This window comes from Eublepharis macularius, chromosome 16 (assembly GCF_028583425.1).
Source record: "Eublepharis macularius isolate TG4126 chromosome 16, MPM_Emac_v1.0, whole genome shotgun sequence".
NCBI classification, from domain to species: Eukaryota; Metazoa; Chordata; class Lepidosauria; order Squamata; family Eublepharidae; genus Eublepharis; species Eublepharis macularius.
In genome coordinates this window covers 17,474,673-17,546,761 of record NC_072805.1, presented here as the reverse complement: position 1 = coordinate 17,546,761, position 72,089 = coordinate 17,474,673, and the positions used below count along the sequence as shown (strand labels likewise).

The window sequence follows — 72,089 nt, the reverse complement described above, 5'->3', positions numbered from 1 at the left end:
GTTCCACCATCTCCTTTCCCAGAAAAAAAGCCCTGCTGCCACCTATACAATACTAAGAAAAACCACAGCCACAGAAGGTCTGAATGATCGGCAGCAGCCTTCTAGGATAAATGCATCTGCCTGTGTGCCATGCGCTTTACATGTTTTGCAGCATCAGTAGGTCCTGTAGGTGTGCTTTTTTGCTATTGCTGTTATTGGATCCTGTATCTAAGATTACCTGGAGGCGGGTCACTTTAAGAAAACATTCTCTCCCTTAGTACAAGGTCTTGGCTAAAAAGCTTGGATGCTTTGGGCAACATAGAAGAATAAAAATAGGCAAAAGCCAATGGTGCAGGCGAAGAAGAGCATTTATCATCCAAGTAAATATTCCCTACACATTTCGCTGTAAAACATCTTCAGGGCAATCTGCGAGTCTTTCCATTTTCTTACAGCAAGAATGCCAAAACAGTAACACTTGCAGATTCCCCTGAAGAAGCTTTAGAGTAAACAATGTAGAGATTTTTTACTTTTGTGATAAATTCTCTTCTTCACTTGCCTCATTGGCTTTTGCCTGTTCTCATTCTTCTGTGATTGCAGCAGCCCACTTTTTTCCCTTCTTGCCTTGGGCAACGCATAACATAACCTGTATGAAGGCTACCTATGGAACAGAGAAGGGTGAGGTACAGTGTGTAGGATCAGATGACTTGATCTAGGAGTGCTGAAGCTGAATATTACAAGAGAGACAACCAAAGTCTAGTTCTGTCCTGAACGATGGAATCAAAGAGGGATTCTTGGGAGCACCACATAGCCACAACTAGTAGCCATAATAGTGAAACCACCCAGAGGAGAGATGTTGCTTATACGGTCACCCCCGAAGCCCTGTTGGAAAGACAGTGTTGGATCTAATCAGTTTTTTGTTGGTAAAAGGTGGGTCCTCTTTGAAAACCCAAAAAGCTATGCTGGGGATCATGGGACTGGAGCGGCAGTAAGGAAGAGAAATTGGGAGAGGCTGAGTGAGAAAGCTGGCTGGGTCCAACCCAGAATGCTGGACATTTGCAACAAGGCAGTTCTTATGTATAGGGTTTTCTCCCTGGATTTGCATGATTCTGGAAACTTTAAGCATCTCTAAAAGATATTCCCATGAACCTTTTCCATGTCAGTTTCCAGGGCTTCCATGGGCAATGTGTTCCTGAACTGTCCCTGGGAAGCATTGATTGACGTGCAATCCACGACTCTGCTTGTGCTGCTTGAAGTCTCTGATAGATGACTGTTCTCCTTTGATATCAAGGCTGTCCACCATAATTCGGGCTTAGTCCGTTTCAGTCCAAGCCGCATTCTTCAGAGCAGGGGTCATTTCGTAGAAAAAGAGCCGGAGGAACTCATTAGCATAACCCATTTGCATATGCCACGCCTCTTGCCATCACTGGAAGTGTGTCATTAGTATAACTGATTTGCATATGCCACACCCCCTGACATCACCCATTCTGGCTGTTTTGGACCCAATCCTGGCCATTCAGGGCCGAAACTGGGCCCAAAATGGCAAAAGGGAGCTGAAAATGGCTGAAAAGGGGCCCAAAATAGTCAGGATCAAGCTGCTGATGAGTGGGAGAGTGAGCCACCACCCGTCAGAGGCCCTATCCAGGCCGAAACAGGCCCCAAATGTCCGAGAGTCAGGTGGGCGAGGCCATCTGCCATGTGACCTCTTTGGGGAACTGCCGGAACTGCGTTCCTGTGCGTTCCCCCTCGAAATGAGCCCTGCTTAAGAGATGCTGTCTGGGTCCAGCTGGGTGAAGGAGGGAGCAACAGAGAATTCAATCATGTGATGTCAAAATGACACCCATTAACAGCTCTCATTGACAACACAGATGAATTTAAACTAATTATTATTCACCTATCTATAACCTGCACATATTTTACCTGTCTTTATAAATATTGTATTAATATGTTTAGAAAGCCTACAGCTTTTTTAAAAATTTCAATGATTTTTTTTTCAGTATCTAAAACAAAAAAAACCTGTTTTTATATGGTAAGCACATAAAACCTTCTGGCAAGTAGGAAAGCCAAACAACAACGTTCCATCCATTTCTTTGTGCATAAAGAAATGAACAGCTTATTCCTCCTTTGAAAGGTATTTTGGACAAATGAAACTTATTCTTTCCTCCCTTACTTTTTATTGGTGCTGAAAGGAATTAATGGATAATGCAAATGATATAATAAAAAATTTAAGGCTGAAAAAAAATCCTTTTGTTTGGATTCTATGGATAGGATTCAAGTGCAAAAGATGGGGTGGGAGGAATTCACTCCTTATAAAACAGGTATTGCTTCCACATCTTATTTAGAGTAAGCCTCTAGAGGCTTCAAGGACACACTAGGCCTAACTTTGCATTAAAATGTCCAGCCTCAAGGCGGGATCAGGGGTTTTCCAGGACTTATGTCTTATCTGAAGAATACTCAGATTAATTCCACTGGAGCAAATAATAGCTTTTGAGGGCAGATTCTATGATGTACCATAGAATTTGGGTCATCAGGCCCAGCCTGGCATCCACTGGTTTTACTATAGAGTTCCCAGCGATTCCTGGAGAGGTGTGATGTCACTTCCAGGTTCTCCCCAGAAATGATGTCATGCAATTAGCCGAACAGCCATTTTAAAAGAAAAATTCTCCTGCAACTACTCCAGGAGACTGACAACCCTACATAGAGACAGGGGCATCAATCCTACATAAAATAGGGTAGCGATCCCATACCCCACATAAAATTGGGATTTTCGAGGAGCTGAACTCTTGAAAAAAAAAACAGCATTGTGTGTCGCAGCATCACTTCCAGTTAAAAACCAGAAGTGATATCAAAGCCACCTTGTGATGCTTTAGGAACTAGTATTCTTGCCTCAGAGTCCGTCTCAGGCACCACAGGGATATACAGCGCATATATATAAATATATGCCGTGCACTTGGCAAGTTTTATGAAGCTTCTGGATTGCCCAGGTCCAGTAATTATACACCAAAAGCCAAGGGGCCTCAATCTATGCATACTTAAATCCAGAGACTGGAGCCATGAACCGACAAGACAGATATTCCTATATACCTGAAAAATCCCCTAGGTTTGCTGAGAAACGTGCCCACAGGCTCAAAAAAGGTTGTGTACAGTGATGGTGTATAGTGTATATCTCGTGTATCGTGCTATATCTACATCTGATGTTTAAGTAAAACCTAGCAAAACACTCACTGTGGCAGTGGAAAGAACAAGAAGGAATTGGTGTCAAAAGTGGGTGGGGTGATGTGGAAATGTGCCCATTCACCAGGGTTGTAGGTTGACCCTGGCAACCTGTAGGCAGCAGGGGGGATCCTTACCTTCTCAAGTGTGGCAGTGCTTGTACACTCCATCAATATAATAACATCATTTCCTGTAGTGATGTCATCATATTGCTGCTATAGTCTAGTATTTGGACAAAACCTCTGTTTTTTGCCCAAATAACAGGACGTCACCCAGCAATGCAATGATGTAACTTCTGGGCTTACAGAAACTGACTTCATTATGCCACAGGTGACAACATGATACCGCCTTGAAGGGCCCATAAAAGGGTTTCCGGGTGTCCGCCAGTGGCAGGCAAACTCCCGGGGGGTTGCCGCCTTACCCACCAATCCACCAGTGATTAGCGGAAGGTGCAAGCCCCCAGAGGTCACCCGCCACCGGCAGGCACCCCAGGAATAGGGGGCATGATGATGTAAAAGTGACATCATCATGCTGGCCACAGAAGTGCTCCCATACTTCATTTGGGGCTAATTTTGGCCCCGCATGGAGCACGGGAGCACTCCCATAGCCAGCGCGACATCACTTCTGGGAATGATGTCATTGCACAGGCACCAGAGTGCACACGTGCAAGTAAAGAGCACATCATCATCACAAGGTAAGTGCCAGATTCCCCCCACCCCGCCAGAAGGATATAGAGACCTGGGAACCCTAGCCCATGATGACTGGGTTAAGTCACCATTTCTTCCCTCCTCAGCCAGTCAAGGAAGTGGTGTCATCCAGTGCTGAATCTAGGGGCACAGGCGCCCAGTGCAAACCTTGCCCGGGCGCTCCCAGCACTGAGTGATGATGTCACTTTTGTGACGTCATCACGCAGGGCAGGAGGCATGCCTGCCCATGCAGCAAGCCAGCCGCCCCAGCGCCCGGTGAGCCGTGGAGCTGGCAGTGGCGCCTGCGTGCGCTGGGATGGCCAGCTGGCTTGCCGCACATGCAGGACCTCCCAGCCCTGCACTCAGCCACCAGCACGGCAAGCCAACTGCCCCAGTGCACGCCCTCGCCGCCGCCAGGTCCACAACTCATGGTGCGCTGGGGTGGCCAGCTGAGCACAGGGCTAGGAGGCCCTCCGCGTGGTTCACGTACCCCACTGCCCTGTGCCACCCATGCAGCAAGCTGGCTGCCCCAGCGCACTGTGAGCTGCAGAGATGGTGGCGGCGGTGGCGAGGGCATGCGCTGGGGCAGCTGGCTTGCCACGCTGGTGGCTGAGCACAGGGCTGGGAGGTCCTGTGCACACGGCAAGCCAGCCACCCCATCGGCAGGGCTGCCGAGGGTCTCCCAACCCTGCGCTCAGCCTCCCGTGCGGCAAGCCATGGTATGCTCCTGGGCGGCTGGCAGCCATGCCCAGCACCCCCTTTGGTGGCGCCGGGGGCAAGCTACCCCCCCTGCCCCTCCTCGATCTGGCCCTGGTGTCATCATGTAGGTGTGGGAGCACACACATGCTTTGCCACGGGCTGATTTTGGGCTCATTTGGGGCCAAAATAGGCCCAAGGCGAAGCGCGGGAGCGTTCTTGGTCCTGCCCCCTCCAGGAGAATGAGATCCCTGGGCTGGAATGAGATCCAGAGGAAGCTTAGAATGTGAGTGGGAACTCCAGTGAGGGCTGGCAGGAGTTGTCTTTTGCAGTTTTAAGGAAGAAGCGGTTGACAAAGGGAGTCCAAATTTCCCCTCAACAAAATGCAACTCAATTCATGCCAACTTTGCTGTGAATGTAATAGGTACAAGACGCCTCTGGTCTTAGAGATGAAGATAAATATGTTCTGAAATGCACACTAAATATATATTTTTAAAACCCCTCAAGAAGTAACCTGCTAAACCTTACTAAAGTTTCTATCTTGAAGGTTTGGGGTTAGGTCCAGAAATTAAAAACTTAACACGTAGAAACAAGCATTTAACCTCCCAAACTGAGAATCCCACAAATGATCTAGCAAAGCCCCAGTGCTCCGTTTGAATGGGCCAAGCATCTAACAGAAGTCAAACTGAACAGGAAGCTTCTCTACAGGTTAAAATGGCATAATATTTCTTCATTTACTTTGTATTACATTTTTTTAGTTTGGTATACCTCTGGGTCACAAATGGAAAACTAAGAGACAACTTCAGTTTCTATGCAGAGATTTTGCTCCATGTTTCCCTAGACTCCAGTGATTTTTAAAAATTTCATACTTGTTTTGCTTCTGCAACATTGTGAAATTGTCCACTTCCTGGATTTTTTGCCGCTTCACTGCATGTTTCCCCAAACACGCTTTCATGAAAGTCTATAAAAGCAGGTTTGGTAACTGTGTGGAGAGGAAGGTTTGGATTTTCAGGCCTCCGTGCCCCCACCCTCTTACATCCACCATTAGGTTATTTATTTGGTAGTAGGTATAGCAGCATTCTCCAACATGACTTATCCAAGTGCCTGCTAAGCTTTTAAAAAAGTGGATGGGATCATAAAACAGGGCTTGTTATTGGCTGCGCTCATTCAAATGAAGGGCAATAACAGCGTCAGCCGCTGGAAAACCAGGAGGAAAGGTAAGCACCTGGGCTTGTGGTTCCATTCCCCCTTCAGGCTGCCCCCACTCTTGACGTTCCTTCATTTCTTTTTATTCCCTTTCTTCAATGTTTTTGTAAAGCAAGGAGGGAGAGATATTCTGCTTAGCTCCACCTCCTGCAGCAGCCATTTTAGGTTTGGCTCTGCATCCTGATGCAGCCATTTTTGATTGGTGCTCACTCACCCCTTCTCAAAATTTCACAGCTCAGAAAGGTTGGAGAGCCCTGAGCTATAGCATCATAGCCCCTCTCTATACTGCCTTGGTCAGGCCACACCTGGAGTACTGTGTGCAGTTCTGGAGGCCTCACTTCAAAAAGGATGTGGACAAAATTGAGAGGGTGCAGAGGAGAACGACGAGGATGATCAGGGGTCTGGAGACTGAGCCCTACGAGGAAAGGCTGAGGGCCTTGGGAATGTTTAGTTTGGAGAAGAGGAGGTTGAGGGGGGACATGATTGCTCTCTTTAAATATTTGAAAGGCTGTCATTTGGAGGAGGGCAAAGAGCTGTTCCAGTTGGCAGCAGAGGGTAGGACCCGAAGCAATGGGCTAAAACTACATGCACAAAGGTACTGGCTGGATATTAGGAAAAACCTTTTCATGGTCAGAGTAGTTCAAAGGTGGAATCAGCCGCCTGGGGAGGTGGTGAGCTCCCCCTCACTGGCAGTTTTCAAGAAGAGGCTGGATGAATACTTGTCAGAGATGCTTTAGGCTGATCCTGCACTGGGCAGGGGGTTGGACTAGATGGTCTGTATGGCCCCTTCCAACTCTATGATTCTATGATTCTATGATCATAACACTATGGTGGTGGTGGAGAGTGCCCTCAAGTCATAGCTGACTTATGGTGACCCCTAGTGGGGTTTTCATGGCAAGAGACTAACAGAGATGGTTTGCCGTTGCTCTGCCTCTGCAACCCTGGTCTTCACTGGAGATATCCCATCCAATTACTAACCAAGGCCGACCCTGCTTAGCTTCTGAGATCAGGCTCACCTGGGCTATCCAGGTTAGGGCATAGCGTTATGACATTACTGAGTTTTTTTAAAAAAAGGAAACCTGGCAAAAAGTGGGGCATAGGGGAAATGGTACATAAGGAGGAAAGAGCCAACAATCCACCCATGTGTATGCTTCATTGCCAATGCCTCTACCTTGAGAATACAAACCGAATCATCCCTGTAGGAACGGAACCTTAAATGCATTGCATTGCTGAAGATCTATGGCCAGGTCCCAGAACATGCAGCTAAAATCTAAAAGGAGCTCTGATCCGGCTCACAGGTAGCATGAAGCTATCAAATGGGAAGTTAATTGGTGTTCCTGCCTTTCCCCCAATCAAGAACTTCTTTCCCCGGCTGCTTCCACTTCAACTGGTGAAAAATGCAGGGGCACAAATCTCGTATGTATTCTAAAGAAAAAGCAGGCAGGGCTCCAAATATGAAAAAAGATGTTCTGGGCACAACCTGATGCTACATTTTAAACTCCCTTTCTTGGGCCGATTCCAGACGACTAACCTTAAATCGCTCCATGCCGCCCTCTTCCGGATCGCGACGGGGAAAATGCGAAATATCGCGTTTCCTCGCGCGAGTTTTGCGCGTCGTCTCAAACATTATTTTACCCTCCCATTTATCACTCCCGGAGCATGTCTTGAAAGTCTTATGTACCTAGAAACTTTTTTAACTCTGTGAGCTTCTCAAGGTCGACCCCACCAAAAACAGAGACTCACAGCAAACTTTAAATATGTTAGCAATGCTAAAAGCAGTAGCTAGGGAGAGGACAATGGGTAGGATCCAGACTAAACTGGTAATTTGTATGGATTCCCCCCTTCTCACTGTAGACCTCCATGCAATTCTCAGGGTCTCCTACTCCTCAGCTTTCATTGAGATTAATGAGCTGCAGGGGAAGTTCCATTCCACCACTGGAAAATTTAGTCTGGATCCAACCCAATACCTTGTCTCAAAGGGTTTGTCTGTGTGTGTATATATGAGCTCATTAAAAGAAATACATGTACTGCACTCTTTTATTAGCTTGGGTTTTATTGATTTCCTTTTGCTCCGATGGGAAAAGCAGAATGACTTTGGGCTTGGTTTGCTCCTGAGATTTCGTATCGGCAGCCTATGGGAAAGCTCACAAAAAAGGGGCAGACAGTGGAAACCTTTGGGCTTTGGTGCGTAAGCTGCAATCGATAGAAACCCAACTCCGCTGAGCCTGTGTGCTTTCAATGGATTTTAGCTGACTTGGGAGCCTGCAGCAATTCATCAATCTATACTAACTTAGTTAATGGCTAACCAATAGAGAGGGCAAGATTTTTAGCCCAACGGAAGGATGAGTCAGCCTACTAGAACATTATTAGTTTTGAAGCGAGAGATACATTCTTGTCTAAGGCTCCAGATAAAGCTCAGATTCTAGTTTTGCAGTTGATACCCTTTATTTATTTAACCAATTTTATATCCCGTATTTCTGTCCTCATAAAGACCTCCAAGTTAGTTAACAAGTTAAAATATGCATAATAAAATCACATTTTAAAACTGGTAAAAGCAATCAAAACAGTAACGACAGCATCACATCTTTAAAACAATTAAATCAGAATGAAATCATACAAAGGCATAAAAGCAACAATTAAAAAAATTAAAGATGGGTAGTCGTGTTAGTCTGTCTGTAGCACTAGACATTTGAAGAAGTGAACTGTGGCTCATGAAAGCTCATACTCTTAAGATGTATCTGAAGAAGTGAGCTGTGGCTCACGAAAGCTCATACTCTTAAGATGTATCTGAAGAAGTGAACTGTGGCTCACGAAAGCTCATACCCTACACAAATTTTGTTAGTCTCATAGGCGCTACTGGACTCTTGCTCTTTTCTACTAAAACAATTTAAAGCATTGGGCATGAAGAAGGAATCACTGAGGGAACTCCAAATGAAACCAAGAGTCTTCACCAGCTGGTGGAAAATGGCACGAGAAGGGGACAAACAAATCTCCTGGGGACAGGGTTCCAGAGTTTTGGTGCCACTACTGAGAAGGCCCTCTCCTGGGCTGCCAACTGCCTAGTATTAGAAAGGGACACCCCAGCAGAGCCTCTGAACATGACCATAATTGTCAGGTGGGTTCATTAGGTAGTCCATCAGGTATGATGGTTCCAAGCCATGTAAGGCTTCGAAAGTCAACATTAACTCCTTAAATTGTGCCAGCAAACAAATTAGAAGCACTGGGGGGGGGGTCATATCCTTTGCACCTGGAAAAAAAAGGGGGGGACTGTTCCTTCCCTTAATGCTATTCATTTTGACAATCGCCTCATATCACAGAGTTTTGCATCAATGCTGAAGCAAGCCACGGACACCGAGACACCTGAGAATGGGTGGAACGTGGCAGAACCATGTTCCGATTCTGTTCTGAAAAACGTTAAGTGAATGTGGAACAGCGGCGGTCCAATCCAGACCCAGAGCGTGAGTGGTGCAAGTCAGGGTTCCTGCCGTCAGTTTGCTGGTGCTCCAAGGTTGCCTTGGAGCCAGAGCCCAAAATGCGGTTGGCAGAAGTGTAACAACAGTCCTGCTGTGTCAAGCCAAGTAGCCACTGAGACCAAAATCCACACAGCGTCCAGCCAGATCACTCTGAAAGACTTACAAGCAGGGCCCCCTCCTCTAGCACGTATGAGGTACACTGCTTCTGAACATGGAGGTTTCGCTTAGTTTAGACCTGTTCTGCCTGAATGTGTCTGATCCTCTCTTTCAACCCATCTGAACTAGCGGCCATCACTCCACCCTTGGCCAATTCTCTGCTCACCCCCCTTCCCGCCACTAATCCCTGGAGAACTCTGGCTCCTCTCTTTGTGGAGAGAATTTTCCACTTGCTTCTTCTCTTGGCTTCCTCTTTAACCAGTTTGTCATCCACAAGAAACACTCCCTCATGCTAAATTTACTCAGGGGGCTTTGCTGAGGGACTCATCATAAAAAAATTTTAGAATCCTAAGTGTTAAATTTTTACCAGCTCACCTTTCCCACCACGAGTTCATTGCTCGTTTCTCTGTTTAATTATACTATCATTAATGACATTTCCCACTGATTTATCAGAACAGATGCTAAACTAACGGGTGGCCAGAGGTTGCCTGCCCAACCAGCCCTGGCCATGCCCACTTCAGCTTCATCACTGATCCTCCTAGGGTACCCACTGCTTTTCGAAGTGGGGGATACACACCCCACTTTGGCTGAATAACCTGAATCCAAGAGGCAACGACGAGTTGCTGCTGTGCCCTGACCCCGCTGTTCAAGGCTTCCGAGAACTTGTCACAACTTCCCAAGATGGCAAAACACTGGCAGGATCCCTAGCTGAACTGGCCCGGGGAAAAATTCTACCCGATCCCAAGAAGGCGATCGGCCTTACCCTGGGCATGTAAGAAGGGGCTGCGAGAACGAAGCACTGATGTAACTCTTCCTCCCCTCCCTCTCTTGATCTGCCAAGGGTAAGCATTGCTGTCAGATGGCCATCTAGCCTCTGTTTAAAAACCTCCAAAGGAGATCCCACCGCCTCCCGAGGAAGCCTGTTTCACTGAAGGACCGCTCTGTCAACCCACTGGTTCTGGTCCAACCTTCTGGGGTGGCGGAAAACAATTTTGCACTGTCCTCTATATGACAGCCCTTCAAGTACTTGAAGATAGTTATCGTATCATTTCTCAGTTGTCTCCCCTCCAGCTAAACCTATGGAGCTCCTTCAACCTTTCCTCATAGGATTTGGTCTCCAGATCAAGAATGTCCTAGCTGTTGATTATATTGTATTTTTACTTGCACTGTGTAATCCGCCTTGGATCTCAGTGAGAAGGGCAGGCTATAAATTAATCATACTAATAAACCAGAAATCTCTGGTCATGTCAGTATAGACAGGTATCTTAGAATGGATCCAGATCCCACAAGCAGGCAGGAGGCTATGAAGGGGCTATTCTTCAACAGCATTATTCACCTTTGTTCTACCCCCCTCCCCAAACTCCTCTTGCAGGACTCTGAGACTCTTCCGAGAATGCAAAAAAAAATAAAATAAATCCTACAACTCATGCTTGGAGGACAGCTTGACCACCTGTCCAAAAGTGGAAAATCTAATAGAACTGTCCACAAACAGAAGTCTAAAAAATATCCAAAAGAACTGACCAATAAGCCCCACTTGCTCCACCTGTTTGTTTGTTTTTTAAATGAAGCTGCCATCTTCTGAATCAGACCCCTGGTCCATCAAGGTCAGTCTTGTCTACTCAGATTGGCAGCAGCTGTCCAGCTCTCTCCCATCACATGTCAAATCCTTTAACCTTTAAGTCTAGAACCTGGGACTTTCTCCATGCAAAGCAGATGCTCTGCCACTATGCTACAACCCCTCATACTCATTTGTCTTACTGATCTGCAGCTTTATCGAGTACACACCGGCAGGAGGCAGTACTACAAACAGCACTCTGTTCGTGGGTTGGATCCAGTGGTTCCATCCCTCTAGTGGGGCTGCTTTCCTCAGGCACAAGGAAGCAGGACGGATCCAGGGCAACTCGATGCTGAGCAACGGTCATGCATATGACACACAAGGAAGGAGGAAAAGAAAGAAATTCACATACTGTATTGGCTGATACAGGCTTCCAAAAAGTGGATAGTAGTTGTGTATTTTAAAGACATTTTTATCCTGCATTTCTACACAAAGAGCCATGTATAAAACCTTTCTGATGGCAGTCAAGTTCAGAACACTTTCCAGATGTTAAGAGAGGCGGCGGCATTGGCACCCTCTAGCGGCTCCCTAACGGGATGGACTTCCCCTTCTTCTAATGTGACCCAAGGTATCTTATCTTACTTGCGCTCCCAGCAGGGATGCTGGATGACTCCACCGTTAGGGCCACAACTTGCTTGCAAATGGCACGCAGCATCCTTGAACAACAGAAAACATTCAATCCACAAGCAACTTAGGCCAAGTTTGCAAAGGGTTCTCTTGGAGAGCAACATGCGAGAACATGGATCTCTCTGGCCCGGTTGCTCATGTCAGACACATTAAAATGTCTTGCAATGAGATTTGAAGATTTGGGTGTATGTGTGCACTGTGCGTGCGTGCAGATGTGGATACAGAAAGCAAACCTCTGATGCGGAGGAGTTAGCCGTGTTAGTCTGTGGTAGCAAAATCAAAAAGAGTCCAGTAGCACCTTTAAGACTAACCAATTTTATTGTAGCATGAGCTTTCGAGAATCAAGTTCTCTTCGTCAGATGCCCGATACCTCTGATGTAAGGCTCTTTAGCAAGAACAACAGGAGATGAAGCTAACATGGGCTAAGGTCTGTTACATTAAATTTTAGGTAGGAGACAGGAAGGCAAGTGGGACTCATTGCAGGATGCACCCATTTAAAAAGGCTTTATGCACAATGCCCAGCCCTTTGGATCACCTGCTGTTAGGTACAGCTGTCACCATACGGGAGGGGAGGGGGGAATTACTTTTTTATGGCCTAAGTAACTGCCTCAGAACAATCCTGAGTCTCAGCAACCGGAGAGAGCCCACCCTTCTGGCAGAGCCCATCAAACTGGAGAGCCAGTTTGGTGTAGTGGTTAAGAGCGGCAGGACTCTAATTCGGAGAGCCAGGTTTGATTCCCCACTCCTCCCCTTGAAGCCAGCTGGGTGACCTTGGGTCAGTCACAGCTTCTAGCTCTCTCAGCCCCACCCACCTCCCAGGGTGTTTTGTTGTGGGGATAATAATGACATACTTTGTAAACCGCTCTGAGTGGGCATCAAGTTGTCCTGAAGGGGGGCACATAAATCGAATGTTGTTATTATTATTATCTGTCCCAGGAGAGAGCACTTTGCTCCCTTCTTTGTCTCCAGTGAGACATCTGCCTCCTTCCTCAGGTCCCTTTTAACGCAAAAGCTGAGAGGCTTGAGCCCAGAGAAGAATAGTGTAAAAAGTCGGGGCTAAAACCGCCATTCTAAAAGAATTTATTCTGAGCACGTATAGACAGACGAATAAACGAAGGGAACTGGAGAAGGGAAACACAGAACTTAGACAACAAAAAATGTACAATTTCTAGCTAATTTTGAATCTACAAAGATTATCGGGTCTTCGTGTTTTCCTTGCAGGTAGTTGGCCAGAGGGTGGGTCTAGAGGTGGTGTACCAGGTGTGATACCTGGAGTTTCCGGGCATCACACCTGGTGCACCACCTCTAGGCCCACCCTCTGCTTATCGATCTTCATCTTTTTGCAAAGTTATTTGGGGTCCCCGTCCCCCAACATTCATCTAGACATGGAACTGCATCTCTTTACTGCGAAATCCCTGCACTATGTTTTCTTTGCCTGCTGCGCCCTCTGCCTTTAGAAGGTGGCAAAACCGCCCTCTTTGGGAGGCCATACGGCTTGTCAGAATCTTAAACCTGATCCTGCCAAAGAGGCCTTTTTACTGATCTACGATTTGTATTGAGCTGCTCCTTCATTTTCTTGCCTGAACTTTACACACCTTGATTAACTGTTGCCCTGTATCTCTGTTTCAACTTTTAAAAATTATTTTAAAGCAAGCTGCTCTGAGAACTTTTGCCACGAAGCAATATTCAAATGTAAGCATGTAGACAAAACAAACACACCAAACATTAATCCTGTACTTCATACTCCAAATTCCACCAGGAAACCATGCTTGTCTGTTGCCGCAAAAACAGAAGAAGAGAGGCCTGCGCACCTGAAAGACCTACGAGCCTACGCAAGCTTCTGTGACAATAATTTGACAGCCATTAAAAGGGCTCAAGTCTCTTCTTTTGCCAGCACTCCAAAGAAGCTCAATTCAAACATCATACAAAAACCCACAATGTAGGGCTTGCCCGTTTCAAATCGAAATCATCATCTGAGCTTCCAAACATTCAGGCAAACCCACAGTTCAGAGCAGCCAAAACAGCACTCTTCTAGGTGTAATGATCTCCCCAAAGGGAACAACTGTCGGCTACCATTAAAAATCTCTAGTTTAGGCAACACAAACCAACCACCATTCGCAGAAGTCATGGTTTGCAACCCTGGTTTGCAAGCCATAATTTTTTATTCCTGTTTGTTATATGATAGCAAACTCTGGTTTGCCAGTTAAGAACCACCCACCCACCCACACACACACCCGTAACAAAGATTCTTTAATCTTGATTTGTCAATGCTAATGTTTGTTTTCAATGTGGCCAAATCCCAAGCATGGGACTTTTATCCTCTGCATCACAAGTGCCACTGCAGAACAGGCCCACAGCACACTGTTTCTAATTAGTAGGAATAAACACCCCACTTTGGCTGAATAACCTGAATCCAAGAGGCAACGATGAGTTGCTGCAGTGCCCTGACCCCGCTGTTCAAGGCTTCCGAGAACTTGTCACACCTTCCCAAGGTGACATCTATATTTTTTCAATAGCTCATTTTCCTACTTTGAAAGGAAGCACCAGTGCCCCTGCCCATAAACATCCACACCCTCAAAGGGACCAGGGGTTTCCCCTTTCTCAGCTGATCAGGTGGAGAACATGCAGGGTATCAAGCAATTGCTACAAATGTCCAAGCCAGCAACTAACATGACTCCAGCTCTGCTAGCCTAGCAAAAACACCAGACACAGGGGTTGGATCTGGCAAATCAATTCTGCTAGCAGAAACTTTTGTCTCCAGTGGAAGGAATCTTACGTGATTCAAGAAGCACCCCTTGCCCCCGCACCTCTCTTTTCCATTTAAGCTTCCTGCAACAGAGAAAGGCATGTTCCACCGGAGGAGAACAGATCCAAGGACCCAACCAATATAATCTCTCTTTTTCTGGGAACCTGGGCATACGTGCTACATTCGTAAGGTGTTTTACTGATGTTTTCAGAGCAAGGTAATCAATTCTCTCATGACGAAGCAGGGACAAATTGATTCACGCCCATCGCCTTTAGGATAGCTACACTACGGCTGCTCTGCTCAGAGGCGCCCGCAGGTTTCTTTGTTGCCTTTATAGAGACAGCAGCAGCCTACAGAAGAGCAGCTCCACATAGCCACCTCTCAATACATTTATTAGGATCTAGGGGGGAAAGGGAAATTTTTCACTGGAAAGATGCCACACATTAACTTAAGAGTTTAAAATCCATGATAACATCTCCTGTCTTGGGATTGAAGCATATAGTGTATGCAACTGCAGAGGGGCAATCGGCAGGAGTCTCTGGTTCAGAAACAGTGCTGAAGAAATACACAGCCTGTTTGCAGTGGGGAGTCCATTGACAACAGCCCTGCAGGAAAGAACCAAGAAGAAGAACATCAGCCACACAGGAAAACATCAGAAATCTGATAGCAAGTGCTTTTCTTTAGAAAACATGCATACTAGGTCACTCAAGGGACAGGAACTAGTGAGTTTTCCCACTTAATCTTGCCCAATTCTGTTCCATATTACAGGCCCTGGGGTATGTGGTTTTTGTCCATGCATAGTCTTTTTAACCAATGGAAAACCCGGCTGGATCCACGGCAAGGAATTTATTCCACTATCTGATACTCTGAGATTGTTCTTTTATTTCTTTCTTAGACCACTTTTTATTCCTCTGGAATGGGGGAAAAATGAGGAAATAGCTTCTTAGCTAAGTCAGGATTGCAATCATCTCCTAGGCTGTTGTCCTATGCTGAGATGGACTTAGGAGTAACTCGCACATACGAAGCTGCCTTATACTGAATCAGACCATTGCTCCATCAAGGCCAGTCTTGTCTACTGAGACAGGCAGTGCCTCTCCAGGGTCTCAGGCTAAGGTCTTTCACATTACCTGCTACCTTATTTGGTACTGAATGGGGTGGGCTCATGACTTCTGGGCCAGCTTGATCTATTGTACTGTTTTATTTAATTCATGTTAACTATGATATTAGATGTAATTGTTTTTAGCTGACGTGATGTAACCTTTTTAAAATTTGTGATGGCCTATTGCTATAGACAATAAATTTATTAATACTACTACTACTACCTGATCTGAAGTGGTGATGATGGCGATTGAACCTGGCACTTTCTACATGCTATGCACATACATGTTCACTGAAGCTTGGTGAGCACGTGCAGCACAATGAGGCGGTAGAATGGGCTGTACCACTTAAGTCTACAGGGAAGGGGAGTAAGGTTTTGAAATGTTTCCCCAATGTGAAAACTTCATGCATCTTTTTTTACAGGTTTAGCATTATTAGGGAGAAAAGTTCCTTCGCACACTCCTGGTTTTCCTGCTTTGAGGAGATGATTCACACAAAGGAACCTTGACCAATGTCATCGCTCACCTGCCGTTCACAGTGATACTGTCCTTTCTCGTTCCCCTGCATAGATAGGCCAAACCCCAGAGGGCTTTAATTCTCGTGTATACATGCACAGGACTGGACTGTAAGAATTACAACGTGCATGCAGAATGTGCCAAGAAAAGGAAAATACATCCCCCTGGGACTGGAATGAATAGGTTACCCATAGTGGGTTATATCTTGCAGAGCTGTTCCCTAGCACAAATGCTTCTCTCAGAAGGAAGGAATCTTTCCTTTTATATGTCAAGGGAACACTCCTCCCACCAGTGGAAAGTGTCTCTGGTAGCACATCTATTAGATCCAAGCCAGTATATATTGGGGAAAAATGAAACACAGGTGAATTTCTCTTTCTATGCCTGATTCCGCACACATTGGATAATGCACTTCCAATCCTCTTTATAGATCATTCGGAATGGATTTTTTTGTGTGCGGAACAAAAAATCCACTTCAAACGATTGATAAAGTGCATTGAAAGTGCATTATCCAACGTGTGCGGAATCAGCCTCTCTCTCCAGCGTGCTTGTTAGTCTGAAATATGATGCACATTTGAGTCTATACTGTAACTGTACCCTCCAAACATGTATATCCCACATAAAAAATATTCACAAACGTTTACTATTAAGTTGGCTTACTGAACTGTTATAGAAATTAGAATAAACTGCTGAATCTAATTCTTAAAAAGGCACCAGGAAATAGGGCCTGAGCAGGGTCAAGGAATGCAGTTCTGCTGCAATTTAACATTCCTCTTTTCCTCTTTGAAGCACGTATGGAACAGAATCAAGCAAATACCTTTTCATTTGAAACCTTCACAAGTCCTGTGCTAACCGAAAGGCTGGAAGTCAGATTATATTCCATCCAAAGAACAGCTCCGTGACTCTTCCCAGTCCTGGAAGGGAAAAACAGCAAGTATTGATTTTCTGCAAACTTTAAAAAACGCCGGTAGACTGACGTGCACAGTATACAGTGCATACATTCTTTTGAATTATGAACAGTATTTCAAATATTAATATTTTCCTTTGTTGGCAGACTGGGACAAGTAGATGAAAGGAACAACGTTACTCTGGAGCGTTGTGAAATCTAGGGAGCAAACCACTGGCTTGGCAGGAACCAATAGGATGCCTGGAGGACATGTCAACAAACCATCTAAAAGAGAAGAGAGCCGCACTGTAGTTAGAGTGTCAGATTAGGATCTGAGAGGCCCAGGTTCAAATCTCCACTGAGTCATGGAAGCTTGCTGAGTGACCTTGGGCCGGTCGCGTACTCTCAGCCTAACCTACACCTTGCAGGGTTGTTGTGAAGATAAAATAGAGGAAAGGAGAATGATGTAAGCCACACTGAGTCCCCACTGGGGAAGCAAAGCACACACAAAGTAAATAAATAAATAAAATGTCAGTTAAAGTCTGAATTGTGAGGTTTTGTTTTTGAAAGGTTGCTTCAAGAGGGGGAAAATTAGCAGCAGAGGGGAAGGGAGAGCAGAACTCTGTCCCCCACCCCATGATGTTTGTCTTCCAAACCTCCTCCCCCTCCCCCTGCCACAAGCTCTTCCTTCTGTAGGGTTCAAAATTCATGCCTGAAAGTGCTTTGAACCTCTTGAGAGAGGGGAAGCTGGAGAAGGGGGGAGAGAGCTGGAGCAGAGCAGCTACAGGCAGGGAAAGGGTTAAGCACTCTTGCCGCTCCCCGCAGGCCCCCCCCCCCACTGCTTTCCTTTTAAAAAATATAAGGCCCACCTACAGCCTCTCTCTAACCCAAGTACATAGCAATTACAAAACAAAAAAATGTTTAAAGCTGAAGTGTTCGTAAAATGCTTTCGTGGGAAATAACTGAAATTTTTACTGCAGGTCCAAAACACAACATTTCTAGAAAACGAAGAACAATCATGCTCCTTGAAACGACAGCACAAACACTGCCATCCTCAGTTTCCCTGCCTCGTAAAATCCCGTGGGTGAGCCGGGTTGCCAACTCTTGCTTGGTAAATTACTGGAGATTTGGGGGCAGTGGAACTCTAAAAAAAAAAAAGAGAGATTTGGGGGCAGTGCCTGGGGAGGGCAGTGCTTGGGGAAGGGAGGGACCTCAGTGGGGATGTGATGCCACAGAATCCACCACCTGCAGCTCCCATTTCCTCCAGGGGAACTGATCTCTCCCATTTGGAGATCGGTTGGAATTCCAGGAGAACCCCAGGCTCCACCTGGAGCTTGGCAACCATATGTAGGGCCAGGGCTTTTTTTCTGAGAGCCAAGCTACAAGTGACGAATTACACTTGCCTGGCAAGTGAACAGACTCACGTGTATTCCCCCCTGTTCACTTGCCATTCACTTGCGCTCCACTTGATCGAGTGGAAAGCAAGTGAATGGCAAGCGAACAGGGAGGAATACACGGGAGTCTGTTCACTTGCCAGGCAAGTGTAATTCGTCACTTGTAGCTTGGCTCTCAGAAAAGAGGTGGTGGAACTCAGGACCGCACAATGACGTCACTTTGAGTCAGCTGGAACAAAGGGAGAGTTTTTTTTTTAAAGTTTAAATCGCCCTCGGCGAAAATGGTCACATGGCTGGTGGCCCCGCCCCCTGATCTCCAGACAGAGGGGAGTTTAGATTGCCCTCCGTGCTGCAATCTAAACTCCTCTCTGTCTGGAGATCAGGGGGGCGGGGCTACCGGTCATGTGACCATTTTCAAGAGGTGCCAGAACTCCGTCCCACCACGTTCCCGCTGAAAAAAAGCCCTGTGTAGGACACTGCTTTGAATAAGCTAGAAAAATGTGAAGGAATAATCTCTAATGTGGCGCACATTGGGACAACCTGAGCACATTTTATGAGTAATTTTGCTTGCAAGCTGCTTCCTATCTGGAATGTTTGGGTTTGCAGCAAAATCCTTGATTATTTCCCATGAAAACATTGCAAGCACAAGCTGGAGAGCAACAACAACTAAATAGCTCCAATTTGGGGTTTAGTTTATGCCTCTTGTGTGTGTGTGTGTAACTGATGTAACTTGCTTGCCAGTGCTAGTAAGATAATTCTCTCTCCAAAACACACTTACACACACCTACACTGGATGTTTAAATAAGGATCATTGTACAGACAAATATTGATCCTTTGCTGCACAGGATGTTCCAATATTTTATAGCTGGCGGAACGATAACACCCCACACAGTGTTCTGGATCAGGAAGAAATGATCAGCCAGGGAACAGATGGTTATATTTGCAGAGGAAGAACGAACAGCTTCATAAATCGATTCAAACATATTGTTGTAATGTAATTTATACATTATGCATCATGAGCAGCAAGCTATTACATGCATGAAAGATTTTTTTTAATTGAAAAGGGCAAGAATGTGTTGTTCCTATAAACCTTTACATCCATCTTGTTCCATTGCCAAACTTCATACTCCTGTTCTTCAAGCATAACTTACAAACTTAATCATAAGTTAAAAGACCAACATTAGAAGGACCCAATTTGGGAGAGTTAGGTGAGCAGCAACCAAGAGACGGGGCCTTTCTGGCAGTGGCACCTTGATAATGGAATGGCCCCCTTAAAGTAACTTGTCTGGCACCTTGTTTAGTTTTTATTGATTTTAAAATATTTTATGCCACCTTGCCGCCAAAAGTGCTTGAGGCAATCTGCCTCAATAGTCTCACCTGCCAAAACATTAAAAGCTAAAAACATAAATTCCAGTAAATGACAGCAGCAATTATATCAACTGTAATTTAAATAAACACAAAGCAATCAATTAAAACTAACTTTATGGCTACCACTAAAAACCTTATAGCTGCCACTAAAAATCAAATTACAGTAAAAGCTTCATTAACAGGTTTACAACCATGCCCAAGATTCACAGGACCGCCAAAGTCAGTGCCAGCAACGAGGCATTGTTGAAGAGAGCTGTGGAACCTGGCCAGGCCTTGGGCATAGCTCCGTCCACTTGACACTGCTGCCTTATCGCCTCCCGGTAAAAGCTTTGTTAAATGGCATCTTTGGTTATTCTGGCATACTTGATTCAGCTTTCAATTTGTACTGGTCATAGACCAAATAAATCTGAATTTGGTTCATCAGCAACCTCCACTGCTCACGGACAACAGAGCACAAAACAGGGGAAACAAACCAAACAGCAACCAACAAATTAAAAGAAAACTGAAATACAAACACCTTAAAATAAAAAATAAACAAACATATTAGACACCAGCAGAATCCTTGAACCTCTTAATTTTTAGGCACCAGTTGAAAGTTCTTTCATTTTTAAGGCATCGTGTGTTTTCCTTTTATGCATGCCCACATTTTAATCTACGCTTGGTGTACTATTGTGTAACTGCTGCTTACATTCATTTTTTAAACTGTTTTATATTACTGATTTATCTATTAAAATACTTATATCCCGCTGTTCCTTGTGGCTCAAGGCAGCATACACACCATAGTTAAAATATTACAATTTAAAACCAACAGATAAAAAATCCAGATATTCGCCCCCCCCCCCCCAAAAGAGATGCCCACAGTTTAAATCTCACTGAAATCCTAAGCAAATAAAATCGCCTAAACATTTCTAAGAATGCCGCCCGCCAACATGTCTTCAAGGCAACTTGTTCCACTGAGGGCCAACGACACCTGTAAAGGAACATGTTCTGGCTGATGCCAGGTGGGCCGGTTCAAGTGGAGGAATAGCCCAGAGGTAGCCCTCTGAAGACCGTAATTGACGCATGGGGACACATGGGAGGAGACGGTCCTTTAGATATGTGGGTGCTGGTGGTGACAGAGAGTGCCGTCAAGTCATAGATGACTTACGGTGATTCCTGCTGGAATTTTCAAGGTAAAAGACTAACAGAGATAGTTTACCATTGCCTGACTCTGCACAGAGACCCTGGACTTCTGGAAGGTCTCCCATCCAATTACTAACCAAGGCTGACACTGCTTAGCTTCAGAGATCTGACAAGCTCAGGCTTGCCTGGGCTATCTAGATCAGAGTGGGGTCCTCCTAGACCATATATATTATCTTGTGAGGTAGGATGTTGCTGAAGCCGGGGGCCACCCAGAGAGTGTGTGGCACAGGCAGTCCAGTTTTCAGGAGTGTGATTACAGAATAATTAAAGCAATTTACAAAACCTTACATCAAGATCTCTCGTAGCCTCTCACCTCAACAGATTTACAGTGCCTTCCTTCCCGATGGAGTGCTCCGGCACCATTTCTCTGAAGTCGAACGTCAAGACCTTCAGAGGATCGGACAGCGATTTGCAAGGGTATTCCCACAGTGGATGAGGCTCTGCTTCTCTCGATTCCCTAAAGTCTAAGGAATTCTGCAGGACAAAAGAGACCGGAAGCAAGTCTTGTAAACTAGCTGGAGTATTCATAAAGGCTGTGAACTTAAATGACTCGGAGAACACTGAAGTTCTGAACCACCAAGCTGTTAACTAAAATTCACTTTTACCAAGCTGAGATTTTAATATTTACTCCACACGCACAGAGACAAAAGACAAGTTAAGAAGGGAGGTAATGTGCTGGAAAGATAGCTCCCTTTCATTACCTCAAGAGAGAGAAACCTTGCCCTCGGCTTTCATACATCATCTGACTGCATAACTGCACACAGCATTAACCAGAGAGGTACACTAGCCATTGAGACTGTTGGCACAGACACCTACAGATTGAATGGCTACAGCTCAGTGGCAGAGTGCTGGATTGCTGATTAACAAGTCACCCGTCCAAATACAGATGCCCCAGGGGCATGAACGGTTCCTTGGGAAGGGTCACTCGCAGCTGGGTGGGAGAGCACTTGGTTGGTATGCAGAAGGAACCAGGTCCAATCCCTGGCATCGCCAGTTAAAAAGAGGTTGCAGGTACTGGCAGAGGTGGTGGTGGTAGAACCCCTCTCTGTCTGAGTCCCCATGGAGTTGTTTTAAGTCAGGGGGAAAAGGCTTCAGCTAGCTGGCTCAAGAGCAAACACATGAAGCTGCCGTGTACTAAATCAAACCAATGATCCATCGAAGCCTGTACTGCCTACTCATCCTGGTAGTGCTTCTCCAGGGTCTCAGGTCTTTCACATCACCTCCTACTTGGTCCAGGGACTGCACCTCTTGCATGCCAAGCAGATGCTCTTCTGCTCAGCCATGGCTGCTCCCCAAGTCTGATTCATAAGGCAGTTTCATATGTTCCGGCGAGTGACTCACCCTTGCCTCTCCTCAAAATGTGAACCTGAAAAGGTCTTTTCTCCTCCTCCTCCTCTAACCTTCCATCCTTTAATCAACATCCCCAAGTCCTTATACTTCACCCTCCCTTTGTAACGTTATTTCCTATCCATTATGTAACCTAAAAGTTCCATTTTAAAAGGAAAGATGACCAAAAGGTACATTTAAAAAGAGCTATTTCTGATGCAGAAAATTAGAAGGCCTAGTTTTACTGATGTCACATTTCATCAGAGTTGCCAACAGGTCTGGAGGGGGGGAAATGCCCTGTCCCTTTAACAGAGAATTAATGCATGGAAATGGGCAGTAGAATTTTTTCATGGCATGGATGAAAACAACATCGCCTGGTAAATAACATCCTAGTAAGCCACCTAAAGCACCTAATTCAGGTGATGAACAAGGGCAGTCGGCAAGCCTACATTTCATTCTGGCCAGTTAATAGAGCCACCGTTCCAAAGACAGGTCTCCAGTAAGCCATTTGCTCTGCATCCTGATCTCTGGCTGTCTGTATTTCCACTGCTCTTTGTCCTCCAAGTGCCACTTCTAATTTGTCAACTGCTTCAGAACCTTTGTAGATGGTTCTCCTATGAGCTATGTAACTACTATGGATGGCTTACTGAGAAGGAGGGATGCACTGAGAGCACGCGTGACCCTGGGCAAGTCACTTAGACAAGGACATGCATTGCCAGCCTCCAGCTTATGCCAGCACCTGTCTTACGGCCCGCAAATGTGTCTTGGGGAGAGTGCGGTGGAGTCACCATGCAAAGCGTGGCTCCAGGCTTCGGGAGGGGGGGGAGATCCTTTGCTCTTAATCTAACAGCTCAGACCTATTCCTCTGCAACCCTTTCCTCCTTTCACAGCTGCTAATGTGAGTCATTACACTCATCATCCCAGACGTTTCTAAGTGGTACTTTCAAAATAACTCCACATTTTTACAATTAAGTTAATTGGCCCCACGGTCTCTCGCAGTGAAGGCGGAGGGGTTTGCAAGCATTTGCTTTATCGCTGCGAAAGGGACCAAAGTTCTTTTGGGGATTAGTTATTTTAGGTAGTCATCAGCTGCTGGAGCTGAGGCTCGCTTTTGTCTATTGCGAGGGGCTTTTTAAAAAATTCTTGTTGCTTTTTATTGTTGATCACTACACTTGAGCGTTGATTTCATTTAATTGACCTGCTGTTATGCTATTGCTGTGTTTTACATATTTCTTACAGTTCTTTGTGTTTATTGCTAAATTTGCACACTTTCTTATATTATATATGCGCCACTGCTTTTTTCCTTATTAGATTTCGGTATTTTAATTTGTTATACTAGGAATTTATGTCATACAGGGACTCTGTGATTCCAGGCAAAGAGGCGACTCATCGGTATTATGAATGAATGAAAGAATAAGTAAATAGCCTTGGAAAGGTTTCTGCAAAGGGCAACTTCAGAGTGTTTAGGGGGGTAGGGAAGGAAGAATCATACACTGGCTATTGGTAAAAATTTCAAACACAGAGCACACAATAAACAAGAGATGATTCAATCAGAACTAAAATAAGAAATTAAGCACTAGTTAACACATAATGTGAATATTTGCATATTGTGAATAATGTGAATATTTGCATATTCCTTTGCTCCTTCACTCATACACCGTGATTGAATGTGATTTCCAATTTAGCATAAACCACAGTTTGGTGTTTCACCTGAACCAGCAAACTGTGGTTTCTGCTTCTCCTGCAAACCAGGTTCGCAAGCCATGCTTTGGAACAGAAGTGCAAACTACAGTTTGTCCAATGTAGCTGCAAAGGCAAAACAGGGTTTCACACTGAATTGGAAGTCATTAATTGATCCCAAGCATGCAAGGGGAAAAGGGAATATGGGACAACAGGGTTGGTTCACATAGTGCCAAACCACAGTTGGGCATTATGGCCGAAGCAAGAGCTTCTGTGAAAAAAAGCATTCCCCCCCGCCCCAACTGCATATTTATGAAAGATGCAAACTTTTACACCAGGGATGATTAATTGGTAAACCATTCTGAAACAGACCCCAGTTTTTATACCCCCCCCTCCCATTACACACCAGAAGACTCTGCTGGAAGTGAGTCACTGGCCAAGCCAAGCTTGCTGGCACCCCCCCCCCCCCCCCGCATATGAGCATCAACTGGGAGGACACTAGAAGGTCTCTGCATTATCACAGAGACTCCCAGAATGTTTCCTCATTCCAGGTATGGCGGTGAGCTGTGCGCAAGCCCCGATTTCTGGTTGAGCAGACATGCCCCCTTGAAATGACAAAATGCATCTCAGGATTCTGAAACGGTTCTGAGGACATCCTCTCATTGGGTATTGTGAGGGGCACCAGGCAACTGAGAGGTATGCCTGCACGACCACTACGAAGGAGTAATATGGGTCAGATCAAAGGCGGAGCTGGCATCCCTAAGCTGGCTGATGCCCCACCCCTAAGGTATGACAGAGGTCTCGGCAGCACAAAAGCCTCTGGTTCTGGTTCTGACTAGCCACGTCCTTTCGGTGAAGGGCAGAGCTGAAGTCATAATTAGGAGGGGCCCCACGGATCTAACCCAGGAATCCTCAATCTTTTTGTGCTTGCGGGCACCTTTGGAGTTCTGACACAGGGTGGTGGGCGCTGCCACAAATGGATGCTGCAGGAGGTGGAGCCAGCCACAAAATGTCAGGGAGTTAAGTTATGCATAACTGTCATAACTCTTCAGCTTTTCACGCAGAAGCTCAGTTTAATAAGGTGCCTTTTAAAATGAACATACTGTTTTAAAATATTTTTTTGTGTATGCACAGCTTACCTTCAGTCACACAGTGAAGATTCCTGTGCTGTGGTGGCAACTGTGGTCAAAGGAACGTTTTAAAAGATTGCACAGCCAATCAGATCTTCAATGGCCAGAGGCCACACCTGGCCCCAACACTTTATAAAAACGTTTGCGTGCCAAGAAAGGTGTCAGTGGGCATCATGGTGCCTATGGCCACCCCACTGGAGAAACGGATATAACCCTCAGCCCAATGACATCGACTTTCCTTGTTGCGTAAGCTACATGTGAGCTGGAACCAGAGACAAGTCTACTTTCACCCAAAACAAAAGCTACATTTTAGTCAGCATGTCCTACCTTGATCATCTCATCCATAATGTGAACATCAAACCCTTCACAGGTACCACACGGGCTTCGTATTCTCCACAAGTCCTAAGGAAGGAAACACCAAGTTAATTGCACTCCCCCGGCATTTCAAAATTAATCAGAATGTAAAAGAAATTTGATCTGAGATACGAGTAGCATCACTATAGCAGACGATAAACTGGATGGCCTTAAACCAATCATCAAAGCAATGGAGTCAGGACAATTAAAAACAGGACAGGGATTTCAACATACTTGTGGGACCCCACAGATGCGCAGAAAAATATGACTTTGTAAATTAAACAAAAGATGAAAACTGTGCCCCCCCCCCCACACACACACATATGCACAGTGTAGCACAGTGGCTAAGTAGTTGTGTTGTGAGTCAGCACTCTGCTGGTTCAAATCTCACTGCTGCCATGAGCTCAGTAGGTGGCCTTGGGTCAGCCACTCCTCTCAGCCCCAGTCGTATTGTGGGGTTAATAATAACACTGACTTTGTTCACCGCTCTGAGTGGGGCACTAATCAGTCTAGAAGAGCAGTATATTAGATCAGTTATTATTAAATGGACCGAACAGCTGAGTATGCTTGGAATGTTAAGGGCAGGTGACAGTCACTTAAAGGGGGGAAATACTGTTGAGGGAGGAAACTAGCTTGCTTGTGCAGGGAAACTTCCGTTCTTCTCCCCTGCTCCAATTTCCAAATAGTTTATCTCCCCAGCTCCAAGAGTTCCTCACAGCCCCCTATCTTGTTGTGACTAACTGCAAATCTGAGAAACCTATGTCGGAATTATGCCAATATGCCAAGCGTATTTCACTTAAAAACAACCTGTTTGGTTTTTTTTAGTCCTAAGACACTTTTATTAAGCCAAATTCCTAGCAGTGCCACCCGAGTAACACAAAGCCGTTTCTGGAAAGAAGCTGGCAGGTTAACAGCATAGATTGCAAAGAAGCAGGTGAAATATTCTCTCACTTGCCAGGTATAATAAACTGCACTAAACGTTCTGCTTGTTAACGAAAAGAACTATTCATAAGGGACAACAGACAGTACAGAGGGCAATAATCAGGAACACTTGTGCAGGCCAAAGGGCTCTTTGGAAGTTGACCACAAGTTTGAGGGCCACAATGCTAATCTTTCTGCAGATCATCAATGCAATTTGGCAGAAATACGAGTAGCCACGTCTTAACAGGTGAATCTTCTGGCTAGCTGAAGTGATGAAGACAGATCCATTTGTGGTAGCACCAACAAAGTTCCAGGATCTTTATTCAGAGCCTTAAAATTACAAGAGGGCATTCGAAAGTCATCTACCCAACGCAAGAGCTAGGCAGTGAAATTTGGTACAGCATATGTGTCCCCCCGCAAAATCCATCAGGCACAGAAATTATTCTTTGTTCCATATGGAGCTGATCTAACTACACTCGTCCGTAACGCTTCGAGGCTTGACGACTGAAAGTGGTGCTGCTTAGAAACTGCAACTGGCACAAAATTCGGCCGCGAGTAAGTTCAGAATAACATTGCCTATCCTAGAATGTACTGGGGTGAATTCAACCATCCTCTAAGTAGCCTTCCACTTACTTCATTGGTTCTTCCTCCAATTTGGAGGAAGGCTACTTAATTTGGAAAACAGCTACTTACGCCTTAGGAAGATTTCAAACTTGAGCCAAAAGGAAAGGTGGGGTATAAATACGTGAATGAATGAATGAATCTTGCCCAGTGGAGTGGTAAGACAGGGGTAGGATCCACCCCACTGTCTCCCTGGATCTGCAGGCAAATCAGGATGGGGGAGGTGTGTGAGCTTTTCCATCCAGCACACCTTTCTCCTTGATCTAAATCTCCACCCTCAAGGTTATTTTTCTTGCAGGCAAAGGTAGTTTATTGTACAGTCAAACTCTTAATGACTGAATACTCTCTATTCATATTCAACCTATGAATTTTAAAATGCAGATTTAAAAAAAATAAAGCTTCTTTACCTTAAACTCCACAATCATCATATGAAGTGAAGCAGACTGGGGGAAGATGGTCGCATTACTTGTAAGGTGGCTTGCCATTGCAGACCGGGCATACCAGAAATATAAATTGTGCCATGGGAGCAAGCTCGTGGAGAAAAAGGGCTCTCCAATTAACAAAGATACCTTTGGGGAAGAAGAGGAAAAAATGGAAATCAACGTATTTATTTATTTCAAATTTGTATTCCGCCCTCCCCGTGAGTGGGCTCAGGGCGGATAACATATTAAAAATACAATTAAAAATTCATGTTCATTAAAAACAACTCATTTAAAACAGGATGGTGGACAGCCTTCACAGGGAGGATTATACACCCCTTTTTCCAGGCTGGTGGAGGCCCAGCCTCACCCTTATGTCTGGCGGAACAACTCTGTCTTGCAGGCCTGGCGAAAAGATAGTAGGTCCTGCCAGGTCCTGATTTCAGCAGACGGAGCGTTCCATCAGGTAGAAGCCAGGACCGAAAAGGCCCTGGCTCTAGTCGAGGCTAGACGAGCCTCCTTGGGCCAGGGACTACCAATAGCTGTTTGTCCCCTGATCGGAGTGTCCTCTGGGGAATATATGGGGAGAGACGGTCCCGTAGATACGCTGGTCCCAGTCCGCACAGGGCCTTATAGGTCAATACCAGAACCTTGACTCTGATCTGGTACTCCACTGGCAACCAATGCAGCTCGCGTAAGAACAGTGTTATATGCGCCTTATTTGGCACTCTCGTAATAACACGCACCGCTGCATTTTGTACCAGCTGTAATCTCTGGGTCAGGCTCAAGGCTGGCAGAGGCTCCCTTGGACCGGTTATTTGCATCACGTTCTGGATGATTCTGGCCAGCCTGATTCAGACATAGGCATGCACTTAACAAGCCATAAACGTCTAATTAGCTTTCCTATATCAGATCATTGAACTTCTGGCAAGAGATACACTTCAATTACATTTTAGGTTTGTTACCAGGTATAAAACACACTTAAATACTATTTCAGAGTTTCTGCTTCCGTTCTTAAAGTCTTTATTAAAACATAATTATTCAGCATTTTAATCTTAATATTGGCTAAAGCGATAGAAAATCATACCATCCATCATAATTTCAGATATCATTAAAGGAAGGCAATTACATGAGCCCAAGAAAGTATTTTACCCAAGATAAACGGGTGATAGGCAAGAAGCCCCTTCTAAGAAGCAGCTCCCAATCAATTCAACATCATATTTATATGGTTTTAGCATCATCTTCTGACATCCTCTTCTCTCTTGATAAGAGCTCATATTCTTGGCTAGCTAATTATAACTCAAAACACCATACAAGGTTATCTATATCTGAAACATTTTCTTACAGTATATAAAAATTGTTAGTTCATTCCTGCTATTTTTTATCTTAACAAAGAGTGATTCCGCACACGTTGGATAATGCACTTCCAATCCTCTTTATAGATAATTTGGAACGGATTTTTTCGTGTGCAGAAGAAAAAATCCACCTCAAATGATTGATAAAGTGCATTGAAAGTGCATTATCCAACGTGTGCGGAATCACTCAGAGTCCAGGTAAAATTAGTCATTACAAGTTTCTCATATATATGAGTATCTTTTGCCCCTCAATCAATCCACCAGTCCTTGAATCATATCTTTAATTCCTTGAAGTTAAACATTCCTGACATTCTTAGATGCTCTCTGCACGTGACCTCAATTCATAGTATCTATTGATAGGGATTAGATGGCTCTTCTAAGCTAGCTATACAAGGCCATACAATTGTGTTACTCCTTTGTTTTTTATGCCCCTCTCCAAGGTTGTTTTGTTCTTCTCCATTTGTGTTATGTCTAGCTGTGGGATCCAGCTAGCTCTACTTCTGTGTGCACAGGAAACTTCTGTTATCTTCTTGGTCAAATCTAGCAACAGTTCCCCTATATTTCTAGCTGTATCCATGACAATCAGCTATGCAAGTAAGTAGTAGATACAAGTATTTGCCCCTTACTCATATAGCTGAAATTGTTGAGTAATCAATCGAGTGCAATCCTAAGCAGAGTTAGGCACTAAGTCCATCCACTTGAAGGGATCTGCACCACAAATGATGCACACAGGTATACACTAGCCCTTAATGATTACACTCTGGATTGTAGCCAACCGGCTTTCTAGCTAGTGAAAAATGAACAAAAGGTCCCCTTTGAAAAGGCTACAGTGGGGATCACGGAGCCTGCAATGTACAAAAGCCATGTGGGACCGGGGGGAGGGGGGGGACTAGATGAGACCAAGTGAAGAAATGTGACAGATCCAACCCACTGCTATGAAATAAACTGGATGACCAAGGGCCAGTCATTCTCTTTCTCAGTTTAGCTGCCTTGTAGGGAGAACTACGTATATTGCTCTGAATTCCTCAGAGAAAGGGTGGGACAAAAATGCAAAAGACAGACCAGCAGGCCTCCTTGGGCTAACTGTATCATGTCAATAACATTATGGGTTGGTTAATAAAAGGAACTGCATCTTTTTTGTTTGTGTCAACAGACACAACAGAAGCTAGAAAGTCTGCCCAAACTGCTAACTAAAAGGATCTATCCTGACACTGCAGATTGGCTCCATGGATCCATTCTAGAACTTCCATCAGCAGAAGAGGCCCTTCCCAGGGTGCTAAGAGAAGGTGCCCCTCCACTCGCTGAATGAATCCACAAGACTCAACCCACTGCTCTGCGAGAGAAAGGCTACCTGTCTTTAAGAGACAAGTGGCTTTTTTTTTTAATTACCGGCAAAAGTTATCAGCTTACCTTTTTGTCTTCCAGATCAGAAGAAATAATCAATTCTGGATGTTTCTCTATAATTTTAATTTGATCCTGTAGGTGGTTGGCCTTAAAAATCTTGGAAAGGAAAAAAAAAGTAAACTTTTAGTGCAGTTTTAAGCATTCAACACTGCACTAAAAGACTGCAACAATTAAAGTTAAACACATATACCCATTCAGTTCCCCATATTTATACTCCATCTTTCCTCCCACAAGCTCAAGATGGTGTCTGTGGGTGGGGTTATCCCATTTATTTATTTACTTTCCATCTCACGCCAGATCTGAGAAGTAGCTTAGGGTGAGGCAGAGAGAATGACCCCAGAGTACCCAGTTTAGCTTCATGGTCCAAGTAGGAGTTCAAGTCCAGGACCAAGTCTAATCACAACACCACAACACCTCTCATGCTTCAGATACTGAAAATGTACCCCACCCCCTAATGTATAAATAAAACAGGGAAATAGTTCAAGAATGGAGAAGACTAAACAACCAAAGTGCTCAAGTTTCATAGAGGAAGGATATATTTTAGAAGATACACGGCTCAGTGGTAAAGAACCTGTCATGCAGGCAGAAGGTCCCAGTTTCAATCTCTAGTATCTCCAGTTAAAAGATCATAGGTTCCAAGCTATTAGAAAGACCTTTCTCTACATCATTTTTAAAACTCAAGCCCAGAAACATCAACAAATAACACAGAGCAGTAAACAATGTTTGTGGAAGGTTGATACACCCCAAATGGGGTTCTTGCCTGTACAGCTTAGGATGCAATCCTAAGAACATTCTCCTGGGAGTAAGCCCCACTGAATAAAATGGGACTTCTAAGAACTATGGTATTCCCCACTACTATGTAGGGACGTGAAAGTTAGACGGAGAAGAAAGCTGACAGGAAGGAACTTGATCCATTTGAAATGTGGTGCTAGAGGAGAGTTTTGTGGATACCATGAACAACCAAGAAGACAAATAAGTCTTCTTACCAGATCAAATCAAGCCTGAATTCTCCCTAGAAGTTAAAATGGCAAAACTGAGGCTATCATACTTGCTCACATCATGAGAAGACAAGACTCTCTGGAAAAGTCAATAATGCTAAGAAAAGTGGAAGACAGTAGGAGAAGAAGAAGACCCAAAATGAGATGGCTTGACTCAAGAAAAGAAGCCACGTCCTCCAGTTTGCAGGATCTGAGCAAGTCTGTTAATGACAGGACATTTTGGAGGTCTCTCATTCATAGGATCGCCATAGGTCAGACGCAACTTGAAGGCACGTAACACACACACCTCTAATTAGACCTTAAGACAGCTCTCAGTCTCTTGAGATGTTTTCTTAATCCTCAAGTGACATTCTATATACATTTCTCTTAAAAGACAGCAAAAGGTTTTTTGGGGGTGGGACTTACCATTTCCCGTTAAAATCCCTCATTGTCTATGACCAGAAAAAAAAACACCCCAATGAGGGATTTTAATGGGAAATGGTAAGCCCCCCCAAAACTTTTGCTGAGGGATTTTTTCCCATTAAAATCCCTCATTGAGGATTTGAGGGATAGATAATTAACAGATAATTAATAATAATAATATTTGATTTATATACCTCCCTTCAGGCAACTTAAGGCCCACTCAGAGCAGTTTAAGAAGTATGTTAATATTATCCTCACAACAATCACCCTGTGAGGTGGGTGGGGCTGAGAGAGCTCCACGAAGCTGTAAGAACCATGTAATGGGGAAGAAATCATTAAACATAGAATAAATCAATAATATGTTATAGCCATTTGGTGTCATGAAAATAACAACAACAACAACATTTGATTTATATACCGCCCTTCAGGGCTACTTAATGTCCACTCAGAGCAGTTTACAAAATATGCTATCCTCACAATGATCACCCTGTGAGGTGGGTGGGGCTGAGAGAGCTCCTAGAAGCTGTGACTGATCCAAGGTCACCCAGCTGGCTTCAGGAAGAGGAACAAGGAATCAAACCTGGCCCTCCAGATTAGAGTCCTGCTGCTCCTAACCACTACAGCAAAGGGCTCATGCATGAGGAATCAGAATCCTAACTCCTCGGCCACCAGTTGCAGGCAGCATCTTGACACTGAACAATCCGCCTTGAGTCTCAATGAGAAAGATGGACTATAAACAACGTAAATAGAATAAATAGAGCTGGTCCCCTTTTACCTTAAATCAATGCCATAGACTCAGAATTTGCTATGGGTGTATTTCTTGCACTTGGGAGGCTGAAAAGCTAATATTTAGTGTGCCTGCTAATCGAAGAAATCCATCAATCTCATAAAAAAGCTTGCACAGATTCAAATGGACACAAACTGGGGCGAGAGACTGAGTCACACATACTCCCATACTGACCTTTCTTTGTAACAGTCTCCCGTCCTTACTACTGGGAATATAAATGAGGTTGATGGATGTGTACACTCTGTGCCTCCAATAAAGCAAGCTCTGACTCTCAAAATCTCATGCTGGAATTAATTTTGTTGGTCATTGAGGAGCCTCTGGACTCCTGTTTCCTGTTGCTGCTACAGATTAACGAGGCTATCCCTCTGGAATGCCCAACTATGACTGTGGATGTAGGTTTTTAAGACCTAGAATCTCGTCTGCCCTGGCTGTTACATCTGCTTGTTACCTGGTAAGACCTGAAGCCGGTAAGTACTGTATTCTCACTTCTTTAGTCTCCTGACACCTTCCGGTCAAAGTCGTCCTGAGAACTTTTTATTCTTCAGATGATTTTAGGGAATCCAGTGCAGAAGTAGTCCTTATATTTTAATATGATTTTTTAAAAAAATGTAAAACGGTCCAGGGAGCACTAACTGGCAAAAATTACGATTGCCTCAATTTTTTGGCAGAAACAACTTCTTGCACAGTCTTGTTAATTAACACCCTGGAGTCATTCTCCTTTCATTTCCCCACTTAGCTTCTGTAGAACAATTTCTACAACAGCCCACCTAGTTCCACTCAAGGGGCTCTATGATATAGGTTCTCACAGCTTTCCTCCTGCCCTGCTCTTCATGGAACCCCAATAACCCAGGGCTTTTTTTCTGGGAAAAGAGGTGGTGGAACTCAGTGGGCTGCCCTCAGAGAAAATGGTCACATGGGCGGTGGCCCCGCCCCCTGATCTCCAGACAGAGCTCAGCGGCGCAGAGGGCAATCTCAACTCCCCTCTGTCTGGAGATCAGGGGGCGGGGCCACCAGCCATGTGACCATTTTCAAGACGTTCCAGAACTCCGTTCCACCGCGTTCCAGCTGAAAAAAAGCCCTGCAATAACCACATTGTTTTGCCCCTCCAGCTACCCTAAGACAGAGATCACTCTGTTTCGTGAAGCCTCCTGGCACTTGAGGGAGAAAGGGAAACTGACTCGTGGAAAAAAAGTTTTTAAAACGGATTTCAATGTGATTTAAAGGGCGAGGATACAGAAAAAATACATTTTGGGTACCCCAAAACAGTTGCTAGGAAGAAGGAAATATGAATGAAAATTAAATAGACTCTTCTGGCCAATGGCCCTTTGGAGAACCAGCAAGACAGCTTCAAGTGTGTAGCTGTGTTGGTCTGCAGTGTGCAACTGAGAACGAGGAAGGGCAGATCTCTGGATCAATGGCACGGAGGGGCTGTGGCCCAGTACATGCAGAAGGATCCAAGTTCGAACCCCAGGTGTCTCCGGTTGAAAGGATCAGGTAGGAAGTGACAGGAAAGAACCACACCTGAGACTCCGGAGAGCTGCTCCTCGTCAGAGTAGACAAAACCAACCTTGATAGACCAGTGGCATGACCCAATATAAGGCAGCTCTGCAGGCCAGAGATTGGTCGTGGAGGAATGAAAGGGCTTGATCTCTCATGAGCACTCTGAGACTGGGGCTATTCGTGAGAAACTCAGCCCATAGAATTTTACAAAAAGCAGCTTGTTTAGAGACTTTTATTTTCAATTTTTTAAATGAATTTCCAAAAAAGAAAAAAAGAATAAAACCTTCCAGAGGGCCAGTACAAATGGGAACGCTAACCCATAGCCTAAAGCTGGCAAGAAGATCTTCTGGCAGAAAGAGAGCACAAGGAATTTCTAGCCTGCCATTAGAAGCTTCCTTCTCTGCTCTCATTTATCGTTTTCTTCTGCACTCTATTTTTGTGTTATGAGCCACTCTGGCTTTCTCATTAGGACTAAAGGCAGGATGCTAATTAATAAAATAAATAATGCCATATTATGACATGAAATCAGGGCTCATTTGGAGGGGGAATGCACGGGAACTGCATTCTGGTACAGCTGAAAAGTGGTCACGTGGGTTTTGGCCCCGCCCATGTGATTCCTTTTCCTCCCCTCTGCCTCCCTTCCAAAGGAGGGGAAGCTGCTTCAATTCATTCTGCTGCTTTATTTTCATTCATGACTAGTGAGTGAGTGCGTCCGTGCAAGTAAGGCTGCTGGGCTTGGATCTCCAGAGGAGGGCAAGCTGCTTTGAGTTCATTCTGCTTTATTTTCAGGAAATACCTGGAGATTTTTGGGGAAAGGGGCCTGAGGGGTGGGTGTTGCCTTCTGACACACTTCCGGTGATGTCGGGGGGGGGGGGGGGTGGAATGCTAATGAGATATGCTAATGAGTTCCTGCAGTTCTTTTTCTACAAAATGACCCCTGCATGAGATTATTCGTGAGATGAGCCAAAGACTCTTCCAACCAGCTTGGAAATTGTAACAATCAACACAGCAATGCAGTCAGCAATGGACTGGATCCAGTCAGCTTTCTGCTGAGTGAAAAAGCTGCCTGATCGCATCCCATTGCCATGTCATCTTTTATTTCATTTTACCTTTTTGAAATGATATACCATTAGAGATGGGCACGAAACGGGAAAAAAACAGAGGGAAAGGAGTTCCTGACTACAGTTCCCAGGTGAAGTTGCGCAGGCCCGCATTGCTCAGCTCTCAGGTTGGCAGGGAGAGCTGCCTATCAAAGTTATGTGGGCTAAGATTGGGGTTTCCACGACAACAAAAAGTCTGCAGACATTCCGGGCCTATGCTGCCTAGGGAATCAATGGATCGGCGCCAGCCTGTCTGACATCACGAAGCATTCACAAATTGAACGAATAGGTCCCAAAAGTCGTGGATTTCATGAAAAACGCAGCCCCACGAAATGCGTTTACACGAGACACGAATCGATGTGATTCGTCACAAAATTTTATTCGTATTTCTATTTGTGCCCATGTCTATATATCATACATATAGTTCACATAAAGACGCACTTGGTCTTTAAAGCAGTTATACGACCCTGGAATACACAATAATTTGGCTCAGTATAAGATGATCTCCTGTACAGATAAGCAAATAAATAAATATACAGACAAGCTCATAAGTTAAAGGCACCATAATTTCATACACAACTGCCATTTTCCAAGCCACTGCAGAGATTCAACTGGCGTTCACCTACAGCAGTATGCGTTCATTACAGTGACCTCAAAATGTCATCATGTGCACATAGAAGCATTCGAAACAAGGTTAACTACTCACTTTCTTCATGAGTGAATGAGAGACTGCAGAACTCTCCAGGGTAAATACCTATAAGAAGAACAGAACAGGCGGACTTGATTATTCTAACATTGGGAGCTGTCAAATTTTTGAAGAAATTGGATAGGGGTTACTTGTTCCCCCAAAGAACTGAGCGTCACATGGAGAGGCTCCTTAAGAGTTGATTAGCACAGATAACATTACATTAGAAGATAGCAAGGATAGCATTACATCAGGCCAGTAGTCCATCTAGTCCAGCATCCTATTTCATTAGACCTTCCCTAATGTTGCTTTTTAGCGCTGATATTCAGAAATTTACTGCCTCTGAATATTCAGACTTCCTCTACTCACCAGGGCTAATAGCCATTGCTCTCCTTTCCTCCAGGCATCTGTGCCACCTCCAAGTATATCCTGCCTTAAAAACCCTACAGGGCTGCCACAAGTCACCTGTGACTCAACAGCACTTTCCATGACCACTGACAGCTCTGACCTGGATGATCCATGCTAGCCTGGTCTCATCAGCTCTCGGGTCAGCCCTGGTTAGAACTTAGATGAGAGACTACCAAGGAAGTCCAACGCTGCTACACAGAGGCAGGCACCAGCAACCAGGAGGACTGTATTATAGGAGCACTGTATTGTAGGGAGGGATTTCAGATGATCCGCTAATGAGTTAGGAACCATAGACTTCACCGCTATGTTGTACTGGATTCCTGCTAATGCTACGTCTTTGTGAACTTGTATCTATTTACCCTACGGCATAGTTTACGGAAATGTTCTTGATATTGACTGTACTAATCTCACACTGTGTAATCCGCCTTGAGTCTCAGTGAGAAAGGCGGACTATGAATGACATAAATGAAATAAACCACCTCTGTTCGTCTCTTGCCTTGTAACCCCACTGAGGGGTTGCTGTAAGTTCACAATGTCTTGATGGCACTTTTCACATACATACCCACAAAGAGGGTGTTCAAGGAAAAAAGCAAGGTCGCCTCACACAATCATTCTGGTAGACAGTTCTAGGGGTCAGGGAGCACAGGTGGGGGTCATTTAAGGAAATAGGGGCATTGTGGGAAATGGAAGTTATCACACACTAATGACAGCTCTTAAAGAAAAGTGCTGAAGACCTATGGATATCCATACAATGGGAACATGGGAAAGAGAACAACTGCATCAACACCTATTCAAAGAAATAAGGATTTCAAGCTTAGAAAACCTAGAGGGGCGTCTCACACCTGTTCTGCTCCAAGGTAGCAAGCCAGGATGGGAAGGAGGCTGCCATCACTGACGCTCAGGCAAATGCTGTTTGGCTTCAGAACCTTCAAAAAGGGAAGAGACAAACCGTCAGCAGGTCCCTGATTCCCAGATGCAAAAGACCCCCGAGGAAGGACTGCTACGTTGGCTTGAGTATCATTACAGGAATTTCTCTTGCTGTCTGAAGGCTGTTGGGAATATGTTTCGGGCAGAATTCACAAGAGAGCATGTTTCTTCTGTATTTGGCCAGTATCTGTATCAGGCATCTGACGAAGAGAACTTGATTCTCGAAAGCTTATGCTACAATAAAATTGGTTAGTCTTAAAGGTGCTACTGGACTCTTTTTGATTTTGCTACCACAGACTAACACGGCTAACTCCTCTGCATCTATGTTTTCATATCGTATCAATAAACGTTTGCAAGAAGAACCCATTTGTCACAATAAAAATCTTCAGATCCCAATTACAGCTTTCCTTTCCCATCCACACAACCGGAACCATCCATTAGTAAAAGGCTGGACATGCAGGGAAATCATGCTTTGCGAATCAGGATCCAGCCCCTAGGAACATGTTCAAGCTTCCCTGCATTAGCCATTATACAAAGACAGCAGGGAATCCTTGCAAGGTGTCATTGGATAGCAAATTAACTGCAGTGGTAGCTCTGGTCATCGAAACCCCTCTTTGCCAGTGTGTCATCATCATTCAGTCATGAAGTATACCAGGGATAACATGGTACAAGAGATTTAGAGGGGGACTTTCTTCAAGTCCAAAGGACGGGGCAAGCAGATGGTAAACAAGGATAAACTCAGGGCTTTTTTTCAGCGGGAACGCGGTGGAACGGAGTTCCGGCACGTCTTGAAAATGGTCACATGGCCAGTGGCCCCACCCCGATCTCCAGACAGAGGGGAGTTTAGATTGCCCTCCACGTGCAGAGGGCAATCTAAACTCCCCTCTGTCTGGAGATCAGGGGGCGGGGCCACTGGCCATGTGACCATTTTCGCCAAGGGCAATTTAAACTTTAAAAAACTCCCCCCTTGTTCCAGCTGACCCAAAGTGACGTCATTGTGCAGTCCTGAGTTCCACCACCTCTTTTCCCAGAAAAAAAGCCCTGGATAAACTTTATTGAGAGGTCACCTTGGTAGATTGCTATAATTCTTTAACCTGAAAATATAACCTTTAAATAGTCAAAACGTAGGATTTTATCTTTTAATGCTGTGTAAAACAAAGGCTTGGACCTGCTACTGATTTCGGTGGACGGAAAAGATTTCCATTCGGAAGCAATGATTTTCTCACCTTCCCCCTGCCACAGCAGCCCAAATTGTTGTGTTTCCAAGGGACATGGGACCCCACCCCCAGGAACAGCAAGATGGGAGAGAGTTCTGCAGAAGCAGAGAGGAAACCAGTAAAAATCAGCCTCCTTCCCTTCCATGGAAATCCTCTAGTACGTCAAGCCACAAACAACTACATTAAAAGGTAATAAAATTAGTATTCCTCTCTCCCCCCGGCCTTGGTTGCTTACAAGCATCATCTCCTAGAGTCAAAACAGAAGCCTCTTCACACCAGGTGGACCCAGGCAGAAGTTAGCAAGTTTTGGCTGGCCTTGGTGGCCCGCTAAGCTTATAGCCTGCCAGCAACTCTGCCTGTGCTAGTGAGACCAGATTTGATGACCGTCCTTGGGTCCAGAGAAATAACAACACTCAGCTCTTCTCTGCCAAACACTGCTGGCTGCTCTGGCCATCACTCCCTCTAATAAAACTTGACGAACAGGCACAGGAACATTTGCACACATTTCAACAAAAGACAGACACTGGTGTTCTGAGAACAAGCCAGAAGGATGTTGCCATGAATGCAAGAAACGCCACTCACTTCCTTCAGGGCTTGAATGTACTGGGCCGTTCGGGCCTGATCATTTAGCTCTCCAAACCGTGGCCTATTCCACAGCAGGTGGGCCTGGCACTGACACACAGGACTCTCGATGTGGACCTCGGCTTTGGCCTCTTCACTTCTACAAGCAAGCAGAAGGACACCTCGTTCAGTTGTGCACTTTCCTATCCAAACATGCCTTACCTTGTGCAACCCAAAGGGTGGAAGTAATGTTAGATTAGTTCCCAGATTTGTTGGGGAGGGGAACATGGCTCAGTGGCAGAGCACCGGGTTGGCACACCGGAGGTCCCAGGTTCAATCCCCAGCATTTCCATTTAAAAGGTGATGGGAAAGGCTTCTGTCTGAGACCCTAGAGAGCTGCTACCAGTCAGAGCAGATGATGCTAACCTTGAGAGACCAAGGATCTGACTCAGTAGAAGGCAACTTCATAAGGCTGAAGCATATTTTCCAATTCAACAAGTTTATCCAAATGGGAAGGGAAGGTGGCATGATATCGCTTGATCTCATCAGCTCTTGGAAGTTAAGCAGGGTCGGTACATGAAAGGGAGGCCACTGAGGAAGACTCTGCAGAGGAAGGCAATGGCAAATCACCTCTACTTCTCATTTGCCTTGAAAGCCCCTTATGTCTCGGCAGCACAGATATGCATAACAGCCAACAGTTCACTTTTGACTGCTCCTGTAATGAAGAAGCACATTCAACGTTGATGAAGAGCTAAGTGGAGTAAGCAGGGTGGACGGAACAGATTTGCCCTGACCTATGAAAGCAACACCCTGGTGCCCTTCGGACCCAAGGAAACCACAGTGCCAGTCATCCTACCCTGCTCTACTAGCATCCTCCATGCCTCTGAAGACATAGGAAAGAGCACGTGAGATAGAAGTGCTGTTTTCCCAGAAGAGAACAATCAAGGTCTATTCAGGCTGCCTCTGCAACTCCAGGCTAGAAAGGGCTGCTAGGCTGCAGGGATGTGAGAGCGAATCGGTACTCAGGAGCAGCAATACATTTTCTTGGGGCTCTACGCGCAAAAAAGCTGGTGCTCTGTGCTCATGCAAGTGAGGTTACTCATCCACTTTAAAAATAGCTTGTTAAGCTTTCTGGCACAAAGTTTGACAAATGCATCTCACTACCCCCTGCCGTGTTCAAGCGCTTGTTGGAAGCGACAGCAGTTGTGTAGGAGCTGGGCTTTCATGGGCGCATCCAACAGCAGAGGGGACTCTTAGGAATGTCTGTGCGGCGAGCAGAAGATCCAGGCTGAGCTTCTGCTGCCCGTCCTGTTGACAGGTATTTAAGCCTCAGCATGGCCGGAGGTGCAAATCCACGGCACAAGTCGAAGGGTAAGAGCCAAAGGACTCAGCCCATGGCTTACATCCTTTGGCCTTGAATGAACTTAGCCAGAGGATCCAGGGCTAGTCTGGGGTGTATTGAACACACACAAAGCTGCCTTATACAGATCTTTTGGTCCATCAGGATCAGACCTGTCTATTCAGACTGGCAGTGACTCTCCAGGGTCTAAGGCAGAGATCTATCACGCTACCTACTGCCTGGCCCGTTTAACTGGAGATGTCGGGGATTGAACCTGGGACCGTCTGCATGCCAAGAAGATGCTCTACCACTAAGCCACCGGTGGGGTGTATTATACTGTCCATGGGTTTAAATTGTACTTTTTTTATTTTGTAAGCTGCTCTGGGTCCCTGTAAAAACACCTGAATAAAAACAGTGTTGATGGTAACACTGAAAGGTCTGCCACTATCTACGGGCAGGGCCAAGCATACAGATCCTTCCTGCTAGACTTACACTGGGGGTAATGATCTCGCTAAGGGCCTATGCAACTGGCTCTGCACACGGTGTGGCAGGGCTTTTAAGTATCTCCAGAAGCAACGTGGGATGCACTCACAGAAAAGGAGTCCTCGCACAGCTGCTGAGATAGCGACAGCCCTCTGGTTTGGGTTCTTATATTGCTTTGGAACAGAAGGAAGGAGAAATGCAGAAGTGGTGGTTGTCATTGGCAATGGGTGTGTGGGTGGTGCCCCAATACCAACACAGCCTTGCTCAGCCAAGCTTGTGGTAAAATCTTGACTGGGTTTTCAGAAAGATGTCTGTGTGGTGCGCCACTTGCTGTCAGGGTTTTAAAACAGACATTTATTTTTTCCTGCCCTTCTATGGATCCCTCGCCCCCTTATGAGAATCCTCTGGCCTCAACTGACCCTCCTTGGAAGAGCAGGTAGAACCATTTCAAGCTGTCACTGCTTTGATTTTATTAATGTTGGTGAGATGATTCCTGCTGCCTGGGTAAGGCTGGGGGCACAGGCTGAAGGGCAAGAGCCAAAGGGCTCGTGGCCCGTGGCCTTGGCCAGAGGGATGAATCTAGTAGACAGCAACCAAGGATGTCTTGTTTGCCTTTGGTTCTCTGTCTGTTTTTATACTGTTTTATATAAATTTGGCCAAATGTGTATTCTTTGTGGGTTCCCAATGGGGAGGAAAACGGGATAAAAATATACTAAATAAACAAACAAAATTCTTAAGTTTTTGCTGGGTGTCCCACTTTCTTGCATTGTCACTAAGACCTGCTCTTATCACAGCCAAAGTACAGTTGTTCTGGCACCCGGTTTCATGCTTGTGCCTACATAAGTTCAAGATGTAAAATACACACATGTATACGTTCAACCCTTGTGGGGCACTTGGCATTTTCAGGAAATTGCTGGAGATTTGGGCCTTTTTTCACACGCAAGAGAATGAGGTGGCAGAATAGACAGTGCCCTTGCAGGATTCCCAGATCTGAATGCTTTAAAACAGAAACCTTTCTCTTTCTACCTCCTATCTTTGTGTACCAAATTTGTTTTCTATTTACACAGAACTGTTTAAACATAGGGAACATTCCAAAAACGTGATGCCCTGTAATCTGACACGGTGCCTCTCAATTTACCGGACTTTTTGAAGCTTATACCACACCGAGTAATCGTCATGGAAGGCAGTCAGGGTCACTTTCTGACCTCGGAAAACGGTCTCCTCATTTGGAAGGAAATAGACGCACTGCATCCAATGATCTCTCCACTGCGGGGAAAAAATTAAAAATTAAAACAAGAAAAAACAAAATTCAAAAAGAACAAAAGCAGAATAGTGGTTGGTGCTTTCCGTAATGCAGTGGGAGAAAAATTATTTATTTATTTATTTATTTATTTATTATATTACATTTCTAGACCGTCCTCCCCGTCAGACGGGCTCAGGGCGATGTAACAACCAACAATTTACAACATACAATTTAAAACAATAAAAACATCATGAATAAACATTTAAAACATTTTTCCGTATACAATAAAATTGCTCAATGGCGGATATAAATAGTAAAATTCAGTATTTTAAATGCAAGGCCTGGGTCTTACAAAATGTCCTGTATCAGACTTTGTGAGCTCCTGCATGGGTGGTGGACGTTCTTCAATGGTATGGTCGGCAAGAGGACAGCCTAGCCCCCACCAAATGCCTGGCAGAACATCTCCGTCTTGCAGGCCCGGCGGAAAGATAACAAATCCCGCCGGGCCCTAGTCTCCTCAGACAGAGAGTTCCACCAGGTCAGAACCAGGGCCGAAAAGGCCCTGGCTCTGGTAGAGGCCAGGTGTACCTCCCTGGGGCCAGGGACCATCAGCAGATGCTTATTAGCTGATCGAAGCGACCTCCGGGGAACATATGGGGAGAGGCGGTCCCGAAGGTATGCTGGGCCCAGTCCACATAGGGCTTTATAGGTCAACACCAAAACCTTGAACCGGACCCGGTACTCAACTGGTAACCAGTGCAGCTGTCAGAGGATAGGTGTTATATGTGCCATGGTTGGAAAAGGACCACATGAAAGGGCTGCAAGGAAGTGCACACATTCCATTTCAGAGCAAAGACGGAATGGAGGGGGAGGGCTTGCTGCACACAATGTGAGCCCATGTGCTAATTAAGGTTGGCCAACAGGAACTGCTTGCAGCACCACGGTTGCACTAGATGAGGACAACAGGTTGGGTCCACCAGTAATTTCCACCAGCTGGGTGAGACATTCGCACCTCCTGCTGCAGACCAAAACGCTGCCTGAAATACCACTACTGGGGAACTCTCTGGACAGCGTAAAGGGATGAACTGGGGGTCTGCCATCTGAGGGGAGCCAACTAGTGAAAATATCTCCCTTTTCGTTAGGAGAAATTCATGGCTGGATCCAACCTGGCAGCAGCAGGAAGCAGGATATGTGTTGCAACGGTGCCTAAACAGCAGCGAGACTTGGCTTCTTTGAAATGGTGAGCAAGACTTCCAGAATTTCTGGAAGAGCAAATTTTCTTCTGATGTTTTAAAAATGGGTCTTAACATTTATGCTCCTTTCTCTTCTTTCTGGAAGAGCAAATTTTCTTCTGATGGGTCTTAAGAACATTTACGCTCCTTTCTCTTATATTTTACTGTGGCCCAATTGGACTGTGATGTTGGAGAAATAAAAGTCCCCAAAACATATCTTTGCAGAGTTCCATGCAGTCAGGGTCTTGTTGACATTGGACTGCTGCTGGCTTCTAAACATTTATTCATTTTCATTAATTTATTTATCCCCCTTTTTCTCCTCAGCAGGGACTCAAACCAGCTTATACTATCATTCTCCCCTCTTCCATTTTATCCTTACAACAACCCTTTGAGGCAGGTTAGGCTGAATGTGTGTGACTGGCCCAACGTCACGTGATTGTGCTGAAGCTCACAGGCATATCGAGTTTCTTTTTGCATGCCCACATTCCATTTAAACTGAGAAGAGCCACGTAAGCCTGATGCCCTTAAAGAGAGCTAGTCAAACAGACAGCCATTCCTCATACAAGTTTTAATTTAATCTTTTAGCATTAAAGTGTTATGAGGGGCAAGCAGAATTTCTAAAAGGCTGAGCACATTACCGGGAGTTCCTCAGATGCAGGTTGTACCCAGTATGGGGCCATCGTACACTTGATTGACCCTTCAGGGTCCATGTCTATGTCCCACCAGGAGAGGACCACTTGGGCTCGGCCAGACTGGATAGGCTCCAGCTTCACGGAGAAGTAGGTGGGGGCTCTGCTTACTGGCTTGCTGAAGTCTACACTGTGGGAAAATAAACTGCTATCAGCTCATTTTAGAGAGTGTCTTTACATCCAATGTTAAAAAGCACTGAGAATATGTCAAGAGACAGCCTGCAAAGACAGACAGCAGAATTTACAAGGCACGCCAACAGGACTGAACAGATTTTATTTAACTACAAAAATTGCTTTCTTTTCATTCATTCATTTATACCATGTTTATCGCCCCAATGGGGACCCGAGGCAGTTTACGACATTGGTCTCCCATTATCTCCCCGTACCAACCACCCTGTGAGGTACATTAGGCTGAGACAGAGAGTGTGTGTGATTGGCCCAGGGTCATCCAATGAGCTTCCATGGCAGAAACTTGGATCTCTCCAATTCTCATCTGACCTTCTGACCACTAAACCACACTGGCACTCTTTCAATGACACTGCATCTCACAATGAACAGGGTCCCTGGGATCAGCTATTTTGCCACTGTTGAAACAGCAGACCGCTAGAACAGGAATGCATAGTGATCGTTTCATTTATATGGAAGTTCTTTATCCTTCTTCTGGGAGGGCAGGCTGGATGCTCATAATTCTTTAGTAATATACCATACACAACTTCCAAATATAACCGAGGTTTAGTGTCAGATGAGGACCTGGGAGGTCCATATTCAAATTCCCACTCAGCCATGATGAAACTCCCTGGGCAATCTTGGTTTCGTTACTGTCCATCCACCTAACGTAGCTCACATGGTAGTTTTTACAGGGATGAAATGGAGGAAGGGAAGAACGTAAGCTGCTTTAGGTCCCCACTGGGGCAAAAAATGGGGTTACGAAAGAAATGAATAAATTCAGCACTCACCTGAACATGGTGACAACATCACTGAGAGCGGTGAAGTCCTTGAAGGGCACCTGATTCAGCTGGATGTCATAGACAGAAGGAGCTCCCGGGCAGCCTTCCATTTCGGGTAGGGGGACAATGGCCTTTTCACCATCCTCCATTTGGACACGAATGGGAAACAGCTTGTTCCAGGACCACATTCTCGCAGACTCCACCAGCTGAGCATACACCGTTGCCCTGTGAGGAACTGCCTCACATCCCTCCTAAACATTAAAAAAAAATATTCAAAACGTAGAGGAACTGAACAAGGTTTGTTTAACATTTTTGAGAAAAGTGAAATTGGGAAATGTAGTTTTTAAAAACACACAAACACACACACACACAACCAAGTACAGGCTATACCTGTAACTGTAATTTAGGAACCAATAAGACAGTCTGCTCTTGGCTGACTCTGGCCCTTCTGTCTCTCTGTTTCCTCATCTGTAAACTGAGAAAAGTCCCTGTCTATCTAACATCCCGGTCTCATGCCGAAGGCCAAAATGTTTCTTTTTACCGAAGCTTTTATGTAAGGGATAGACCTTTTAACATTTTTATAATAACATTCCATTTATATACCGCCCTTCAGGACAACTTAATGCCCATTCAGAGCGGTTTACAAAGTGTGTTATTATTATCCCCACAACAATCACACTGAGGAGGGTGGGGCTGAGAGAGCTGTAGAAGAGCTGTGACTGATCTAAGGTCACCCAGCTGGCTTCAAGTGGAGGAGTGGGGAATCAAACCCGGCTCTCCAGATTAGAGTCCCGCGCTCTTAACCACTACACCAAACTGGCTCTCCACATCAAACTAACTCTTATAGGCTGCTTTTAGCCTGAGAAATGTTTTATGAGACCCTATTTAAGCTGCTCAGTATCTTAATGTGGTTCTGCTCTTGTTGTGTTTTTAATTGATAACAATTCTTCATAGGCTGCTACATTTTTATTATGCTTTATTGTATAAGCCACCTTGAACAGGCTTGCTGGAGAGGCAGCATAGGATTCCTCTAAACAAACAAATGTTTGCTCAGAATTAATTCTTACGGAGTTCAACTGGCTTTACTGTCAAGTAAGCGTGCACAGGTTTGCATATCCTGTGTAGGTGTATTTTCTTTTGGTGACCACGATCCTCCAATCTAATATATTCCAGGATGTGTTCGCAATGCCCTTCTTCCTTTCTACACTGAACAAACAGGTTAGGCCTTAAGCAAAAGAATAAAAGGAATAAATCTAACATCAAAAATCACAATAGTCAGAAATTAGTGGTGGGAAGAGGGGACATTTTAGTCTTCCAAGACTGATCTCCTACAGAAGAACTTCAAAGAGTGAATCTGATGAAAACTGCTGAAATAGCATTAATCAAGAATTAGGCTTCTTAACCAGTCCTTAACAAGGATCTGTCATTTCTCACTTAGGATAGGTGCTAATGGCTTAGCACCTCTTATATGGATGTATGTTAGTTCAGCTATATCTCTACACTTTCCTAATTGGATCTGCAATTGGTCATCCTTGCACTAGATCTCTTTTAGAGCAAGACTTCGTGCATCTGATGAAGCGACCTCTGGCTCACAAAAGTTTACGCTGGAATAAATTTTGTTAGTCTTTGAAGTAAAACAAGATTCCTGTCTCACAAAATTCAACAAACCTTAGCAGAGCTGTTTTTAGAGCCATATACAAATCAACATAGATCTATAACATAACATAACATAACATAACGTATAACAACGTAGATCTATAACATAACAGGTCAACCCATGAATCCTGAAGACAACTTATACAGGAAACCACAAATTATTGCTTGGCCTTGGTAAAAGGTAAAGGTGTGCAAGCACCGAGTCATTACTGACCCATGAGGGGACATCGCCATCACGTTTCTAGGCAGACTTTTTGTTACAGGGTGGTTTTGCCATTGCCTTCCCCAGTCATCTATACTTTACCCCCAGGAAACTGGGTACTCATTTTACCGACCTCAGAAGGATGGAAGGCTGAGTCAACCTTGAGTCGGCTACTTGAACCCAGCTTCCGCCAGGATCGAACACAGGTCATGAGCAAAGCTTGGGCTGCAGTACTGCAGCTTACCAGTCAAAATGTGCAGGCACCAGGACCTTGGATGTCCCAGTTCCCAGCTTTATACTGGGGAGAAGGGCAGTGGACTGTCCCTGTAATCCTTTGAGGGCTTTCTGGAAACACAATGCAATGCTGGAACGACCCATCTCCAGCTCTTGGGAAGGACTCTGGCTCATAACAAGCTCCACAGAGAGGAGGGATGCAAGCAGATGCAGAACAAAAATTTGTGATCCCTGATAATTATATTGGCAAACAGAAACAAAATACCTCCATTTGGGAAAACGATTTGTTAAAATCAGTTAGAATTTCTACTTCAGCTCAAAGCCAACATCATTACAGAATACAGGAGACCGCATCACTCTAGCTGTAGCTCATCTCTTACCTGTACAAGGTATCTATGAGCATGCTCGTAAGAGGGCAAAGCCCCTTCGCCGATCAGTTCAGTATCAAAGAGTTCTGTTATCAGGATGTTTGCACGGCACAGCATATCCCCATCTAGAAAGCATAAAAATAATAATTAAATGCCGTCGAGTCGTAGCTGACTTATGACGACCCCCACTGGGTTTTCAAGGCAGGAGTTGAACAGAGGTGCCTTCCTCTACATGGCTACCCCTGGTCTTCCTTGGTGGTCCTCCATTCAAACCCTAACCATGGCCAACCCTGCTTAGCCTCCAAATTCTGACAAGCACGTCAGGCTGCTTCCAGCATAATGCTGTACAAACTGTGATGGCCTGATTGATTTCACACCAAGCCTGCAACTGCTCTAGATATTCCTAATCAAATAAGCAATCAGTTAATACCTCCTGATTTACTGGGGGATGGAATTCCTCCCTGCACCCCACCTGCTCTCCATGGAGCACTCACACTTTCAATTTGTTTATTTTATTCATATATTTTACCCCGCTTTTCTGCTTAATGGGGATGCAATGCAGCTTACCACATCATCCTCCCTCCTCCATTCGGTCAGACTGAGAGAGATCGACTGGCCCGTGGTCACCTGCCAGCTGCCAGGGCAGAGCAATTAGAACCCGAGTCTCTCAGATGCCATCCTCTAACCACTACCTCGCTCTGCCTCACATACAACACAAAAGAACATCTCCCATGACACTCACCAGGCCCAACTGTTACTTCAGTGGAATGCTTGTTAATTATCTTTATCTTGTCACTCAGGCCGTTTTTCTCCACGATCTTCACAGCCGCGTCAGCCATGGGCTTGAAAACCTAAACAACGACGTGTGAGCATTTATACTGTGTATGTCCAGCTGTTCAAAAATGTGTCACTAATCCTTATGACATCCCAGGAAAGTGGACCGGTATGATTACTGGCGCATTGGAGATGGCAGGAAGGACTGAGGGTGAGGAACAGGGGCTTGCCAAGCTAAACTGTTCAGGTTGAGGTGGGATCTGAAACAGAGTTCCTGGGCCACAGCTCAGAAACTTACCTGCTATACTCCGCAGACTCTCGAGAATCCAAGAAGCCAACAGAAGTCACACTGCTACCCCATGCTGAGTCTGCTCGTGGTATGATGGACCCATCACTTGAACACATGAAGCTGCCTTCTACTGTGTTGGACCCTGGGTCTATCAAGGTCAGATTCGCCACAGCTCTCCAGGGCCTCTGGTTGAGGTCCTTCACATCTCCTCCTATTTGAGTCTTTTAACTGGAGACTGAACCTGGGACTTTATACATGCAGAAAGTATGTTCTATCACTCAGCCATGGTCCCACTCTAACCCATCTTCTTCCTTGAGAGAGAGTGGAAGCTGAGGCCTGTCCTGTCCAAAGCCACTGAGCGAACAAAGGGCCAAGCTACAAGTGATGAATGACACTTGCCTGGCAAGTGAACAGACTCACGTGTATTCTTCCCTGTTCACTTGCCATTCACTTGAGCTCACTTGCGCCAGACAAGTGTCATTCGTCACTTGTAGCTTGGCCCAAAGTGCCCTGGGAGGCAGGGGTGAGAGAGGGCATAGCCAGAAGAAAGTGCCCCACTTATATCTAGTGTCCCATCTATTCTTTTCCATGTGTTTGGGAGTCTACATTATTTAGGGCCTTTTTTAAAAAAGATATGAAAATAAGAATTGCATAATAAAGGAAAATACAGGTACTAGATTGGAAATTAAGTTGAGACTTATACAATCCTATATAAACATACATATAGAATAGTTTTGGGAGTTAAACAAGCAGTACATTTAAACTTACATTGACCTAGTAAACAAAAACATTCTAAATTTATCCTACCTAAACATAGATGCATCATAATTCTCCTTCCCTCTTCTTGGTTAGTTTTAGTTATGCAAACTTCTATATCAGTTAATTTCTGCCTAAATAATCAAAGCGCTCCTTATATTTTTCCCAAAATTCAGTTATTGGTCTATTATGTAGATAGCCACTGATACATATTCATAAATCTTATCTCTCCACTCTAACCCATCAGGACAGGTATCTACTTTCCATTTTGCTGCAAATAATACTCTTGCTGCCGTCACCGTGTAACGGAAAAGGTCTCCCTGTTCTTTTCTAACAATTGGTAGGATATTTAAGAGCATACTTTTCGGATTTAATTCGAATCTAAGTTTAAGTATCTTTTGCATCTCTTCATGAATTTTTATCCAGTATTTTCGTGTTTCCTTGCAAGTCCACCACATAAGATAAAATGTTGCATCCATGCTCTGCCATTTCCGACAATGTCCACTGTAACCCTTACTGATTCTCACAATGTCTTTGGGAGTAATGTACCATCTAAAAACATTTTATACCAATTCCCTCTCAATAACTGACAGTCTGTAAATTTTATGTCCTTAGTCCATAAATTTTCCTGTAAGTCCATCGGAATAGTTTCTCTGAAATTTTGCATCCATTTTATCATACAAGTTTTCACTTGCTCCATTTCTGTATGGTATAGCAATAATATTTTATAAATTTTCCCCAAGAGATGTTTCAGATCTCCAGATATTAATCGTTCATACTGCATTTTTTCTCTCAGCCTGCCATCTTCTTTGAGAATTTGTTCCTTTAGTCTTGATACTATTTGGTGATATATCAGCCATGGAATATTTTTACCTTGAGTTTGGATTTCTTGTCACGGTTTTGTTTCTTTCTTTATCGATCATTGATTCATAACTCAGTTGATCAGTTCTGTTTCTCTTGGCTACAGTATAGTAGGCATTAATTGGCGACATCAATGGGGAGATTGGTGGACTCAGTCTGTTTCTACACTGGTACCATATTTTGAGCAGTCCGTCCCTTATACTATGGGTCCCATCCTGTTTATGAATGGATCTCCGTGATTTCTTTGTCCACAAATAATTATGGATACCTTCTTTAGCATCCACTGTCGCCAATTTGATATGTCTACTACTTGGATTTGTAATCCAGTCTGTTATCCAAACTAATGCCGCAGCTTGATGATACAATTTGATATTTGGTACAGCCAATCCCCCTTCGTTTTTGTCGTCTTGTAATACTTTGAGTCTTATTCTTGGTTTCTTTTCTTTCCATATGAAGTCATTTATTACTTTCTGTCACTTGTTGAAAATCTTTTGTTCTATATAAATTGGAATCATATGAAATAAAAAATTCAATTTGGGTAAGATATTCATTTTAACAGCTGAAATTCTTCCTAGCCATGAAATATTTAATTTTCCCCATCTCTGCATTATTTAGGGCCTTGTTCCAAACACAAACCCTGCAAAAATGGGATGGAATTTCATTGGCCTGAACAGCTAGAGTAAAATTAAGAATATAATAACTGAACTGAAAGAGCTTCCTTTTCAAAACAAGAACTTGAAAAATGGAACTTTACAAACTCAAAGGCACAGATGAGACCGCCCCAGTGAAACATAAGCCTTCTGGCCATATTCAGTTTGGTACCTAATTAAAGCATGAAACCTGGCAACACAAGACTACTTTCCACAGCCAAAGCTGTCAGAAACACCTAGGTTCCTGCCAAAATATAAACGACAAACGAAAGGTGGAGAAACACCCCAGATTGCTACAGACCACCAGTGGCCAAGAAATCTGCTCTCATTAGCCAATGGCTTGATATAAATCCCATGCAAAACTAAATCTAAGTTTGAACTGAAGAACGAGGGCTGGATCCCACACAAAGTTTCTATCCACCAAAGGGATTTGTCAGTGTGCTTCCCCGTCTCTTGATGGAGCTCAAAATGCCCTCCAAAATGCAGTTCCTGGGGGACCCGGATCTTGAAGAACATAGTATCAGAAAGGTCAGTAAAAATCACCCCCTTCCTTCCATCAGCAGAAATTTTCACTGGAGCCAGCCCATCGTTCTGATAGAACACATACACTGAAGCCAGCTCTACAGATACAGTAGACTGAATTCCGAGGTCACAGAATGGACTGTACCACTTAAGATCTGAGATGGACTGTTCCATTTTGAATGTGTACTTCTTCCCAGCCGGTGTGGAGGTTATCCTCCACTGCAGACTACTAGACAGCTTGGGGCTCCTTGAAAAGCATGCATCTTGTGCATGCCTAGTATGAGAAGAAGTGCACCCTGCAGTGGCCAGACCGAAATATATATGGGAACGAAGGCTCAGGAGGACCCAAGCCTATGTCTGCAGTTCCCTTCCAAACCTAGAGTCGCAAAACCACGACTGATCTATGCTGTTCAGGTCTGGTTTCAAAGGGAAACTACAGTTCATCATTTCAAAGAAAGGCAAGTCCTGGTTTACTGATAACCTGGAAATGCAAAGAAGGGGTAGGGGAGGAAAAGGGAGGAAAGGATCAAAACTCAAAAACCTGAGGCTCATTTTCTAACGCCAAGTCATGCTTCGGCATTATATCTAAAAGGTCAGTGTAGTCCAATATATGTTACAAGAACAAAATAACAATGTACTGAGAGCGTAATCTGTCGAGCCTGGGCAAGTTTTGTGGACGGCTATGTAAAAATAAACACAGATCAGGCAATTTCTGTCTTTGCCACAGTATTAAAGCCGGACTCATAAGCAACTCATGTATGGCTGCTGCAAGTGTGGGAAAGGGACAATGCTTACCTCCACAGCATAGCAGAAATCGGCCCCTGCTGTTGCCGCCATCATGGACAAGAGCCCAGTGCCTGTTCCGATGTCCAGGACGATCGCTCTCTCCCCTCTTGCTTTCACTCGGCCCACTGCAGCACAAATGCCTTGGAAGTACTTTACGTTCTGTTGAGACAGACAAACCTCTGTCACCTTCACCACAAGTCTCTTTGTTTCAGCTGCACAGCAGACGCACTCTAAGCCTGATTCTCTTGAACCTGCATACATGTGACTTTTGAGGATAAAAACAGACTGTCTTTTCAGCAAAATGATTCAAGGAAGGCTAAAGAGATAAAGCGGGATATAAATATTTCTTACATCATAGTGTTCTGGGAAAACTCATCTACAGTGCAGAGGCTTGTGAGACACTTGGTAAAAAAAATGAAACACCATCTCCACGCTTAGTAACGTGATGGTAAACAAGTTGCATTAAGAACTGCAAAACCACTGCAATTCCAACTGCTTCCAGCTTCACTGGTGTTTTTGCCCCCCTTCTCCTGAAAAGGGCTTTTAAAATCTTTCGATCCAAACCTAAGTCTTAAACTCTCCAAAACTGACAGCTACAGCGACAGAAGCTTCTCTGAAACAGAACGGCCTCCTGTTGAGTTAAAACACCGTTTCCCCCCCCCCCCCATGAAAGCCACTGAGGATTTTTCATCTTGCCAACATGTATAGATCTCTTATCAAAGAAAGAGACATTTGATGGATTTGCAGCTTTTTAAAACAGATGGATATAATTCCCTGCTGGTAGTGCTTTTCGATTCCCTCTCCCCTCCTTTTAAAAAGTCACCTACTTGAAAAATGAATTAAAAGATCTTTACAAAAAGCTAAGAGCTTTTCGAAACTAGCGAGGTGTTAAGAACGTTGTTCTGGTTAGCAGGACTGAAACTGGAAACTCTTTATTTCAGATGCTTCTGAACATCACCCAAGGCTGCTCTGAAAAATACTTAATCTTACTTTCTAAACAGGAATTCTGTAGCGAAAGAAAGATGGCAAGTTCCATGACTGTCCTAGAAGCCCTTAACAGACACATGGAACATTGTTCTCAGAGGGCTCGCCATCAAACCTCGTGTGTGTAAAGCCCCAACAAGTTGCAGTTGATTTATGGCAACCCCACAGGGTTTTCAAGGCAAGAGATGAACAGAGGTGGTCTGCCACTGCCTTCCTCTGCATAGCAGCCTTCCATGGTGATCTCCCATCCAAGTACCAGCCTGGGTCACCCTGCTTAGCTTCCAAGAGCTGATGAGGTCCAGCTAGCCTGGGCCATCCAGGACAGAGTCATCAAACCTTAATTTGTGCAATATGCAAGTTGCTGTTTTTAACAAATCGTACATTAATTTTTTTATACTGTTTTATGCTACCGTGTTTTCATCTTTATATTATAGTTGTAATCTGGTCTGAGCCCACTTGTGGGGACGAGCAATCTATAAGTCTAATTAAATAATCATTACTAAATAGCATACAAGTTTTACAAAACCAACTCTCAACCAAACACATTTTCAAAGACTTCTGTGCTTTGTCCTTCTAATATCAATTTAAATTTAAAAATACTAGGGCTGCAAAAATTACTCAATCCATCAGTTCAGTTAATGGGTTAAAAACCTTTAGATCGACTAAGAAAGGGACTGTGCTTAATTGGAAAACAGAACTGTTCAGGACGGTATTTCTATAAATGTAATAGGGCTACATTACAATGGAATGCTTCAGGAAGCTGCTTTTTACAAAGATTGTAAAAAGATTATAGTATGCATTATCTGTGTTGCTGTATATATTATCCTGCTTCCCTCACATTGTCTTCAGTTGTTCCTGAGCCCCAAATAGAACTGCAGTTTGGTGTAGAGGTTAAGAGCAGTGGGACTCTAATCTGGAGAGCTGGGTTTGATTCCCCACTCCTCCACTTGAAGCCAGCTGGGTGACCTTAGGTCAGTCACAGCTCTCTCAGAGCTCTCTCAGCCCCACCCACCTCAGAGGGTGATGGTCATGAGGATAATAATAACATACTTTGTAAACTGCTCGGAGTGGGTGTAGTCATCTTGAAGGGTGGTATATAAATTGAATGTTGTTGTTGTTGTTATGTAATACCAATTTCTGCACTGTTCAACATACTATGTCTAATTCTTTTTGTTTTGTTTCAAATTTCTGTAATCCTAGTCCAATTACATTGCTTATTAGATGTCACATTCTATTGACTGCATTGACTTACACTATGTAATCTGCCTTGAGTCCCAGTGAGAAAGGAAGACTATAAATAAAGAAAACTAAAATAAAATTAGGTGGCAGATCCCCCCCACCGCCAGCAAGCGAAACTACTTTCCACAAAACTCAGGCAGGCCCCGTCTATCGAGTGTCAGGGAACGCTGGTTTTAAGAAAATGTCTACTAACACATGAACGAGTCATCTAAAAATACAGAAAATAAGTTTTTTTCCCCTTAGAACTGTGTTACCTTCAGGTCAACTGATGTGCAGATCTTTATTCACGTCCTTGAAAGAAGAGCGGAATACAAACGGATAGACTGCTGGAAAATGTCCTACAAGAGTTTGGTCACCAGACCGAAATTCAAAACCTTTCCCAGTTATTGACAAATAAACTGATTTGGCAAACAACCTTGAAAAGCCAGGCAGATCTGCACTTTTAGTATGAAATTGGATTTTCCCCTTTCAGACAAAGTATTTAAAGCAGTAACATATGCAGATGTGGAGGAGGGGATTTTTATTCTCATATGACAAAAAGAAAAAGTGGGAATGACCAACGTGACCAAACAGGGCAAAATTAATCTCACTTTTCCAAAACTGGGCAACTCCCTTCCAACTTGAGAAGGGCCGTTTCCACACGGCTTACCTTGTTCCGGAAAACAGCGAAATCTCGCACAAAATTGCGCGAGAACACGCTGTTATCGCGTGAAATCGCGTGAGAAGATGCTGTTATCACGCGAGAAGATGCAATAACAGCGTCTTCTCGCGAGATTTCGCTGTTTTTCGGAACAAGGTAAGCCATGTGGAAACGGCCAAGGTTACATTTGGAAAACGCTTCACTTGTTCACCAAGAACCAAAATAAATGCTACCGTTTTGTTTCCTCGCAAGAGCTGCCCTTCCCTCAGACAGCCTGCAACCCAGCACAGAGAAAGGAAGAAAATCCCTAAAGGTGGTGATGTTAATGGAAGGGGAAGAATCCAAAGCGATCCCAAAACCGGGGCTAATTTATTTACTTCATTTATACCGACCCTTTCTCCCTAACAGGGACCCAAAGCAGCTTACATCGTGCTTCTCTCCTCCATTTTATTGTCACAACAACCCTGCAAGGTCAGTTTGGCTGAAAGCGTCTGACCAGCCTAAGGTCACCCAGCCAGCTTCCACGGTAGAGCAGGAATTCGAACCTGGCCTCCCAAGTCCTAACCCAACACTCTAACCACTCCACTACAGTAAGTCTCTAATGAGGTGACACATACAAGGTTTATATTTAACATATAGGTATCTATTTTAAAAATTACTCACTCTGTCTTTGTCATTCAGCATGTCTGCGTAACATGACCTGCAAATAAAGTTTTGGATTTAAAAAACCAGCTCGGACTAAGCAAACCATCAAAGATACCTGCATTAGAGAGAACTAAAAACATGTATTAGTTGAGGATTTACACATACATAGTTTTTTTAAAAAAATATATATTTTTATTCAATTTTAGAACTGTAACAATAATCAAACAACAAACCAATATAATACATTGCATTTAAAAATATTAACACAGAGCTTCAACTTTAATACATAGGTTAATACATAGGCGGCACGGAGGGCAACCTCAACTCCCCTCTGTCTGGAGATCAGGGGGCGGGGCCACCAGCCATGTGACCATTTTCTCCGAGGGCAACCCACTGAGTTCCACCACCTCTTTTCCCAGAAAAAAAGCCCTGAGTATATGTATACATACATATATACATTATAGAGCTAGCTAGACAGACACACACATTTGTGCGTGTGTGTGTGTATGTGAGAGAGAGAGAGAGAGAGAGCGAGAGAGAGAGAGAGTTCATATCCCCATCTCATCTGCTATTCCTGGTTTTCTGGGCCATGAGCTTCCTCCTCCCGATAGGTGTTCCCTGGGTGAGGTTCATTTACAAAACAGCAACAAAGCACCAAATCTAGGCACAGATAGCTTAATGAGCTTACCTTGTTCTGGAAAACAGCGAAATCTCGCAAGAAATCGCACGAGATGACGCTGTTATTACGCGAAATCACACAAGAAGACGCTGTTATCGCGCAGGAAGACACGCTAACAGCATCTTCGCGCGAGATTTCGCGTGAGATTTCGCTGTTTTCTGGAACAAGGTAAGCAGTGTGGAAACGGCCATGCTGGTGGTGGGATGAAAATTTTAAAAGAGGGCAGAATGCTGAGATGCCTTGGTGGTTTAAGAAAGCAACTTTTCCCTTCAGTGGGATTTTAATCTTTGTATCAAAATGAAAAAAAAATAACCCCCCAAAAAGAAAGCAACTGGGATTGTGCAGGATCAAAAATATAACCCAGAAAAGAAATCAGATGCTGATAGCTGCATAGGTATTTAGGCGCACACTCTAGTTGTCTTTGTTCTTCAAAAAAAAGAAAAGAATAAAAGTGTCTCACGGGGAACTCAACAATGGTTGAAGTAAGGGATATTTTAGGATGCATATCAGCACAAATGGTGGGGATGATTAGCATCTCTTTGATGAGGAACTAAAAAGTGCTCAACAGCAGTAGGTCTCAGAATAAAGCACACAGTACATCAATAATTCACTCTACAATGAGGGACACATCAGATACAAATCTTAGGAATAGGATTCACACTATGTCTACGCTACTATGAATTTGCTCAGATCTTACCATTGTGAACAGCACTGTGTTAAAAGCCAAAACAACAGGAGCAGCCACGATACCATATGTAGGATCAGTAAAAAGCTCAGATTTCAAAAATGGACATGCAGAATCTCTTTCACCTTAGCAACAGCAGTGAAACAATATCTTTATGAGAACCAATGGAGATAGCTTCTGGGTTTCAAAGAACTGCTCCTCAGGTAGAGTTCCTAGGTGCCCAGCAGTGGCAGGCAAACTCCCAGAGATTTGCCCCCTTGTCCACCGATTGCACAGCAATCAGCGGGAGGGGGCAGGCACTTCAGGCACGCGCAAAGCACGCTCCCAACTGGCGCGACAACATCACTTCCAGTAGTGGTCGCACCACCCACGAAAGCATTTCCACACTTTGTTTGGGGCTGATTTGGGCCCCAAATGGGCCACATCAGACCCGTGCAGAGTGCGAGAGTGCTCACATGGCCAGCATGGTAATGTCACTACCAGAAGTGACGTCATCACGCTGGCTCCGGGGCACGCTGGCACAAAGGGCATATGCAAAAGAAGACCTTGGGCCTGGCTTAAGGAAATCGCCAGGGACTCCACCCTCCCGAGGGGAGGTGAGAGGTACCTGGCAACCCTTTCCTCGGGCTTGACATTAAGCTACAAGAGAGAAGACGAGAGGCATTCCTGATACAGGGCAGGTTCCCAGTACTGCCTACCGTATATTGCAGCCTTGAGAGAGTCATTCTGGAAATTTCTGGCTAGCCAGCACAGATTGAGGAATGCTGGGACAGAGAAGAAAAAAGACGCTTCCCTTGCAAACATAACAGCCAGCAGTTATTCAAATCTGTCTCTGGCACTGACAAACTCAGGAGCTTCTTGTAAGGAAAACAGCCCATCCTGTCTTAGGAAGGCAAAGAGACTGTCCCGATTACTTTTACTGACTTGTCACCATATTTCATTTTCATCAGGTTGCTATTAGACTTCACATAATGTAAGAAGCAACATCCGTACCTTGCAATTTCCTGGTGATAATCATAGTTTTCATCTTCTTCCAGCCACTCCACAGCTCCCGTCGTTGGATTGGCTCTTCCACAGAAAACTTTCATACTGTCTTGCTTTGTTGCTGCGATGAAAGCTTTTATTTATATGCACTTCTATTTGGGGCACAGGAACAACTGAAAGCAAACGAGCCCCTCAGTAAATTACCATTCAGAAATAATACATCAACTCTCTTTCTCTCTCTTGCAGTCATCTTCCCAAGATGCAACATGCCACAGACACCCAATTAAGAATTTGCCCCTGGGGAGGAAAAAGCACTGGGAAAATGGAGTTTTAACACTTCCAGTTCTAGACTGCCCCTATGCGGGGCAAGAAGGGCAAGGAATTTTTCCATCCATATTAACAACGTAGTTTGTAGTAGTAATTTATGGGCAGGATATGGATGTTCGGATGAATAAATCACTGTTTTTTCAACCAGTACTCCAATCACGGCATTTAGGTCTGATCCTGAGAATATGAGAAGATCCTGCTTGATCGGACTGGTGGTCTATCTAGACAGCCATTCTGTCTCATGCAGGTGCACTGGAGGACCAAACCAAGAGGCCTTAGAAGCCATGGCCCTCCCTGCTACTGTCTCGCAGCGCTGCTATTCAGATATTTGCTGCCTCTGAATATGGGGGCTCCATTCAGTCACCTCCCACTGATGGAGGGACCTCTCCTCCACGAATCTGTCTCATCCCCTTTTAAAGCTACCTGCATTCATGGCCATTCCTAAATCCACTGCCGGTGACTGTGCCTCTTGAATTTCTTTCAGTCCCTTCATTGACCACCCTCCCCCTTGCTGTACTTGTGTATCTGTCAGCACAGAATACTTCAAGTGTTTGATAAAGTGGGCTACAGTTTATGAAAGCTTACAAGCCACAATAGCAGGTAGGATTACCAGGCCCCTGACAGCTCCTGCTGGTCGCTGGCAAACCACTGGGAGATTGCCCACCTCCAGCAAGCACCTGGGATCCTTACTAGCAGGCCTCCTGGTTGGTTTTTACTCCAGTGATGAACACAGCTACCCTGGAATTGGTCTCTTGTCATTCTTACTACAGTCTTTTAGCTAGGAGAAATCACAGCTATCCTACTCCATTATTTTTACGTTTTGAATACTGATTGCTTTTTTATTTCCTCCCTTTACACCTGTGTCTATGTCTGATGGCCAGATATTCCAATATATTCAAATATAAATTCAATATATTCAAATACCCCGTGTGTGGGTAGTACTTTTGTGTAGAGAGGTGGGGTGGAAGGGACGCATGCAAACTGTGCCATGATAGGTAATCGTACGTTCCACTGTGTTTGCTGTCTCTGTATGCACAAACTGAAGAGCGGAAGGTCCCGCCCGGGAGAAAACAATTAACACGGATAGTCAATTAACCCACAAAGTCATATAATTACAGAAATCATACACTAGCCTGAGACAATTTTCAGTGTATAGGCTACAAGCTGATATCCTTCTATAGTGTATAAATATCACATATAAACAACATATACATTTTCTATTGACTATCCTTATCCATACATATAGATAATCAACAAGTAACGATTAGAACAAGAGTCCCGTACAAGAGACCCCAGGGGTGTCAAGGCAATTTATATCCAGGTAAGTCTGTAGAGTTCAATAAATTAGAAATAAACGTGTCTTCTTATTTCTTTACAGATGGAACACGGAGAAGATGGAAATCCAAAGAAGATGCCCAGAACTAGGGCCGGCAGATTTTCACTCAGCTCTTCATCTGCAACAACTTCATCAGGGGCATTCAATCTATTTCTCCATGTTGGTCTTTTTCATAAGCACACCATTTCAGCACCCGAAAATGACGTGTGCATACAGGGCAACTGTATCTCTTGACCTGCATATGTTTGGATGCTGTTTCCTATACTGAAGTGCTAATCGTGTGGGAAGCTGTGTTGCCTTTGAAGCAGCCTTTTCTTTGACAGTACTAACCTCACACTATGTAATCCACCTTGAGTCTCAGTGAGAAAGGCGGACTATAAAAGACATAAATAAATAAAAAATAAAATTGAGACTAAACCGCAAAGGAAAGGAAAATGCAGTCTGGGCCTTTGTGGATTTTGATACGCTTTCATCCACTAAAAAACACATGCAAATGTGTTCTAGGGTTGCTAGGTCCCCTTACCGTCCCAGCAAGGGGGGGGGGGACCCAGCACTCATCTTTTTTTTAGCTTAAGTTTTTGTAGACTAATACTCACTTCTTCATATATAGCGAGTATAGCGAGTAGATTCTCATTTTGCGGTTATTTTATTTTAGGAAAGAAAAGGGGTAGGGGAAACAGGATGACAGAAAGTAGGATCACCATACATTTCCAGTATTTCAAAGCCCCTTGAACATGCTGTTTATTTTTTTCATATTCCTATAAATAATGAGGATCCACTCATTGCATCTGAAAATGTGTGTCCTAGTTTGTGTTCTACTGGAAGAAAACGTTGCTGTTGTTATTTCCAAATACTGCTCCACAAAATGTACTAAAATGTACTAAAATGTACACAAAATGTACTAAATGTAATAAAGAATATCCATTGCATTTGAGTAAATGGGCACTCAAAGTGGGTACATTGTGCAGGCCTGGGAGCACACATGCTCTTTGCAGCGGGCCGATTTGGGCCCCCCACTGCATCATATAAAGGATATGTGGTCCAGTAATTATGGTATACTAACATTCAGGCAATGTACGCAACTGTGATGCTAAAAACTTCATCAGAAGGCCAGCCAACTATCACCCAAAGACAATTCTATGTATGTTTCCATCTGTAATGTTGATCATAATTTAATTTTGCTGCTATGTTATCACAGGGAATTTTTTTTTGTGTTGGATATATTGACGTTGCCTGCAGAACTGCTGAGATCTGAGTATACATCCCTCCCCCATCGCTTTGTGAAGGCAAGGCAGCCGGAGGCTCTCATACCCCAAAACTACATTTTAAAGGGTTAGAATGCCAATCACATTGCATACCTCAACTATTCTTTAAAAAGTGAGAAAAGCATTCCCTTTTTAAAAGAGGCACTTGAACCTTCAAACTTTTGTTCAAAAGCGTCTTGGGGGTAGAGGGGGACTCTGCACATGCCCATTGGATACTCCAGTTATCTTGTTTTAAAAAGGATTATTTTTCCTACAGGAGGAAATGGAAAATAAACTCTATATAACCTAAGACGTATTCACTCCAGGGTACCAGAAAGAAAATTCTCTGCTTATGCCAATGGGCACTTAAGTTTTAAGCCCTATTTTCCTTTACACTTTTTTTTCTGCAGCTGCAGTGTGAAAAGGGAATTCTGTATATGCCTAGAAGCCCCAAGTTTCAGAGAAAATAAAGGAAGGAATCTATCTACACCACTTGTGAGGCATAAGCTTAAACTTTGTAAAAAAGGGCTTCTTTCCCTGGAGGTGAGGAGAGGAAACAACGCGCACAGTTGGGGAGGGAGGGGGGAAGCAGCATCAGTCTATTGCAGCTGAAATAAACAGGAGTCTTGGGCCACCTTCAATTTCAGCTTAAGTTTTTGTGGACTAGTACTCACTTCTTCAGATACAGTGAGTAGATTCTCATTACATAGTCATTTTATTTGGGGAAAGAAAAGGGGTGGGGGGAAAACAGGAGGAGAGAATGTAGGATCACCATGCATTTCCAGTATTTCAAAGCCCCTTGAACGCGCTGTTTAATTTTTTCACATTCCTAGAAATGAGGATCCACTCATTGCATCTGAAAATGTGCATCCTGGTCTGTGTTCTACTGAAATAAAACGTTGCACCACTCCACAAAATGTCTGAATAAAGAGTATCCACTGCATTTGAGTAAATGGGCACTTGAAGTGGGTACACAACAAGTTGGCACAAAATTTTAGGGAGTTGCTTCTCATTACCCCTACATTAGAGATCTGCATGTTAAGGACCCAACCACTGCAGGAATAAAGTGGTGCTTGTTTACAGCACAACAGAAGAGCGTGATTTAACTACTGCAAAATAACAAAGTTAGTAGTAGGGTAGGAGCTTTCATGAGACACAGCTCACTTCTTCACATCTGTAGATGTGAGCTGTGACTCACAAAAGCTCCAACCCTACCACAAATTTTGCTAGTCTTATAGGTGCTTCTAGACTTTTGCTGTTTTCTACTGCTATAGATGGCTACCCATCTTGATCAATAAGAATCACGAAAATAATTCCAATAGGGTCATCGTTGTCACAGCAAAAATAGAGTCATCTGGTGCTCCGAAGGCTAACAAAAGCAGCGACCTCTCGCTACGCAGGCATTTTATGCAAGATGAGGAGGGGGGAATGCAAAAAGTACAGGGCGAAAAAACTGTAAACCGCAAACCTAATCAAGAAAAGTGCCAAGCCCATTCACTAGTCACTAGGCTTGCCAGCCTCCAGGTAGTGGCTGGAGATCTCCCGGAATTACAACTGGTCTCCAGGTCACAGAGATCAGTTCCCCTGGAGAAAATGGCTACTTTTGGGGGTGGACTCTATGGAATTATGCCATGCCAAAGTCCTTTCCCTCCCCAAACCCCACTTTCTCCAGGTTTCACCTCCCAGATCTCCAGGAATTTCCCAAGTTGGAGCTGACAACCCTACTAGTTACGTTAAAGTACTTGTAACCCTGCGACTTCACTTCCCGCATCCTTCTACCCCTATTAAAAATGTCTGCCTAACGAGCCGGAGGAGGGGACTCTGCACACGCTCAGAGGCACACCGGCCCTGAGGGAAGAGGAACCGCGCTTCCCTACTCTTTGACTCCCAGGCGGAGATCGGAGCGCCCCACCACGGTTTAGGGTTCTCCGCGCGGTGCTGCCGCCCTGCCCGCCTCTGAAGACCGCGCGTCCACACGGCGCGCCGCTCACCTGTCAGCCTCCCCTCGCCTCACGCTCCGGGCGCCGCCATCTTCCCAAGATGCAACGCGCCACAAGACGCCCAATTATGAATTTTCCCCTAGGGGAGGAAAAGGCGCCGGGAAAAGGGAGCTTAACACTTCCGGTTCTGATGAGACTGCCCGTAGGCATTATTATTATCAGTGGGATTTCAGCGTTAAAAAACCACATCGATCCAATTGCGATACAAGAAAGCGCGTTTGCAATTCCCCACGGCTTCAGAATTGGCCACGCTGCATAAGAGGACAGCCTGCTCTCCAGTAAACATGCCCAGCATCCCGCTGGCCTAGGATACTTGCCTGTGTGTGTTTTACAGCCTGTATGGCTAAATACAAAGCAGGTAGATGGGAAGATGCCTCAAGATAATAAACCCTAATAAAAGACAAGCCTGTCAAACGCTGCTTGTGGACTTTTAAAATACAGTTTAAGGGGAGTGGTATAAAACTGGAATGTCCTAATTTAATGAATGAAAGCTGCATAGCAACAATGTTCAGTGAAGTGCATATAGAGTGAAAAGCCTATAGAGGGATTCACAGTTCTCTTCATCAGATGCATGGAGGGTAAGAAGAAACTTACCCTCCATGCATCTGACGAAGAGAACTGTGATTCTCGAAAGCTTACGCTACAGTAAAGTTGGTTAGTCTTAAAGGTGCTACTGGACTCTTCGATTTTTCTACTACAGACTAACATGGCTAACTCCTCTGGATCTATAGAGGGATCGGTTCACAGGTTAAGAAAAAACAGACTTGACCATCTCATAATTCTCAATACGAATATATACAAAATTAATATATATACATGTATTTAATATATATATATATACATATATATCTTTTGAAATTGGTTTATGTCAAAACTTGACTATTGTAATGCATTATACATAGGTCTCCCATCTAAGTTAACTCTTAGGCGCCAATTGGTGCAAAATGCTGCGGCTCAACTATTATCAGGAGCAAACAGGAGCTCGAACATCACTCCCATCCTACAGTCACTCCATTGGCTACCTATCAGTTACCGTGCTCAGTTCAAGGTAATGGTTATTAGTACATACAAAGCCCTTCACGGCCTTGGTCCAGCATGCCTACGGGACCGCCTCTCTCCCTATGTCCCTCCACGGCAGCTTTGCTCATCTGAACAGGGTCTCTTGCAGGTGCCAGTCTGTACATGGGCGAAAGCTAGGGTTACCAGCCTCCAGGTAGTAGCTGGAGATCCCCTGGAATTACAACTGGTCTCCAGGCCACAGAGATCAGTTCACCTGGAGAAAATGGCTACTTTGGGGGGTGGACTCTACGAAATTATGCCATGCCAAGGTCCTTTCCCTCCCCAAACCCCTCTTTCTCCAGGTTTCTCCAGGTTTCACCCCCTAGATCTCCAGGAATTTTCCAACTTGGAGCTGGCAACCCTAGCAAAAGCCATACACAGGCTTTCTCTGTGGTGGCCCCTACCCTATGGAATGAACTACCTGAGGAGGTCGGGAGAGCCCCCACCCTCCTGGCTTTCCGCAAACAATGCAAAACTGAATTATTCAAAAAGGCCTTTTTTCTCAGCTAAGAGGGTGGTATTGTAGGAAAGGGATCCCAGATGTTTCGCCAATGAGTTAGAAACCATAAATTTCACCATTATGATGCCTTACATGTTATCTGTTGCTTTAAATATGTACTCCGATATCCTACCTGTGCTTTATGTTGGCCTAGAATTATGTTCTGTTTCAGCAATTCCTCAACCCCATACTGGATTCTTACTAATACTATATCTTTGTAAACTTATATTCTTTTACCCTATGACATTGTTTATGGAAATGTTCTTGACACTGTGGCTGTTTTCACATGGCCACGCGCCCGAAAGATCACGCAAAACTCACAGCATAAAAGCATCTTCCTAGCGTGATTTCCTGGCACAATCCCATTTAATAGCCCTTTTTCTGACATCATTGGGCCATTAAAGGGGATCGTGCCGGGAGATCGTGCTAGGAAGACGCTTCATGCTGTGAGTTTGCACGATCTCCCGGGGCGCGTGTGAAAATGGCCTGTATGGAAATACCTGCCCTTGTCCTTGCCACTAATTGTATGTAATCCGCCTTGAGTCTCAGTGAGAAAGGCGGAATATAAATAACATAAATAAAATAAATAAATGATATCATGACCTGCCCTGAGCCTGCTTATAAGGGAGGGCAGGATACAAATCCAACCAACAAATTAATATACAAAATTATATACAAAATTAATATACATTCACAAAAACTAATAGATAAGAAGTACTTCTACTTGTATAATAGATCTACCTACAAGAATAAATTGCATCTGCTGGGGGAGAACTTTGCAATTGTTTTCTTGCAATCTCAACAGAGATACGAACTACCAGCTCTTCCCCTCCTTTGCAAAGTTCCTCTCCCCCAGCCATCCTGCATGTCTCTATCTTTGAAAACTACAATTCCCAGGCTGGTAGTCTGGCGTCACTTGTAGCTTAGAGAGCCATCCATGTGGACATGAGGGAATGCCACAGGTGTTCTGGCTGCTACAGCTCTTTCGGCAGGGCGTTATTTTCACACCCCTATGGAATACTGCACCTACATTTGTGGATTACCTACAGTGGAGAACCTTTCCCACTATCTACTTTACTTTCCATTATATAGCGTACCCAGAGCTAAATTTTTGGCCAGAATCCTATCAGTGGCAAACACATACTCTGAAATCGAGAAGGTTGTGTTTTTGTTATCTGACACTGATAATCATGTGTCCTATAGAGTTTCTCAGTTGCACTCGCAGCCAAAAAATAAGATCTAAGGTGGTACTGAATGAGTCTGTTTTGTGACTCCTGGGATAGTTTGGCATACTATATTGTTTTAATTAATTTTAGTAACCTATACAAACTGTGATAATGGATTTAATTGTTTATTAGTCAATGTTTGGTGAATTGTGATGGCCTATGGCTATAGACAATAAACTCTTTTGATTTGATTTGCTACTTATCAATGAGACGAGACTCACACCCCACTCCTGAAAAGCTCCTAAGGGCTTCATGTGACTATGAACTTGTCAGAGGCAAGGGGGTTCGTCAGTTGAGGCAAAAAATGCCTGGCAGATGTGATTTTTTATAAGGAAAGAAGCCAGCTGGGGTTGAGGGTCTGCCAGCCAGAGAAAAATGGGTGGATAATATTGATGAGAGGGGAGGGAGAAAGATGCAGAAAATCATGGTTGGTTTGACCAATGAAAATTCCTGCAGAAAGTGAGGGTGACTTACATGAGGGAGCTGTCTCAGAAATGCTGCTAGTGCAGTCCATGTGACCTCTTTGCCCAAACAAGAGCCCTTTCTCCCATGGCAAATGGTGGTCATTAGCTCACCACCCCTAACATGCAAACTGGCAGAGAAGCAGGCCAAGGGGGTTCTGTGGAGCTGGTATAAACTATGGCACCCACAGCATGGAGACAGCAGAACATATATCAACATGCAGCTGATTGAGGCAGGAATCCAGCAGAATGGTTCTTTAATGCTTGCCCTAGAGAACACAATATCTGAGTTTCACAGCATGAAAGTGTCCAAGAGCAGAAGTCTTCATTTCTCTTAAGGAACAAGGAATCTGCTGGGCCTCCCGGTGACCACTTCAGCTGCTCGCCCTCTCGAGCCTTCTCAGCTGCTGGTACTACACAAAGAGGCTTCAGGCTCTTCAGAGAGAGATCCAGGTGGCGACAGGATCAGCTGCTTGGTGTCTTCACTGCAGGTCCATTTGGCGGGCCTCGGCTGGAGTAAGGCACCAGGTCAACAGGCCCAAGTTTGGTCCCCAGGAATCCAAGATCTAAGTCACCTAAAAAAGGAAATGGGAAAAGTGAGTCTATGTAAGTGGCAGAAGAAGAGAGAGAACTCTGCCACCCTTCCCCCCCCCAAAAAAACCCAGAGTGGCATGCTTTAAGTGGCACCGTACATAGCAGTTGTGTCCCTGAAACCACCAACAGGTCACAAGTTGGTCTCCACTTGGAAATGAATAAGGAATGCAAAAACAGAGTGGCATGCTTTAAGTGGCACCGTACATAGCAGTTGTGTCCCTGAAACCACCAACAGGTCACAAGTTGGTCTCCACTTGGAAATGAATAAGGAATGCAAAAAACAGAGTGGCATGCTTTAAGTGGCACCGTACATAGCAGTTGTGCCCCTGAAACCACCAACAGGTCACAAGTTGGTCTCCACTTGGAAATGAATAAGGAATGCAAAAAACAGAGTGGCATGCTTTAAGTGGCACCATACATAGCAGTTGTGCCCCTGAAACCACCAACAGGTCACAAGTTGGTCTCCACTTGGAAATGAATAAGGAATGCAAAAAACAGAGTGGCATGCTTTAAGTGGCACCGTACATAGCAGTTGTGCCCCTGAAACCACCAACAGGTCACAAGTTGGTCTCCACTTGGAAATGAATAAGGAATGCAAAAAACAGAGTGGCATGCTTTAAGTGGCACCGTACATAGCAGTTGTGCCCCTGAAACCACCAGCAGGTCACAAGTTGGTCTCCACTTGGAAATGAATAAGGAATGCGAGGCCTGCTTGTGCCTCATCAGAAGCACATGTTCTTCAAGTGGTCTGAAAACCAGCAAGCATGTAATGCAGGAGGCCTTGGGTGCTAAGGGCCCACGGTCAGCCTTTGGGAATGCTGAATCTAAACTGCCCCCCCCCCCCGAGTCCAATAGCGGAGAGCCAAAGCTGGCCCACTCTTTCTGAGCTAAGAATGGCTGCTGTTTAAGAGAGGCAAAGAAATTGGCCATGGATGGTCACTGCTGCCCCCCACCCCTGCCACTAGGTAAGTGGCAACGGAGGACAGAGGCTGGATGCGGGGAGTCCCCTGCCCCAACCAGGGGACTGGCAGCCCTAATTGGGACATGACTGTAGTATAACAAACATAACACACTTGGGTAAACATTCTCTGTCACCAGAGAAAGAGGAAAGTCCCCCAGCAAAACAAGACTGACAGCTTCGTCCCACTCTGTGGAAATTCTTAATTGTGAAGAAGTCATGCAAAGATGTTACCTCCTTGTGCAGCTGTTTCGAGACGACACAGGACTTCTTCCCAACATGGAACCACTGCTGAAAGCCTTAATTGGAAACAGGTTATCCAAAGGTCTTACCTCCTTCTCCGAGTTGTTCACATCCCTTGCTTCCATGTGGTCAAAAGTGAGGGCTTCATTCCAGGATGGGGACCTAAGGAAACTCTTTATTGTGAAGATGTTTTCCAAACTTCTTCCTCCTTGTCTGTTTTATTAAGATCTATTGCAACCACGTTTAGAGGACACGGGGCTACTCCTGAACGTGGGACCCTTGCTGAAAGTCTTAATTCCAAAGAAGTTATTCAATGGCGTTACCTCTTTGTCTGTGTAGTTAACATCTATTGCAGCCATGTTGAGAGGACAGAGGGGCCGTTTTCACGTGTCTTACCTGCTGCCGGAACATCGCACAAAACACCCAGAAGACAGCATCTTCTTGTGCAAAACTGCACCAGGAAGACGCAATTTCACGCAAAACTCCCAGATGACAGCGTCTTCATGGTGCGATTTTGTGCAAGAAGACACAGTATTCCAGGTGTTTTGCACGATGTTCCGGTGGCAGGTAAGGCATATGAAAACAGCCAGGGTTTTTCCGAAATATGTGACCACTTCTTAAAGTTTTAATTGTAAAAAAGTTATCTATATGTCTTACCTCCATGTCCACAGTATTCAGGTTCCTTCCGTCCACACTGACAGAACTGAGGGTTTCTTCCCAGAGGGCTTCTCGCCAACATTGGACCACTTCTGAAAGCCTTAATTGTAAACAGGTTATCCAAAGGTCTTACCTCCTTGTCCGTGATGTTCATATCCCTTCTGCCTATGTTAACAGAACTGAGGGCTTCCTCCCAGGATGGGACCCTGCAGGAACTTTTAATTGTAAAGAAGTTATTCAAAGATGTTCACTCCACCTCCATGTTACTGACATCTCTTGCAGCCATGTTGACAGGACAGAGGGCTGCTTCCCAAGATGGGACCATTGCTGAAAGTTTTAATTGTAGAAGTTATCCAAAGGTCTTACCTCATTCTTCCTGGGGTTCAGATCCCTTGTATCCATGTTGAAGGTGTTACCTTCATGCCCTTGTTGCTAACATCTATTATAGCCATGCTGAGAGGGCAGATGACTAGTCCACAACATGGAAAACCTCTTAATTTTAAAGAAGTTAGCCAAAGGGCTTACCTCATTTTCCTAGGTATTCAAAAGCCATGCATCCATCTTGACAGCTTGACAGGATTGAGGGTTTCTCCGAACGATGGGAGCCTGTTGAAAATCTTAATTGTAAAGCAGTTATCTAAAGGTCTTACCTCATTCTCCCTGGTGTTAAAATTCCTTCATCGATGTAGACAGGACTGAAGGTTTCCTCCCAGCATGTGGCTTGGCGGACAGTCTCCTGTTGGAAAGAAGTTATCTGAAGGTGTTACCTCCTTGACTGGGGTGTTGAGATCTCTTGAATCCATATTGACAGGACTAAGAGCTTCTCCCCATGATGGGGCCTTGAGGAAATTTTAAAGAAGTTATCCAAATGACTTATTTCTCCTTGTCATTAACATGTATTGCACCCATCCTGAGAAGACACAGAACTTCTCCTCAACATTGGACAGCAGCTGAAAATCATAATTGTAAAAAAATCATCTAAAGAGCATACTTCATTATCTGTGACATTAACATATATTGCAGCCAGGTTGAGAGGACACAGAGTTTCTCTCAAACATGGGATTGCTGCTGAACATCTTAATTGTAAATAAGTTGTCCAAAGGTCTTACCTCATTCCCCATTTATCCATAATAATAATCCCTTTATCCATGTTGACAGGACTGAAAGCTTCCTCTTTGGATGGGACCCCGCATAAACGCTGAATTGGAAAGAAGTTATCCAAAGGTGCTATCTCTTTGTCCTTGTTGTTAAAATCTATTGCAGATGTCGTGGCAGGACAGAGGGTGAGTCCCCAACATGGGGCCCCTGCTGAAAGTCTTAATTATAAGGAAGTTATCCAAAGGTTAAGTTATCCTTATTCTCCCTATTCTTAATAATAATAACAACAACATTTAATTTATATACTGCCTTTCAGGACAACTTAATGCCCACTCAGAGCGGTTTACAAAGTATGCCATTATTATCCCCATAACAAAACACCCTGTGAGGTGGGGTGGGGCTGAGAGAGCTCCAGAGAACCATGACTAGCCCAAGGTCACCCAGCTGGCTTCAAGCGGAGGAGTGGGGAATCAAACCCAGTTCTCCAGATTAGAGTCCCATGCTCTTAACCATTACACCAAACAATGCTGTGCATTGATGTTGAGACAACTGAGGCCTTTTCCCCATAATGGGACCCTGCTAAGAGAATTATAAAGAAGTTATCCAAAGGCGTTACCTCATTTTCTGTGGTATTCAGAAGCCCTGCATCAATGTCGACAGGACTGATGTTTTTGTCCCCATGATGGGACCTGTAGAAATTCTTAATTGTAAAGAAATTATCCAAATGGGTTACCTCTCTGTCTGTGTCATTAACATCTATTGCACTCATTTTGAAAAGACAAAGAGCTTCTCCCCAAGAAGGGAAGGCTGTGGAAATTCTTAATTGTAAAGAATTTTTCCAAAGTTATTACCTCATTCTCCCTGGTGTTAAAATCCCTTCATCGATGTTGAGGGCTTCTTCCCAGCATGGGACCCTGCAGAAACTCTGAGGTGGAAAGAAAGGTTTTATCTCCTTGTTTGGGGTGATCTCTCTTGCATGCATGTTGACAAGACTCAGGGCTTCTCCTTATAATGAGACCTGAGGAAAGTCTCATTTATAAAGAAATTATCAAAATGTGTTATTCTTTTTCCATGTTGTTAAAATGTATTGCAAATATCTTGAGAGGAGACAGAGCTTCCCCCCAACATGGGACCGCTGCTGAAAGTCTTAATTGTAAAGAAGTTATCCAAAGGTCTAATCTCATTTTCCGTGGTGTTAAGATCCCTTCATCCATGTTGATCGCAGTGAGAATATCCTCCCAAGATGGGACCCTGCTTAAAGAAGTTATCCAAAGTTGTTACCTCCTTGTCCTTGTTAACTTCTATTGTAGCCATGGTAACAGGACAAAGGATCTTAATTGCATTGACGTTATCCAAAGATCTCATCTCCTTGTTTGTCACATTGAGTTCTCCTGTATCCATGTCGAAAGGACTGATGGGACCCTGAGGAAAGTCTTAATTGTAAAGAAGGTATCCATACCTGTTATTCCTTTTCCATGTCGACAACATGTATTGTACCCATCTTGAGAGAACACAGAGTTTCTCCTCAATATGGGAACGTTGCTGAAAAAATTAATTGTAAGGAAGTTATCCAAATTTCTTACCTCAGTCTCCATGGTGTTAAGATCCCTTCATCCATGTTGATAGGACTGAGGGCTTCCTCCAAGCATGAGACCCTGTGGAAATTCTTAATTGTAAATAAGTTAATCTAGGTTCTTAGTTCATTCTCTGCATTGATGTTTACAGGGTTAAGGGCTTCTTCCCAGCATGGGACCCTGCAGAAACTCTTAGGCAGAAAGAAGTTATCCAAAGGTGTTACCTCCATATCCATGATTCTGAGATCTCTTGTATCCGTGTTGAGGCAACTGAGGGCTTCTTCCCATGAGGGGACTCTGCAGAAAGTATTAATTGTAAAGAAGTTGTCCTAATCTGTTATTCCTTTTCCATGTCATCGACATGTATTACACCCATGGTGCCAGGACAGAGGGCAAGTCCCCAATATGGAATCTGTGTTGAAAGTCTTAATTGTACAGAAGTTATCCAAAGATCTCACCTCTTTGTCTGTCATGTTGAGTTCTCTTCCATCTATGTCGAAAGGACGGAGGACTTCTCCCCATGATGGGACTGTGTGGAAAGTCTTAATTGTAAAGAAGTTATCCAAACATGTTATTCCTTCTCCAGGTTGTTAACAAGTATTGCACCCATCTTGAGAGAACATAGAGCTTTTCCTCAACATGGGACCATGTCTGTAAAAATTAATTGTAAGGAAGTTAACAAAATGTCTTACCTCATTCTCCATGGTGTTAAGATCCTTTCCTCTATGTTGACAGGACTGAGGGCTTCCTCCCAGAATGGGCCCCTGTGGAAATTCTTAATTGTAAAGAAGTTAATTGAGGTTCTTAGTTCATTCTCCTTGGGGGTAAAATCCCTGCATCAATGTTTACAGGACTGAACGCTTCCTTCCCGCATGGGACCTTGCAGAAACCCTTAATTGTAAAGAAGTTATCCAAAGTTGTTATCTCCTTGTTTGGGGTGTGTTGATAACTCTTGCATCCAGGTTGACAGGACTCAGGGCTTCTCCCCATGATGAACCCTGAGGGAAGACTCATTTGTAAAGAAGTTATCCAAACATGTTACCCCTTCTCCATGTCGTTAACACGCATTGCACCCCTCCTGAGAGAACACAGAGCTTCTCCTCAATATGGGATGGCGGCTGAAAAAATTAATTGTAAGGAAGTTATCCAAACATCTTACCTCATTCTCTGTGATGGTAAGATCCCTTCCACCATGCTGATTGGAGTGAGACCATCTTCTCAGGATTGGACGCTGCATAAAGAAGTTATCCAATGGTGTTACCACCTTGTCTTGCTGTTAATATCTATTGCATCCACG

General features: G+C 44.4%; 1 protein-coding gene across 1 annotated transcript; it reads right to left on the bottom strand.

The window, feature by feature from the left end:
- Positions 1–11,907: 11,907 nt before the first annotated feature.
- PRMT7 (protein arginine methyltransferase 7) lies at positions 11,908–62,459 on the bottom strand. Its single transcript, XM_055000138.1, has 18 exons — positions 62,415–62,459; positions 57,526–57,689; positions 55,187–55,223; positions 51,670–51,819; positions 47,765–47,873; positions 47,035–47,147; positions 44,572–44,813; positions 43,565–43,745; positions 41,590–41,717; positions 38,651–38,789; positions 36,767–36,850; positions 35,538–35,585; positions 30,051–30,140; positions 27,274–27,435; positions 25,298–25,372; positions 21,148–21,308; positions 16,822–16,918; positions 11,908–14,999 (listed from the first exon to the last, which is right to left on the bottom strand). The coding sequence occupies exons 2-18, from the start codon at positions 57,618–57,620 to the stop codon at positions 14,838–14,840; spliced, it is 2,073 nt and encodes a 690-aa protein (XP_054856113.1). The 5' UTR covers positions 57,621–57,689; positions 62,415–62,459; the 3' UTR covers positions 11,908–14,837.
- Positions 62,460–72,089: the final 9,630 nt, after the last annotated feature.

What these genes read in the sequence shown, in the direction of transcription:
- PRMT7 (XM_055000138.1), bottom strand. Translation starts at nt 57,620, where the DNA reads ATGAAAGTTTTCTGTGGAAGAGCCAATCCAACGACGGGAGCTGTGGAG. An exon ending in TGCTGAATGACAAAGACAGA is followed by an intron (nt 51,820 to 55,186) that starts GTGAGTAATTTT and finishes CTGTCTCAACAG; the next exon opens with AACGTAAAGTACTTCCAAGG. An exon ending in GGCACTGTAAATCTGTTGAG is followed by an intron (nt 16,919 to 21,147) that starts GTGAGAGGCTAC and finishes TTTCCCTTCCAG; the next exon opens with GACTGGGAAGAGTCACGGAG.